The sequence below is a fragment of the Coccinella septempunctata genome, chromosome 4 (assembly GCF_907165205.1).
Source record: "Coccinella septempunctata chromosome 4, icCocSept1.1, whole genome shotgun sequence".
Classification (NCBI taxonomy): Eukaryota; Metazoa; Arthropoda; class Insecta; order Coleoptera; family Coccinellidae; genus Coccinella; species Coccinella septempunctata.
Genome location: NC_058192.1, coordinates 35,408,022 through 35,480,110, shown reverse-complemented (window position 1 = coordinate 35,480,110; position 72,089 = coordinate 35,408,022). Strand labels below are relative to the sequence as shown.

The 72,089-nt window shown below is 43.8% G+C and overlaps 5 protein-coding genes across 5 annotated transcripts; 1 reads left to right on the top strand and 4 right to left on the bottom strand.

Annotated features, from left to right (window-relative positions):
* Window positions 1–33,312: 33,312 nt before the first annotated feature.
* Window positions 33,313–34,407, bottom strand: LOC123311679. Its single transcript, XM_044895748.1, has 2 exons — window positions 33,962–34,407; window positions 33,313–33,692 (listed from the first exon to the last, which is right to left on the bottom strand). The coding sequence occupies exons 1-2, from the start codon at window positions 34,230–34,232 to the stop codon at window positions 33,313–33,315; spliced, it is 651 nt and encodes a 216-aa protein (XP_044751683.1). The 5' UTR covers window positions 34,233–34,407.
* Window positions 34,408–35,120: 713 nt separating this feature from the next.
* On the bottom strand, window positions 35,121–35,876 carry LOC123311678 (putative uncharacterized protein DDB_G0290521). The gene has a single exon (XM_044895747.1). The coding sequence runs from the start codon at window positions 35,874–35,876 to the stop codon at window positions 35,121–35,123; it is 756 nt and encodes a 251-aa protein (XP_044751682.1).
* A 246-nt stretch (window positions 35,877–36,122) lies between these two features.
* On the bottom strand, window positions 36,123–37,028 carry LOC123311677 (probable cell division protein kinase ECU08_0230). The gene has a single exon (XM_044895745.1). It carries the CDS (start codon window positions 37,026–37,028, stop codon window positions 36,123–36,125), a length of 906 nt encoding a protein of 301 aa, XP_044751680.1.
* A 2,992-nt stretch (window positions 37,029–40,020) lies between these two features.
* LOC123312071 lies at window positions 40,021–43,032 on the bottom strand. The gene is made up of 2 exons (XM_044896266.1): window positions 42,789–43,032; window positions 40,021–40,741 (listed from the first exon to the last, which is right to left on the bottom strand). Exons 1-2 carry the CDS (start codon window positions 43,001–43,003, stop codon window positions 40,582–40,584), a joined length of 375 nt encoding a protein of 124 aa, XP_044752201.1. The 5' UTR covers window positions 43,004–43,032; the 3' UTR covers window positions 40,021–40,581.
* Window positions 43,033–52,674: 9,642 nt separating this feature from the next.
* On the top strand, window positions 52,675–53,667 carry LOC123311676 (cell division control protein 2 homolog 3-like). Its single transcript, XM_044895744.1, has one exon. It carries the CDS (start codon window positions 52,675–52,677, stop codon window positions 53,665–53,667), a length of 993 nt encoding a protein of 330 aa, XP_044751679.1.
* The last annotated feature ends 18,422 nt before the right edge of the window (window positions 53,668–72,089 follow it).

The following is a 72,089-nucleotide window of genomic DNA, read 5'->3' as shown; positions in this document are numbered from 1 at the left end:
ACAATGGAGTACAATTCGACAGCAGGCTATTCAAGAACAGTCTCCGAGAGCTGAACATTGCTCACCGTTTCACACCACCGTATACTCCTCAGTGCAACCCTGTAGAAAGAGCTAACCGTACCCTAAAGACAATGATAGCACAGTTTTGTGAAGCCGATCAACGAACCTGGGATGAAAAGATAGGAGAGTTAACGTTTGCCATCAATACCGCTAAACAGGAGTCTACTGGATTCACACCGGCATTTTTAAATTATGGAAGGGAACTAGAAGTCCCGAGGGCGATTTATTCGACAAACCCCCACAATGAAGGAATGAACGGAGAATCCAACCGTACAGGAGAAGAAAATAGAGACATGACTTACCGTACTCAACAGATCAAACATCTCCAGGAGGCTTATGAGTTCGTCCGTACCAAACTGTACCGTGCTTTCCAGCAACAGGCTCACCACTACAATCTTCGACGAAGAGAAATCCGATACCATGTGGGAGATAAAGTTCTACGCCGGGACCGTCCTTTATCCTCTGCCGTTGACAGTTTCGCCGCCAAGTTGGCTCCGAAGTTTTCCGGACCGTTCACCGTCGTTAAAGTTGTTTCACCTGTCGTCTACGACCTGAAAGATACCGAGGGTAGAAAAATCACTAACATACACATTAAAGATCTAAAACCATGTAATGGGGTTTTCTTCGGTGGACTCGAGCGCCAGCTATTCTTTAAGGGAGAATAGCAAACCTACCCTGGCAGCTACTAGCCGGAGACAGGGTTCCCTTGTGTCTAGGGTGTTAGCGACGCACAATGATAGGCAGAATCAACGTTTACAACTTTTATTTGTCGATTCGAAAAAGGGGAACACAACTAGCACTATTACAAAATTCAGTGACTCGAAATCGGTGAGATTTACAGGGCAAAGACTAACGGAATAACACTGGATCCGATCTCAACGGTATACGGGGGTTAACGGAGTTGTTCGCCAGCCAGAACCTGAGACGTACACTTGACGGACAGATATTGGACTTCAGCCGGGTTAGGGGATAAAAGACAGCACAGAAATACGACGGCTCACCTTCGGGCTCGTTCGGCACTCCCCGGGCCTCCGCACCAGCAGAATGCCTCCCTAACCGTAAAGGTGAACACCGGAACGGGGTAAAAAGACGGGAACTGGGGAAAGGGTGTGTCACCCCAAAGTGTCCTCGGTACCCCCTGGGCGTCCGCACCTGCAGGGTACTTTAATGACAGTAGGGGTGAACTAGATAAGACGGGAAATTTCGGGAAAGGGTGAGCCACCCCAAAGTGTCCTCGGTACCCCCTGGGCGTCCGCACCTGCAGGGTACTTTAATGACAGTAGGGGCGGAACTCAGACTCGGGTATGAGAGACGGAAAACTGAAGTTCCAATATTAAAAAAAAATATAACGGCGTGTCGTCTTACCTTTGGCTTGGCCACTTGCACTCCCGAATTTCAAAAATCACCCAATATTACAGAGAGAAAAAAAAAAAAAACTAAAAAAATTTGTATTCAGAACGGTGAGACCCAAAACTCAAAAAAAAAGAAATCTTCTAGTAAAACTCGGCGGCGGAAGGTAAGGCGGTTAAGCGTAATTCGAATCTAAAATCGTAAGTGAAGTGGCCTGCGGGGGAACATCTGATTTTATACCCACAGGGGGGGTGCGGAAATCAGATGTGCCCGGCAGTCGAAATTCGGTAATTTTGCGTCGATGAAAACGTCTTAATTTCGACTTATCTGTGCTAGCGAACCAAAAAACTCGGTTATCTTCCAATTCAGGATGTTTTATACGGTGCGACATCGTTTTTAGGAAATAAAAACGGAATAAAAACGGTACGGTATGTTTACAATTCCGAACGATGTCGGAATCCTGAATTGGAAATTCGAAAAGATTTCTCGGAAATTAATTCGAAACAAAATTATTTAAAAAGGAAAACTAAAATAATTATTCTAAAATGAGGGAATAGGTTGGAAAACCCATTTTCTCATTACATCCCCTCGTCTCCGGTTGAAAAATTGAATCCACGATGAAATAGGGGATTAAATTTTTCACGGTGAAATCTACTAAGTCCGGTTAACGGTTTGACTATTCACGGCAAGACGATTGAGATCGGATTTACAATAAACAAGTTCACCTAATCTACTCCAGGTGGCGTATGCTCGGCGAATGCTATCCTGGTTGCTCCCACTCTATGGTCCGCGTTGACGTATGTCCGCCGGTGGTTCTGTCGAAGTTCGGTGTTCTATCAGCTAACCTCCAAAGTCCAATTGTCAACTTTCGCCGGGTGGTTCCAAATTTCGATTTCCATTTCCATCGGTGAAAGAAATGCCGGAAAATAGTGGAAACAGTGCAGGACGGAATCTTCAAAGTGAGTACCATTTCGATTTGTCATTCATTGTGTTATTTCTGAACCATTTTAGGGTGGACTTCGCAAAGCCGGCTCCGGGCACATGTCATGGGGGTTAACAGTTACCAATATCGTCCAACCAGGGTAGTTTGGAATACTGGACAGCGTCGTTGGCTCCCCCCTGTGACGGTGGTGCAATTCTCCGATGGTGTTGGAGTCAGCAGCAGTTGTAGGTTGCACAAAAATGAGAGAAAAGCATTTAGTATACTGATATCCTGGAGCAGGGTGTACGGTAGAATTTCGGAAGAAACGGTAAGTACGGTCGGTAATTTGAATAAGGAGATACCAATATACTGTTCTATTTCACTTACCGTTCAGGCCAGTTTGTAATATCGGTGTAAGCGGTGTCAGCCTTCTATTGCTATTTTCTATTCGGTTATTGTATTTAACAGTGACACAGGGGTGAAATAGAGACAGACAGGACGGGTGTATCTCACTTGGTATTATCGGTCCCACAATTAATACAGAAAAATTGAATTAACGGTTACGGTTCCTGTTTTTCCAGTGTATTAACGGAATTTTCTGTTGTAGGTGTTCTGTAATACCACTTATCTACACAATGACAGTCAGACGGCCCTGTTTGGTGGTAATAAAAGCTGCACAGAACAAACAAAACTGTACGGAACAGAATCTTCCAACACTGGCAGACCAGGTTAGATCTATCGGTTATGGTGGAATCGCGGAAATATAGGTATGTACATTCTGTCAGTTAATAAGGAGATACAAGTATAAGGCTCTATTTCACTCACCTGAGCCCTTATTCAGTGAAAGCAACGGTAGTACCCCATTATTAACCTATTTTCGGTGATGAATATTTTTAACGGTAATAGAGGAGTGAAATAGAGACGGACAGAACGGATGTATCTCATTTATTGTCGGTGATCAGTACAATATAACGGTACGGTTTATTTTGATTACGGTCGCTATACAGTGTACTTACTAATGATCAGACGGATGGAACGGTTTTAAATCCTTCACATGAATATTGGTGATTTTCTTACCACTGTCATCTTTCAGGTCATAAACAACGGGTGAAATTACTTTCACAATGGTATACGGACCAGAGAACTTCGGAGCCAACTTGGCTGCAAAGCTATCAACGGCGGATGACAGCGGATTAGCACGGCGCAGAACTCTATCACCGACATGGAAACGAACTTCTCTTCGACGGAGGTTGTAATGGTGAGCTTGCTGCTCAAATGCACGGTACAACCTGGTATTGACAAACTCATAGGCCTCCTGAAGATGACGGATTTGTTCTGTACGGTGAGTAAGATTTACTCTACTTTCTTCCGGGCTTCTGTTTGTCTCCTCGGTGTCTTCGTCTTGGGTGTTTGACGAGTAGATTGCCTTTGGAACTGTTAGTTCCCTTCCATAGTTCAGGAATGCCGGTGTGAATCCTGTAGATTCTTGTTTTGCGGTATTCAGGGCGAAAGTTAGTTCACCTAACTTCTCATCCCAAGTACGGTGATCGGCTTCACAAAACTGACCTATCATAGTTTTCAACGTACGATTGGCTCGTTCTACGGCGTTGCACTGTGGTGTATACGGAGGGGTGAAACGGTGAGCAATGTTTAGTTCTCGGAGACTGTTTTTGAACAGTCTACTGTCATACTGTACCCCATTGTCAGATATCACCAGCTTCGGACAGCCATATCGGAGTATAACTTGTTCGTACAGGGCTGAATAAACGGTTTTGGCGGTGGCTTTCCGCAACGGACGGCATTCAACCCATTTCGTGAAACGGTCCTGCATCACCACTACGTAAGAATTTCCCTTCTTGGAACGGGGAAGTGGCCCAACCACATCTGTACAGACCTCTTGGAACGGTGCATCAGTCATTCTATGTGGTTGCATTTTTCCAGGCGTCTTCTGTTGTGGTACTTTGTACCTTTGACAGGATGGGCAGTTTCTTACGTATTTTGCGACATCTCTGAACATCCCTGGCCAGTAATAATTCCGGGCTAGCCGAGAGATGGTTTTGGAGATTCCCAGGTGACCAGCTAATTCCGAATCGTGATTTTCTTTCAGGACCTCCAGTCGTTGTTCGGTGGGTACACAGAGCTTCCATGGTTGTCCGGATCCGACTTCAGTAAAGTCGGAAGAGTCCCAGAAGTGACGATACAGTTTCCCATCCTCAACGGCGAAGTCAGGGAAATCTTCTGGGTCTCTTTGTACCTCTTGGAGCTTTTTGTTGTACCAACTGCAGCGAACTTCGACGTCGGCCAGGCATACGGAATCTACAGACGGTAACGGGTTTCGGGACAGACTGTCGGCGACTTTGTTCAGAGCACCTTTCCGGTATTGGACTTCAAAGTCGAATTGCTGAAGGAAAACGGCCCATCGAGCAATTCTTCCGGACGGTGACTTGATGGAATTCAGCCATTTCAGACTCATGTGGTCGGAAATTGCGGTGAAATGAAATCCTTCCAGGTATGGTCGCAGTTTCTCTATCGAGAAAACAATGGCGAGACATTCCTTTTCGGACACGGAGTAATTTCTTTCGGCGGTGTTCAAGGTACGGCTGACATAGGCGATCACCCTTTCCTCTCCATCAAGAACTTGGGTCAGGGCTCCTCCAAGGCCTACGTCACTGGCGTCTGTTTGCAGGACGAACGGTTGATTGAAATCCGGACAGGCCAGTATCGGTGATTCGGTCAGTTTTTGTTTCAGGAGGTCGAACGCTTTTTGTTGTTCCTCACCCCACTTCCAACGTGGTTTCTTCTTTAACAGGTGAGTCAACGGTGCAACGACATCGGAAAAGTTCTCTATAAAACGGCGGTACCAGCTAGCAACTCCCAGAAAACGGCGCAATTCACGGATAGTTTTCGGCGCTGGGGATGCTACGATAGAGGAAACTTTATCCGGGTCGGTACGGATTCCTTCGGAGGTAACGACATGTCCTAGGTATTTTAGGGATTTTCGCACAAAGTCACACTTTTCGGGATTGAGACGAAGATTGGCTTCTCTCAACCGCCGGAATACTTCTCTTAAGTTCTCCAGGTGCTCCTCGAAAGTTTCCCCCAGGACAACTATGTCGTCCAGGTAAGCGAACGCCTCCGGTTCCATTTCTGGGCCAATAACGGTGTCTAAGAATCTCTGGAATGTGGCTGGACTAGCGTGAAGACCAAACGGCATGACGGTGAACTGGAACAATCCCCTTCCTGGAACTGTGAAGGCAGTAATCGGACGGCTCTCCTTTGCTAACGGTATCTGCCAATATCCTTGTTTCAGATCCAGGGTGGAGATGTACTTGGCCTTACGCAGTTTATCCAGAATCCCAGAAATGTACGGCAACGGGTATGCATCTTTTACAGACACTTGGTTGACGGCACGGAAGTCGATGCAGAAACGGTATTTTCCGTCTTTCTTCCTGACCAACACTACTGGTGAACTCCACGGTGACTTGGAGGGTTCAATCACTCCCTCAGCCAGCATACGGTCCACTTCCTGATTGAAGATCTCCTGCATTTTCGGGTTTAGGGGTCGGTATCGTTGTTTGATCGGTTCGGTGCCCGGTTTCAGTTTGATCTTATGTTCAATCAGGTCGGTTGTACCATATAGGTCCTCAAACTTCTTTAATTCTTCTTTCAGAAATGCCTCCAGCTCCTGTTTCTGAGACTCTGTCAGCTCCAACAGGTGTTCTTCGGCGGTGTGAACTTCTGCGGTGGTTTCGACGGGAGTCATCGGTTTCGAGATCAGACGGCCTTCCAGAAAGCACTCGGCGGTACTGAGGTTTACGGAAAACTTGAAAGTCGACAGAACATCCATCCCCAGAATAATGTCAACCGGTAAGTTTGGTACCAGTAAGAATTTCAAATCAGGCAGTGTGTAATCGGAAATTTGCACGGTGGTGGTGTACAGTTTCGGTGTGACGGTGGTTTGTCCGTTCGCTATTACGGCGAAACTGTTGTGCATTGTTTGTCCTGTGATTCCTTTATTTTCACACTGATCGGATACGGCCTGACTGCAGAAACTCCTGGTCGCTCCGGTATCTATCAGTGCTCGGAAGTGTTTGCCGGCTATTCTGACCTCTACTAACGGACGGTTATCATTACAGGTAGTCGGTGCCAGTGGAGTCAGGATTCCGGGAGATGTGGTCGACTCCGCCTCCAATCTCCCTTTCAGTTTCCCGAACACGGACAGTCTCGTGAGAGAATGTTCTCCCTCTGGCATCGAGAACAGAAGATTTTCGGTGGCCTGCGACACTCTCGACGCATGTGGCCATATCCACCACATCGGAAACATTGTGTCTGGAAGGACACTCTCCTCCCTGATGGTGGTTCAGTCCGGTCAGCGGGGCTATTTTCGGCTGGACGGCGGGGTGGCGGTGTTGCAGGTCTGGATCGACCTTCGGACCTGTCTCCAGAAGTCGGACGGTGAGATTCCTGTCGCTGGGATATTGACTCTCTGGACTTGGGTGGCTCTGGGCGGCTTTCCCTCGGCTGGGAAAGTCGTGTCTGGTTGGCTGGTGTCGGCGGCGATTCCCTGTGATCGAGTGTTTGGTGAACCTGCTCTCCGGTGTCCATAGGAAAACTGGCTTGATATCGGTTCAGTTGACGGGAATTGTACGTCAGGTGAGGTTCTTCCACGAAACCTGGTTTGGAGGGTGGCCGGGTGTACTGGCTCATCTGCCACTGGACCAGTTCAAAAACTTTTCCCTTACGGAGAAGTTCATCATAAGTCTTGGTCTCCTGGAAGGCCAAGGCTTGCTGTAAGGGCGGGATCAACCTCTGTCGGATAAGCCGGATCTGCTCCACCTCGGATGGTTTTGCATAGGTGAGTTTCTGGAATAAGTTCTGCATCCGGGTAACATATAGAAGTAACTTTTCTTCAGGGCCTTGTGTTCGCCTTTTTATTTCCTCCAACAGATTTTCCTCATAGTTAACTGGCAGACATGCTTCTTTCAGCTGGTTGCTAAAATCCTCCCAGTCCTCAAAAGTACCTCTCCTGGGAATGAACCAATCCCTCGCATCCTTTCTTAGTAATTCATACACTGATTCGAAAACTTGTTCCAGGGATACCCTACGGGATTCAGCCAGCCTCTCCACCTCTTCAAGAAATCCAGTTACACTACCAGTGCCATCAAAGGAGATGTTCCATTTGTGTACCGGGACAGTTGGTACTGTTGATCGAGACTCCGGTTCCGATCTGGCAGGTGTTGTGATAATTGGCCGGTCAGAATTCATCCACGGTGCAGGTAAGTGTGGAAAAGACACCCTTCGTGTGGAATTAACCCATCTACTTTGTGTCGGACCCTCAGGTGTTGTTGTCCCACAGTCCTGTGACTGTGTGAGAGGTATCGCTGGTAATTGTTGTAGTAATGCTCTACATGTCTGCCTTGTCTCATTCATGACCCGTTCTAATGTTGGATTTCTTACAGGTGTACCGGTACGTGAGACATTAACTACAGCAGGAGGATCGACACCATCTCCTAAGTCGATAAGTGATGTCTCAACCTTTGATAACCTCTCCGGTTGGATCGGTGACATCCCAGGTGAACTGGGCACCTCCTCATCCAGAAGAGACCTCTGACCTCGGTTGGATGTCTGCGGCTGTTCAGGATCACTCTTCCTACGCAGCTCCTCCAGTGTCTCCAATGCTTTATCTGTAGTCGCCTTCATTTGCTCAATCAATTGTAACTGTGTTGTGTCTGCGGTGACAATAAAGTTCAGCCTGCCTTGAATGTGTATTAATCTGGTGTAAATTCGCGAAAATTCGTTAGCCGCATTACTATGATTGAAGTTCTGAAGGGATTCCACCAAATCGGTTAGTTTATTTTGACAGATCTCAATCTCGGAGGCGGGATTCAACGATGTTGGGGGTAGTAGAGGTTCATTAGACTGAAGCACTTGTCGTAGCAGACTCCGTTTAGTCATCACAGTACCGGGTATCGATTGTCCTCTCAGTTGTAATTCGAATGTAAGTTCATCACTGAGTAACCGGTTCACATCCATGTTCGACATATTATATTTAACTAAGTCCGATTCAGAACGCACCAATATTTCACACTCGGTATGTCTTTCACAATCCGTTTAAGTTCTAAGTCCAACCCGGTAAGTTAATCGCATTCACTTAAGTTCGAAGTGGGTATCAGTGCAACCCGAACAAAAATTAAGTCTAAGTCCCGGTGTATCAGAAAAAAAGTCTAAGTCCCGGCGCACCAAAAACAATCTAAGTCCCGATGTATCACAAAAAAATTTTCAAAAATTTTTAAAGTCCAACGTTACTCGAAAAAAATTTCTATCAGTCCCACTAAAGTCCGAAAATATTCGAGAACTACCGCACACAATCGCAAGTCACTTCGTATAGTCCGGAAAAAAAAAAACTCCTGAAATTCGAACACCACCAAAACGCACAGGTTAAATTTCCAAAAAGTTTTCAAAGTTCAATAGCCAGAAAATAAATCACAATAATTGACTTTCAGTTTCCAGAAAAATCAGAAATAATCGGTAAGTTTCAACAGTACAGGTCAAAAGAAAATAGAAAACAGGTAGATAGGTTATCAACAGGTAATAGGTGATTCCCTATTGAACCGATAGGTAAATCACACCTATTAAATTTTACCAATTGCGACAATAAATTTTCAATTTTTCAAAGTCCGGAAATTCACTCACCTTCAATGTGAAATTAAAACAGTTCAATTCAATAAATCAGAAAAATGCAATTAGAAATCGGAAATAATTTTCACTGATATAACGGCGGAATAACAGTTCAGTTTTCAACAACTCAATACAGTAATCGGCGAAAAGAATAATCACAAATTATTTTCAACGGGGTTCAACAGTAGGAAAATTTTCAAAATATAGTCCAATTCAATTCACAGTATAACAGTTCAATATGGAGTGGCAGGGAATAAAACACAGTTCAAGTTTATTTTTCACAGTTTTCCGTTCAAGGAATAGTTACTCACTGTTCTGAGGTTTTACTCACTGTTTCGGGAATTCACTCACTGTCCGGCTAATGTCTCTCACTTCAGTTGTTTCCTGGTAGATTCTGAACGGTCCCTGCTCGGGCGCCATTTTTGTAACGGGGTTTTCTTCGGTGGACTCGAGCGCCAGCTATTCTTTAAGGGAGAATAGCAAACCTACCCTGGCAGCTACTAGCCGGAGACAGGGTTCCCTTGTGTCTAGGGTGTTAGCGACGCACAATGATAGGCAGAATCAACGTTTACAACTTTTATTTGTCGATTCGAAAAAGGGGAACACAACTAGCACTATTACAAAATTCAGTGACTCGAAATCGGTGAGATTTACAGGGCAAAGACTAACGGAATAACACTGGATCCGATCTCAACGGTATACGGGGGTTAACGGAGTTGTTCGCCAGCCAGAACCTGAGACGTACACTTGACGGACAGATATTGGACTTCAGCCGGGTTAGGGGATAAAAGACAGCACAGAAATACGACGGCTCACCTTCGGGCTCGTTCGGCACTCCCCGGGCCTCCGCACCAGCAGAATGCCTCCCTAACCGTAAAGGTGAACACCGGAACGGGGTAAAAAGACGGGAACTGGGGAAAGGGTGTGTCACCCCAAAGTGTCCTCGGTACCCCCTGGGCGTCCGCACCTGCAGGGTACTTTAATGACAGTAGGGGTGAACTAGATAAGACGGGAAATTTCGGGAAAGGGTGAGCCACCCCAAAGTGTCCTCGGTACCCCCTGGGCGTCCGCACCTGCAGGGTACTTTAATGACAGTAGGGGCGGAACTCAGACTCGGGTATGAGAGACGGAAAACTGAAGTTCCAATATTAAAAAAAAATATAACGGCGTGTCGTCTTACCTTTGGCTTGGCCACTTGCACTCCCGAATTTCAAAAATCACCCAATATTACAGAGAGAAAAAAAAAAAAACTAAAAAAATTTGTATTCAGAACGGTGAGACCCAAAACTCAAAAAAAAAGAAATCTTCTAGTAAAACTCGGCGGCGGAAGGTAAGGCGGTTAAGCGTAATTCGAATCTAAAATCGTAAGTGAAGTGGCCTGCGGGGGAACATCTGATTTTATACCCACAGGGGGGGTGCGGAAATCAGATGTGCCCGGCAGTCGAAATTCGGTAATTTTGCGTCGATGAAAACGTCTTAATTTCGACTTATCTGTGCTAGCGAACCAAAAAACTCGGTTATCTTCCAATTCAGGATGTTTTATACGGTGCGACATCGTTTTTAGGAAATAAAAACGGAATAAAAACGGTACGGTATGTTTACAATTCCGAACGATGTCGGAATCCTGAATTGGAAATTCGAAAAGATTTCTCGGAAATTAATTCGAAACAAAATTATTTAAAAAGGAAAACTAAAATAATTATTCTAAAATGAGGGAATAGGTTGGAAAACCCATTTTCTCATTACAACCATTTCATGCATAATATACATTACTGTCATGATCCGTTAACCGTTCTATAGAAATAACCTCTGAAAGGAGGAAACCCGTTATTTTTTTCCGTTACCGAATATACATATATATTTTTTCTGTTACCGATTATATTATTATTTTCCGTTTACCTGTTTATCTGAATAACTGTAGTTGCTCAACTAACCAGAACCAGTGCATCCAGACATTCTGTCTCCAAGAATCGACGGATAGAACCACCCCGGAAGAAGTTGAACAAGTTCCGCATGCCAACCAGTAGGGAGTTAGCCCTCCGTGCCTGTCCAAGATGTCGAGAACTCCGTGAGGCCAAGGACAATAGCAAGGAGAAATCACGTACAACTGAAGCCCGTCACTAACTTAATTATAACCGATTACACCGTAACAATTCCGTTCAAATTCCGTACAGGCACCACCGTTGACCGAAATACCGTATCTACAGATTTTCATCCGTTCAACATGCAGTTATAAATCAAACCTGTTAAAACTGTCCGAAAAATCTGTTATTTATGTAAGGAATACCAATAAAGGATACTGTTTCACCTTGCAACTGAGTATATCCGTCTATTAATCCAATAGATCTAACCAATTTCTGTCCTGAACCGAATCGAAATTATTGTACCGTCAATTTAACACTGTTTACCTGAAGAAAACACCGTCTACCTGAAAACAGAATACAGAGAAAAACCGTTCCAAGAAGAAAAGTTGACCACGAGGAACGATGAAGATTGGAGAGTTTATTGTTAGAAATTACCCACCTGCAAGTCTCCTGCCGGCTCCGAGAGTCCCAACATCCGTATGGCCAGGTCGAAAGGGGTGAACCGGTCCATTGAGCCCCCACGTCGAGCTGTTGGAGGCTTTCCACCTGTTGCAGCTCCCACGAATCCTGGGTAACCTACAAAACCACGATGGAATTCAAACACCCGCCAAACACAGTTAAATTAGGTACTCACCGGAGGGATGAAACATGGCACGTTTCCGACCAGCGATGAAGATGAATTTCCACATAGAGAAAGAAGATTTTCCACTATTATACACCATTTATCCACGGAACGCTGAACAAAGTTCTTTGACAAGATGGCGGAGACCTGCGCCGAAATGACTGACGCTGACGTTTCTGCGTGCGCATTGGAACTACCATTCCAACCATAGAGTAGAGAGGATAAGTACTTGAGTTGTAAACTGGTCACGAGTACAGGTGGCGCGCGCGAAAGTAAGGTACTAGGGGTAGATAGAGTCGTGAAATTAAGCTCACTATTTCATCGTAAGTTAATTTCTTCCGAGATAGAGGGGGTGTAATGAACCCCAGTTTTCTGAGGAAAGTTGGAGTTCATCTTGGTGCATTTTTTTGTTTTAGATTTCCGTCTTCGAAAATATTTTAGTTCTCGAATGTTCCGTGCGTTCATTCCGGCGGGCAGAGTAGATGTGGGGAACCGCTTGTCTGTGTTTCACGTTGTTTTTCTTGCATGCCGCTGAAGATTTCGACGTTTTTCATCTGTTGATGTGCGATGGACCGGAGCTGACGACGTTTTTCATTCTTGTCGCATTCTGGAATTTTCAGATTTTTACCGTGGGAGGGGATGTGCCTGTAAAAGCGAATTTTCCCCCGCGACGGTCACTTTTCGACTTTTCGACTGTTACTTCAGTTCTTCGGCTGACTTTTGAATTTTACTTCAGTGCTTTCCTTTCGCTTGAGTACATTTCGCTTTCTAACGTGGTTTCTAACTTCTGTTGTAAATTCAGTTGATTTTCCGTATTACTTTCGCCGTTGAAGATAATCATTTTGTGATATTTGCATCAGTGCTTAGAGTTAATTTTTTTAGTTTTTTTTTCTTTTAAATCCTTTGAGTTTCGAGTGCTTGAAACAAAGGAGGTAGGTCCCCGTCTGTACCGTTCAGTTTCTTTGTTAGACCTACGCCGTTACTTCTTTAACTTTGACACTGCTGTACTGTATCGTTTCCTGTTGTATTTTATCGTTCTTTACCCTGTCCGCGTTCCGCGTCATAAGTGTTAAATCCGAAATCTCTTCTTTTCTGTCAATCATGGTGTGCTATAACCCTTGGGGCAGAGAATAAGAGATACCGCACGTAGTCAGTGAGATCCCGTAGTTGCGTTAAACATAGACATTTTCTTCGCTGTCAATCATGGTGTGCTACAACCCTTGGGGCAGCGAATAAAAGTCTCGAACAGGTCCGCCCTAGCCCTTGGGGTACTGAAGGGAAAGTTCCGTCAACCCCCCTGTCCGCGTTCCGCGTCATAAGTGTTAAATCCGAAATCTCTTCTTTTCTGTCAATCATGGCGTGCTATAACCCTTGGGGCAGAGAATAAGAGATACCGCACGTAGTCAGTGAAGTCCCGTAGTTGCGTTAAAAATAGACATCTTCTTCGCTGTCAGTCATGGCGTGCTACAACCCTTGGGGCAGCGAATAAAAGTCTCGAACAGACCCGCCCTTATTGTGTTTCATTCCCGGAGAAATACAACTACACACCGATACCGTATAGCAAGTCCTTAGCATTCGTCAGTTCTGGTTGGCGCATTTTTATTGAACCGTTAGTTTTTCACTACACCCGGTATAAATTTCATAAAGTGCTCGTGACCGGATAAGATTTCCCGAATGTATTTTCACTTATAGAATCACTCATATCTCACATATCTCCCTTGTACATATAACTAGTTTCCGAAGGTGTGAATAAACTTCTACATAGTTCGATTTTGACTTCTTCGTTGTCGCTACTACCCTAGACAACACCGAGCTCTGTCTCTGGCTAGCAGCTACTCTGGTAGATTTGCTATTCTTCCTATTGAAAAGAATAGCTGGCGCTCGAGATTAAGGCTTCTCCGAGAAACGCACGTTACAACATACATATGTTGATTATTTTTTTCAAATTACAAGCAATATTCTTCAGAATCAGCAATAGGTTAGTTTTCAACTGCAAATAGGGTAACCAATGTATTTAATAATTATTTGTTAATTTTTGAATAATACTGGGTTCAATATTTATAATGATGTATTATTAGAAGTCACTTATAACAAATTCTTGGTATCAATGTTCTGAACAACACTAACAACAAAGATATATGCACTAAAGTACCTCCACAACATAGCCATACAAATTGAACCCCCAATTAAAACAAAAGGAATCACACAATGCATGAGGTGCCAGCAATATGGGCACTCAAAAACTTATTGCAACAGACCGTTCGTCTGTGTTAAATGCGGAGGACCACACAACACTGCCACTTGCAGAAAAAGCAAAGAAACGCCAGCAACATGTGCCTTATGTGGAGGAGATCACCCAGCAAGTTACAAGGGATGCGAATTCTATCACAAACTACTGAAAACTAACCGTAATGCTAATAATAGACAGAATATAGAACCGAACAGGAGGACACACAACAATGAGCAAACAACGTTCTCAACACAAACACAACATACATCACCCCCCAGCAATATCCAAAATTACAATCTCGCCAGGAAGAAACAACATTCCCACATCACTACCAGCAAACAACAAGAAGTTATGCCACTGCAGTTAAAACAAAAAATCAAGAACAAACAAATGATCTCACAAATGTAATGAACAAATTTCTAGAAGAATTTAAAACAATGTTTCAACAGATTAATTCAACAGAACACCATGATGATGAACATGCTAACAACCCTTAACAGTAAAATTCACTAACTTCATTAAAATTGCCGAGTGGAATGCCAACGGTCTTCTACAACACAAAAATGATATAGAAATTTTTCTCCACTACAACTCAATAGACATCTTACTGATAAGTGAAACACACTTCACAGAGAGGTCCTACTTCAACATACCCCAATACACAACGTATCACACCAATCATCCCGACAACACCGCACATGCCGGCACCGCCATCATCGTTAAAAATACCATCAATCATGTGGAACTACAATAAAGACCTGTGTTTGAATTTCACTATTATAAGTATAAGATTTATTCAAACAAATCAGCGCATGCACTTGACCCCCACTTTCTCTGTCAAGTGCAGGCGCTGAAAGTGAAACACATTAATTAATCCCATAAAATTCTCCGTCAAGCTAACATTGTGTTCTCTCAAAAGGATAAAATTCTTCTCATAAAGATATAAACAGATCTCGTCTATCTCTCTCTAGTCTGCAGTTTTATTGTAACTGTGAAAGGAAAATAAAGTTTCAAATAGTAAATACGCTCTTTATGTGCGGAAACGAAAATCCGTAACATAAAATTTGGTGCCGAAACCCGGGAACATCTGTTCTGACCTCTGGAGTTCGAAAATTTGAAGCCCAGAAGCCCTCTAACGCAAAGAAGATAAATTCTGGACCACAGATTTGGAAATTTTGAAGCCCTATAAAATCAGCCCCAGGAATTCAACAGTTAATTTCAAGATCCAATTTATGGTAAAATTGCCGCTGTTCCGTCTTCACGGCCAACATCTGGTGCGACGCCGAGTGTAGCTGCCACCTTATCAAGATTTCTCCACGCAAAAAACCGAAAGAACCAGGTTTGATTGTTTTGATTTTCATTCTGGGAGTGAAAATTTGAACTGAAAGAATTTGAATTAATGTTTGATAGATGTGTCAATTTTTTTTGGAAGTTTTGCTGATCCTATCATATTTTGCATATTTTCTTCTGCTCTTGATCAATCGTATTGCTTCTCTCACTTAGATATGTCCACAACATTTATATCTGAATAATTAATTCTCTATTGATATCACCATTTATATTATTCAAAGGTTAATTTCAACATTTTCAAAGATACAAATATTCTCACGTTGATTTAGGTTGAAGTTTGTTGTTTCGAAATGGAAGCTCTCACTAAGCAAAGGACTGCTCACAAAAACGTTTTCGTCCGTTTAGAAACGTTTATTGCAAAAAACATAGATAAGGATGTTTACGATATCAATGATTATACTGTACGTCGTGATTGGTTAGTGAAGGCTTTCAATGATTATAATAGGGTTCAAGATGAAATTGATTACTTAACATCTAAACATTCAAGTGATTATGAAGATTGTGAGGACAGAGAGGAGATGGAGCAGAGATATTGCCATTTATTATCAGTAATTGACCATATCATCGAAAAGTTTAACTCATCAAAAAGGACTCTGAATCTTGGTTGTTCAGATGTGGCGGAAAGTAAAATTTCTGTTAAATTGCCAGAATTAAATATCCCAATATTTTCAGGAAATATTTCGGATTGGATGTCTTTTTCAGAACTCTTCTCAACTCTGATAATAGAAAATAAGTCACTAAGCGACATTCAGAAATTTATTTATCTGAAATCATTTTTGCGAGATGAACCCCTAAATTTAATTAATAATTTACAGTTAACAAGTGAAAATTTTATAATCGCTTTAAATACACTCAAAGATCGCTATGAAAATAAACTTTTGATCATAAATTCACACCTCAGGTATATGTTAGAAACTCCCACTCTGTCGAAATTCTCGGTAAATCAAATGAGAGAATTTATCACTAGAATTAAACAACACTTGGAGTCTCTAAAAAATCTCGGAATTCCCATCGATAAATGGGATTTAATACTTATCTTCATTTTTTCTCAAAAATTAGATTTCAACACTAGGAAGGCTTTCGAAATGGAAAGAAATGAGACTGAACTACCCAATTCAAAGGAATTTTTTCTCTTCTTAGAAAAACGATGCACTATTTTTGAAAATTTAAACACCCCATCTCCCAATCTACCTAAAGCTAAACCCACTAGATACTCTCATCACACTAGAGTAAACTCTCAAGAAGCTACTTCTGATAGTCAATGTCTCTACTGTAACCTTAAAAATCACAATATATATAAATGTATAAAATTCAAAAATTTAACTCTGAAAAATAGAAATCAAATTGTTAAAGAAAAATCACTATGCTTTAATTGCTTAGGATCAAAACACTCAATTGCTAATTGCTCATCACGAGGATGTACTATCTGTGGAAAGAATCATCACACGCTCTTGCACAATTTCAATGCGGATACTCAAATAAGTAGCCCTGATAAAAACAAAATCACTCAAAATTCAACTCAAAATAATAATTTCTCGTCTCCTAGTACCTCGCGACAGGTAGAATTATTACAAGATAATAATACTGCGTTGAATACATCTTCGCAAATAAATTCACATATTCTTTTAGCTACAGTATGTTTCAATATATTTTCACATTCCGGAGAGTTAATTAAAGTAAAAGCTCTATTGGATCCAGGTAGTCAGAGTTCATTCATTACTGAAAATTGTGTCAAAATGCTTAAGCTTCCAACTTTTCAGCGGAGTATACAGGTTGCAGGTATTTCTAATTGTAATACATCTGTAAACCAAGTAACGAGGGTCACATTCACTGATGACTCAAATCTTTCTGAATTTATCGTTGACTGCTATGTTCTGGGTGAGATTACTTGTAAACTGCCCCAAGTTAAGTTGAACCACACTAAAATTAATATACCATCGAATATCAAACTTGCAGATCCAACATTTTTTGAACCCTCGACTATTGATTTATTGCTCGGTTGCGATATTTATTACAGTTTAATTTGCCCGGATATAATAAGATTAGGAAAAAATGCCCCTATTCTAGAAAAGACCTGTTTAGGATGGGTAATTATGGGTCCAGTTACGCACTCTTTTCATATTCAGTCTCTTGAAAACAATAAAATTCATGCTTATCACTCAACATTAGAAGAAGCAAGCTTAGATGAAACGTTACGCAAGTTTTGGTTAACCGAAGAGGTTGATGTACCCCAAAGTAACTTGTCTCCCGATGATGAGATGGCCGAGAATATATTTAAGCAATCTACTACCCTATTGCGAAATGGTTATTTTCAAGTTAATTTGCCGCTCAAAACGGACGAATCATTGCTTGGAGATTCATTCACATTGGCAAAGCGTCGTTTTCAAAGTTTAGAGGCTAGGTTCGCGAAAGATAGAAAACTGTTCCAACTATATAGTGATTTTATTGATGAATACATTGAGTTGAATCATGCAAGATACGTACCAATGAAAAAATGTAGTGAAACAGATAGAAATCAAAATTTTTTACCTCACCATTGCATTCTGAAACAGAGGGAGGATAAAGTTTCGATCAGAGTTGTGTTCGATGGCTCAATGAAGACAACTTCAGGATTTTCTCTTAACGACATCATGTTAAAGGGTTATCAGGTTCAGCCTGATTTATTCGATATTCTCTGTCGTTTCAGAACTTTCATTTATGTTTTCACTACAGATATTGCCAAAATGTTCAGAAATATAAGGGTTAACCCTGGTCAAACACACTTACAGAATATTCTTTGGAGAAAGGACCCATCTGAAAACCTTCAATGCATTGAACTCACAACTGTTACTTACGGAACCAGAGCAGCACCTTTTCTAGCGACTCGTACTCTCAAAGAACTCGCACTTAAAAATAAAAATGAATTTCCCTCAGCTTATCGTTGCATAATAGAACAATGTTACATTGACGATTTCATTTGTGGCGCTAACTCTGTTGATGAGTTAAATGAGATGTTCATTCAACTTGAATCTCTGTGTAGTTCTGCACATTTTAAGCTTCACAGATGGAAATCTAATTCCTCAGAATTTATTAAATTTTTCAATGATCGAAGATCAGACAGGGATGATAATTATATCATTAAAATGTCAAAAAACCCTGATAAGGTGTTAGGATTGATGTGGAATCCCTGTAGCGATGAGTTCTTGATAAAAATTCCCGATTATGACGAAGAGCAAGTTCCTATTACAAAACGCAATGTTCTATCAACTATTGCTCAGATTTTCGACCCACTAGGTTTAATAGCTCCTATTATTATTCGTTTCAAGATTTTTCTTCAGAAAATTTGGATTTCTAATGTGGGTTGGGATGACAATTTGGAATTTGATTTGTTAACTGAGTGGACGACTTATTTGTCTGAATTGTCTAGGTTGCAGTCATTGCGGATTCCTCGGTTGTTATATCACGCGTTACTGAATGTGAATAGATATGAATTAATTGGGTTTTGCGATGCCAGTATTAAAGCATTAGGTTGTGCTGTTTATTTACGAACATTCTACTCTGAGGGAAGATATTCCTCTCGATTAATTAGTGCAAAGTCTAAGGTAGCTCCAATTAAAACCATCTCTCTTCCTAAACTCGAACTGAATTCAGCTGTTCTTTTATCTAAATTAATAAAGAGAATACTAGACATTTATCACTCTCTGGACATTTCCAAAGTCTATCTTTTCTCAGACTCAGAAATTACACTTTCTTGGATAAGTTCACATCCTACAAGATGGTCAGTGTTTGTGGCAAATCGTGTAGCGGAAATACAGAATTTAACTTCAAAATATCAGTGGTCTCACGTTCGTTCATCACTAAATCCAGCAGATCTTGTTTCTCGCGGCTCATCACCCGCTCAATTACTAAATTGTCCATTATGGTGGAACGGACCTAACTTTATTTCAGATCCTGCTATCGATTTGGAGAAGTTAAAGTACAGTTGTCATTTGAAAAACTTACCCGAGAAAAGAAAGGTTGCCTTAGTCGATTGTAAGATCGATCCCGAAGTCAACATCGAATTTTTGTCTAAGAAATTCTCATCTTTTACTAGATTTCATCGTTCGATTACGTATTGCTTCAGATTCTCAAATAACTGTAGGTCAAAGGAAAGAACTACCGGTGAATTAGAGGTTATCGAACTGCAGAATTCTATAACTTGCATGATAAAATTACTACAGAAATGCTTCTTCCCTGATTTAATTTCAAGTCTTTTAAGTAAATCAGAAATTAAATCTAGACAAATATTAAAACTTAGTCCTTTTTTAGATAATGAAGGCATTTTGCGAGTTGGTGGACGCTTATCGATGTCAGATCTTTCATTTGATCAAAAACACCCTGTACTTTTACCATCCAATAGTCATTTTGTTAGATTGATGCTAATTCTCGAGCACAAAAAATTGTTACACGCTGGACCTCAAACAGTTCTGTCTAATATTCGCTTAAGATACTGGCCACTGAATGGCATGAAAGAAATAAAAAGAATAAGTAGTACATGTCTTACGTGTTATAAATTAAGATCAAAAAATGCTCAACAAATAATGGCTGATTTGCCAAAAGTTAGAATTTCACCTGCTAGAGTTTTTTCAAATGTAGGATTAGATTACGCCGGCCCTTTAATGATTAAATCCTCTAATTTAAGAAGGGCTCCACTTCAAAAATGTTATGTTTGCATTTTTGTTTGTATGGCAGTCAAGGCAGTACATATTGAACTCGTAAGTGATCTTTCTACTGATGCATTTTTAGCAGCTCTTAAAAGGTTTATTTCACGACGTGGTAACCCTTCAAGTATTTACAGTGACAATGCAACTAATTTCATAGGAGCCAGAAATAAATTAAAAGATTTATTTGAATTTTTCAAGAATAAAAATCACGTTGTAGCAATTGAGAATTTTTTGAGTACCCTCGAAATACAATGGAAGTTCATTCCGCCTCATAGTCCTCATTGGGGAGGAATATGGGAAGCGGCGGTCAAAAGTACTAAATTTCATTTGAACCGGATAGTGGGTAATTCATCACTCACATTTGAAGAATTGTCTACTGTTCTTGGCCAAATTGAAGCAATAATGAATTCAAGACCTTTATGCCCTCTATCGAATGATCCGTCCGATTTAAATTGTCTCACCCCAGGGCATTTTCTAATAGGCGCTCCTTTGACATCTTTCCCTGATAAAAATTATTTAGACATTCCAAGTTCACGTTTATCGCGTTGGAAACACTGCTCAAAATTACAGCAGGATTTTTGGAAAAGGTAGTCTGTTGAGTATTTACATATTTTGCAACACAAACCAAAGTGGTTGAAATCTCATAAGAATGTAAAGGAAGGTGACTTAGTGATATTAAAAGTTGATAATTCACCACCTCTTAAATGGTCCACAGCAAGAGTCACAAGGGTTTTTCCGAGCAATGACGACAGAGTGAGAGTTGTAGAGGTAAAAACAGAAAATGGCACACTAATCAGACCTATTTCGAAGGTTTGTCCTTTGCCTATCGAGTCAGTGTAGGTCCTCCCCTTAGAACAGACGAAATTCACTTTCGCGGGGGGAGGATGTTTGAATTTCACTATTATAAGTATAAGATTTATTCAAACAAATCAGCGCATGCACTTGACCCCCACTTTCTCTGTCAAGTGCAGGCGCTGAAAGTGAAACACATTAATTAATCCCATAAAATTCTCCGTCAAGCTAACATTATGTTCTCTCAAAAAGATAAAATTCTTCTCATAAAGATATAAACAGATCTCGTCCATCTCTCTATAGTCTGCAGTTTTATTGTAACTGTGAAAGGAAAATAAAGTTTCAAATAGTAAATACGCTCTTTATGTGCGGAAACGAAAATCCGTAACAACCTTCTACAAGCTACAACTATAAAGGTACAGCTTGCATCATACAATATAAAAGTGGCTGCAGGGTATTGTCCACCACGTCACAACATCAAAAAAGAGAACTTCAGTGACTTCTTTTCAACACTGGGTCCTAAATTCATAGCAGGAGGAGATTATAACAGCAAACATACCCTCTTTGGGTCGCGACTCACCACAACTAAGGGTAGGGAACTTGCTAGTCTCATACAACAAAATGGCTACAGTTTCTTATCAACTGGCACCCCCACATATTGGCCGACTGATCCCAAAAAGATTCCAGACCTACTGGACTTCTTCGTTACAAACGGCATCTCTTCTACAAACATGGATATTGTTCCAAGCTACGACCTATCATCGGACCACTCCCCCATAATTGCAACAGTCGGTGCCTTTGCAATATATAAAAAACCAATTCCAAGACTACACAACAGAAGAACCAACTGGGACGAATACCGAAACAAAATTGAAGAAACGATAAGCCTTGATGTGAGCCTGAAAAACCCAGATGAAATTGAGAAAGCGCTGTGCACATTCAATAACCTGATTATACACGCAGTGCAACAAGCAATCCCAGCAATGAACGAAGCAATTCAGGTCTATAATATCCCGGCGAAAATTAAGGAGCTCATAGCACGAAAAACAAGGGCAAGAGCAAACTGGCAGCGGACACATTCCCCAGCAGATAAAAACACCTTGAACGGAATAACCCGCCAGTTGAAGACGGAACTCAAAGAGGCAAAAGAGGCCTCATTCAACAATTACGTCTCAAACCTCAATAGAAATGACAATTCCATATGGAAGCCGATAAAAAGTTCCAAAAAGCCTACGATGCACATCCCAGCTATATGTAATTCAATATCTGATATACAGTGGGCTAGAAACGATGAAGAAAAGGCCAAATTATTTGCAGAACACCTAGCCGGAGTGTTTACCCCCAACGACGACGCCATATATTATGAAATAGAGAGGGAACTCCTGAATATACCTGATTATACAACATCTATCAAACCTCTCAGAACAGCCGAAGTTCAAGAGGAAATCAAACACCTCAAAATAAAAAAAGCAGCAGGATCTGACAAAATTATTACAAAAATGCTGAAAGAGCTACCAGAAAGGGGGGTTATCTTTCTAAAGAATTCATACAACGCCATACTTAGACAAAACTACTGGCCAGAACAGTTTAAAACAGCAAAAGTCATTCTCATCCCAAAACCTGGAAAAGATCCAAACCTTGTTACCTCATATCGGCCGATCAGTCTGCTTCCAGTCACATCAAAAATCCTTGAACGACTCGTACTGGGAAGAATCAACTCAGATCCAACAACAGAGCAATGGATACCAGATCATCAATTTGAGTTTCGAGCAGCTCACTCAACAGTGCAGCAAGCACACAGACTAAGCCACGTAGTTAACCAAGCATTGGAACAGAAAAAATACTGCACATCCGCATTTCTGGACGTGAGCCGAACATTTGATAAGGTCTGGCACCCTGGCCTACTTAACAAGATCAAAACATTTCTTCCAATAGCGTATTTCAAACTTCTGAGATCCTATCTGAACAGCAGAAAATTTAGAGTGAGAGTGAATGACAAAATATCGACAAATTTACCCATAACATCTGGAGTACCACAAGGAAGTGTTCTTGGTCCCTTACTGTATCTATTGTACACAGCTGATCTACCAACCAATCCACATACTGTAATGGGAACATTTGCAGACGACACCGCTGTTTCAGCAAGCGACGAAAACCCTGTAGAAGCCTCACACATGCTGCAGAATCACCTGGACGAGATACAAAAATGGTTGAGTAAATGGAGAATCAAGATCAATCTACGAAAATCTGTACAAGTGAACATTAGATTAAGAAAGGGCAAATGTCCCCCAGTGCATATAAACCATACACAAATACCTGAATCTCCCACAGTAAAATACCTGGGCATACATATGGACAAGAGACTTGTAACGAGAGGGTAGTTTTCAAACCTACCCCCTCATTTTAGAATAATTATTTCAGTTTTCATTTTAAATAATTTCGTTTTGAATTAATTTTCCGAGAAATATTTTCAATTTCCAATTCAGGATTCCGACATCGTTGGGAATTGTAAACATACCGTACCGTTTTTATTCCGTTTTTATTCCCTAAAAACGATGTCGCACCGTATAAAACATCCTGAATTGGAAGATAACCGAGTTTTTTTTGTTCGCTAGCACAGATAAGTCGAAATTAAGACGTTTTCATCGACGCAAATTTACCGAATTTCGACTGTCGGGCACATCTAATTTCCGCACCCCCCCTGTGGGTATAAAATCAGATGTTCCCCCGCAGGCCACTTCACTTATGATTAATTCACCAACTGTTACTTCTTACGATTGACTTCTAATTATTCGCCGAATTAGTACGCTCGCTTGCCGTTAATTACCGTCCGCCGTTGCTTTCTGCATTTAAGTATTAGAAAAGTATTTTTGAGTTTAAAATTTTTTTTCTCTTTAATTTCATTAGTCCGGGATAGAATTTTTCTTTAGTTTTTTTTATTGTTCACCATATTGGGTGATTGTCCGGAGTGAAGTGGCCAAACAGAAACTTAGGTAAGACGACACGCCGTTATTTTTTTGTTATATAATATTGGAACTTCAGCCTCCCTTTATCCCTTCCTACCCCTAGTTTAAGCTTCACTCCTACTGTTAAAGCACCCCGCTGGCGTGGATACTCAGGGGGTGCGGAGGCACTTTGGAGTGGCAGAAAACCTTCCTTTATCCCTTCCTACCCCGGGATAAGTTCCACCCCTACTGCTAAAGCACCCCACTGGCGTGGATACTCAGGGGGTGCGGAGGCACTTTGGAGTGGCTAACCCTCTTTCCTTCTCCGTTGTTTCGACGCTCACTTCAGTTGTTATCGAAGAACCCCGCTGGCGTGGATACTCAGGGGGCGAAGAGCGCAACTAGGGGTGAGCTGTTGTAAATCTGTGCCGTCTTTCATCCAGTCACCTGGCTGAAGTCCGATATCTGTCCGTCAAGTGTACGTCTCAGGTTCTGGCTGGCGAACAAGTCCGTTAACCCCCGTATAACGTTTGAGATCGGATCCAGTGTTATTCCGTCCGTCTTGCCCCTGTAAATCTCACCGATTTCGAGTCACTGTAAAAATTTTATAGTAGTGCCATTTGTGTTCCCCTTTTTACGAATCGACAAATAAAAGTTGTATACGTTGATTCTGCCTATCATTGTGCGTCGCTAACACCCTAGACACCAGGGAACCCTGTCTCCGGCTAGTAGCTGCCAGGGTAGGTTTGCTATTCTCCCTTAAAGAATAGCTGGCGCTCGAGTACACCGAGGAAAACCCCGTTACAAAAATGGCGCAACGAGCAGGGACCGTTCAGAATCTACCAGGAAACAACTGAGGTGAGAGACATTAACCGGACAGTGAGTGAATTCCCGAAACAGTGAGTAAAACCTCAGAACAGTGAGTAACTATTCCTTGTACGGAAAACTGTGAAAAATAAACTTGAACTGTGTTTTATTCCCTGCCTCTCTGTATTGAACTGTTATACTGTGAATTGAATTGGACTATATTTTGAAAATTTTCCTACTGTTGAACCCCGTTGAAAATAATTTGTGATTATTCTTTTTGCCGATTACTGTATTGAGTTGTTGAAAACTGAACTGTTATTCCGCCGTTATATCAGTGAAAATTATTTCCGATTTCTAATTGCATATTTCTGATTTATTGAATTGAACTGTTTTAATTTCACATTGAAGGTGAGTGAACTTCCGGACTTGAAATTGAAAATTTATTGTCGCAATTGGTAAAATTTAATAGGTGTGATTTACCTATCGGTTCAATAGTGAATCACCTATTACCTATTGATAACCTATCTACCTGTTTGCTATTTTCTTTTGACCTGTACTGTTGAAACTTACCGATTATTTCTAATTTTTCTGAAAACTGAAAGTCAATTATTGTGAGTTATTTTCTGGCTATTGAACCATAAAGTAAGTCAAGGGGTCTGTTCTGTGTATTGAACTTGAAAGACTTTTTGGAATTTAACCTGTGCGTTTTGGTGCTATTCGAATTTCAGGAAATTTTTCGGACTATACGAAGTGACTTGCGATTGTGTGCGGCATTTCTCGAATATTTTCGGACTTTAGTGGGACTGATTGAAATTTTTTTTTCTTTCGAGTAACGTCGGACTTTTAAAAATTTTTCGAAACTTTCTTTTTGTGATACATCGGGACTTAGATTGTTTTTGGTGCGCCGGGACTTAGACTTTTTTTCTGATACACCGGGACTTAGACTTAATTTTTGTTTGGGGTGCACCGATACCCACTTCGAACTTAAGTGAATAGTTTGGCTAACGATTAACTTATCGGGTTGGACTTAGAACTTAAACAGATTGTGAAAGACATACCGAGTGTGAAATATTCGTGCGTTCTGAATCGGACTTAGTTGAATATAATATGTCGAACATGGATGTGAACCGGTTACTCAGTGATGAACTTACATTCGAATTACAACTGAGGGGACATTCGATACCCGGTACTGTGATGACCAAACGGAGTCTGCTACGACAGGTGCTTCAGTCTAATGAACCTCTACTACCCCCAACATCATTGAATCCCGCCTCCGAGATTGAGATCTGTCAAAATAAACTCACCGATTTGGTAGAATCCCTTCAGAACTTCAATCATAATAATGCGGCTAAAGAATTTTCGCGAATTTACACCAGATTAATACACATTCAAGGCAGGCTGAACTTTATTGTCACCGCAGACACAACACAATTACAATTAATGGAACAAATGAAGGCGACTACAGATAAGGCGTTGGAGACACTGGAGGAGCTGCGTAGGAGGAGTGATCGTGAACAGCCGCAGACATCCAACCGAGGTCAGAGGTCTCTTTTGGATGAGGAGGTGCCCAGTTCACCTGGGATGTCACCGATCCAACCGGAGAGGTTATCAAAGGTTGAGACATCACTTATCGACTTAGGAGATGGTGTCGATCCTCCTGCTGTAGTTGGTGTCTCACGTACCGGTACACCTGTAAGAAATCCAACATTAGAACGGGTCATGAATGGGACAAGGCAGACATGTAGAGCATTACTACAACAATTACCAGCGATACCTCTCACACAGTCACAGGACTGTGGGACAACAACACCTGAGGGTCCGACACAAAGTAGATGGGTTAATTCCACACGAAGGGTGTCTTTCCCACACTTACCTGCACCGTGGATAAATTCTGACCGGCCAATTATCACAACAGCTGCCAGATCGGAACCGGAGTCTCGATCAACAGTACCAACTGTCCCGGTACACAAATGGAACATCTCCTTTGATGGCACTGGTAGTGTAACCGGATTTCTTGAGGAGGTGGAGAGGCTGGCTGAATCACGTGAAGTATCCCTGGAACAATTTTTTGAATCAGTGTATGAATTACTACGAAAGGATGCGAGGGATTGGTTCATTCCCCGGAGAGGTACTTTCGAGGACTGGGAGGATTTTAGCAACCAACTGAAAGAAGCATTTCTGCCAGTTAACTACGAGGAGAATCTGTTGGAAGAAATAAAAAGGCGAACACAAGGCCCTGAAGGAAAGTTGCTTCTGTATGTTACCCGGATGCAGAACTTATTCCAGAAACTCACCTATGCAAAACCATCCGAGGTGGAGCAGATCCGGCTTATCCGACAGAGGTTGATCCCGCCCTTACAGCAGGCCTTGGCCTTCCAGGAGACCAAGACTTATGATGAACTTCTCCGTAAGGGAAAAGTTTTTGAACTGGTCCAGTGGCAGTTGAGCCAGTACACCCGGCCACCCTCCAAACCAGGTTTTGTGGAAGAACCTCACCTGACGTACAGTCCCCGTCATCTGAACCGATGTCAAGCAAGTTTTTCTTTGGACACCGGAGTGCAGGTTCACCAAACAATCGATCACAGGGAATCAGTACCGCCGACACAAGCCAACCAGACACGACTTTCTCCGCCGAGGGAAAGCCGTCCAGAGCCACCCAAGTCCAGAGAGTCAATAGCCCAGCGACAGGAATCTCACCGTCCGACTTCTGGAGACAGGTCCGAAGGTCGATCCAGACCTGCAACACCGCCACCCCGCCGTCCAGCCGAAAATAGCCCCGCTGACCGGACCGGGCCACCATCAGGGAGGAGAGTGTCCTTCCAGACACAGTGTTTCCGATGTGGTGGATATGGCCACATGCGTCGAGAGTGTCGCAGGCCACCGAGGATCTTCTGTTCTCGATGCCAGAGGGAAAATATTCTCTCACGAGACTGTCCGTGTTCGGGAAACTGAAAGGGAGATTGGAGGCGGAGTCGACCACATCTCCCGGAATCTTGACTCCACTGGCACCGACTACCTGTAATGATAACCGTCCGTTAGTAGAGGTCAGAATAGCCGGCAAACACTTCCGAGCACTGATAGATACCGGAGCGACCAGGAGTTTCTGCAGTCAGGCCGTATCCGATCAGTGTGAAAGTAAAGGAATCACAGGACAAACAATGCACAACAGTTTCGCAGTAATAGCGAACGGACAAACCACCGTCACACCGAAGCTGTACACCACCACCGTGCAAATTTCCGATTACACACTGCCTGATTTGAAATTCTTACTGGTACCAAACTTACCGGTTGACATTATTCTGGGGATGGATGTTCTGTCGACTTTCAAGTTTTCCGTAAATCTCAGTACCGCCGAGTGCTTTCTGGAAGGCCGTCTGATCTCGATACCGATGACTCCCGTCGAAACCACCGCAGAAGTTCACACCGCCGAAGAACACCTGTTGGAGTTGACGGAGTCTCAGAAACAGGAGCTGGAGGCATTTCTGAAAGAAGAATTAAAGAAGTTTGAAGACATATATGGTACAACCGACCTGATTGAACATAAGATCAAACTGAAACCGGGCACCGAACCGATCAAACAACGATACCGACCCCTAAACCCGAAAATGCAGGAGATCTTCAATCAGGAAGTAGACCGTATGCTGGCTAAGGGAGTGATTGAACCCTCCAAGTCACCGTGGAGTTCACCGGTAGTATTGGTCAGGAAGAAAGACGGAAAATACCGTTTTTGCATCGACTTCCTTGCCGTCAATCAAGTATCTGTAAAAGATGCATACCCGTTACCGTACATTTCGGGGATTCTGGATAAACTACGTAAGGCCAAGTACATCTCCACACTGGATCTGAAACAAGGATATTGGCAGATACCGTTAACAAAGGAAAGCCGTCCGATTACTGCCTTCACAGTTTCAGGAAGGGGATTGTTCCAGTTCACCGTCATGCCGTTTGGTCTTCACGCTGGCCCAGCCACATTCCAGAGATTCTTAGACACCGTTATTGGCCCAGAAATGGAACCGGAGGCGTTCGCTTACCTGGACGATATAGTTGTCCTGGGGGAAACTTTCGAGGAACACCTAGAGAACTTAAGAGAAGTATTCCGGCGGTTGAGAGAAGCCAATCTTCGTCTCAATCCCGAAAAGTGTGATTTTGTGCGAAAATCCCTAAAATACCTAGGACATGTCGTTACTTCCGAAGGAATCCGTACCGACCCGGATAAAGTTTCCTCTATCGTAGCATTCCCAGCGCCGAAAACCATCCGTGAATTGCGCCGTTTTCTGGGAGTTGCTAGCTGGTACCGCCATTTTATAGAGAACTTTTCCGATGTCGTTTCACCGTTAACTCACCTGTTAAAGAAGAAACCACGTTGGAAGTGGGGTGAGGAACAACAAAAAGCGTTCGACCTCCTGAAACAAAAACTGACCGAATCACCGATACTGGCCTGTCCGGATTTCAATCAACCGTTCGTCCTGCAAACAGACGCCAGTGACGTAGGCCTTGGAGGAGCCCTGACCCAAGTTCTTGATGGAGAGGAAAGGGTGATCGCCTATGTCAGCCGTACCTTGAACACCGCCGAAAGAAATTACTCCGTGTACGAAAAGGAATGTCTCGCCATCGTTTTCTCGATAGAGAAACTGCGACCATACCTGGAAGGATTTCATTTCACCGTAATTTCCGACCACATGAGTCTAAAATGGCTGAATTCCATCAAGTCACCGTCCGGAAGAATTGCTCGATGGGCCGTTTTCCTTCAGCAATTCGACTTTGAAGTCCAATACCGGAAAGGTGCCCTGAACAAAGTCGCCGACAGTCTGTCCCGAAACCCGTTACCGTCTGTAGATTCCGTATGCCTGGCCGACGTCGAAGTTCGCTGCAGTTGGTACAACAAAAAGCTCCAAGAGGTACAAAGAGACCCAGAAGATTTCCCTGACTACGCCGTTGAGGATGGGAAACTGTATCGTCACTTCTGGGACTCTTCCGACTTTACTGAAGTTGGATCCGGACAACCATGGAAGCTCTGTGTACCCACCGAACAACGACTGGAGGTCCTGAAAGAAAATCACGATTCGGAATTAGCTGGTCACCTGGGAATCTCCAAAACCATCTCTCGGCTAGCCCGGAATTATTACTGGCCAGGGATATTCAGAGATGTCGCAAAATACGTAAGAAACTGCCCATCCTGTCAAAGGTACAAAGTACCACAACAGAAGACGCCTGGAAAAATGCAACCACATAGAATGACTGATGCACCGTTCCAAGAGGTCTGTACAGATGTGGTTGGGCCACTCCCCCGTTCCAAGAAGGGAAATTCTTACGTAGTGGTGATGCAGGACCGTTTCACGAAGTGGGTTGAATGCCGTCCGTTGCGGAAAGCCACCGCTAAAACCGTTTATTCAGCCCTATATGAACAGGTTATACTCCGATATGGCTGTCAGAAACTGGTGATATCTGACAACGGGGTACAGTATGACAGTAGACTGTTCAAAAACAGTATCCGAGAGCTAAACATTGCTCACCGTTTCACCCCTCCGTATACACCCCAGTGCAACGCCGTAGAACGAGCCAATCGTACGTTGGAAACTATGATAGGTCAGTTCTGTGAAGCCGATCACCGTACTTGGGATGAGAAATTAGGTGAACTCATTTTCGCCCTGAATACCACAAAACACGAATCTACAGGATTCACACCGGCATTTCTGAACTATGGAAGGGAATTAACAGTTCCAAAGGCAATCTACTCGTCAAACACCCAAGACGAAGACACCGAGGAGTGGCGCAGTCGGTGTCCCCTGCTCGGGCGCCATTTTTGTAACGGGGTTTTCCTCGGTGTTCTCGAGCGCCAGCTATTCTTTAAGGGAGAATAGCAAACCTACCCTGGCAGCTACTAGCCGGAGACAGGGTTCCCTGGTGTCTAGGGTGTTAGCGACGCACAATGATAGGCAGAATCAACGTATACAACTTTTATTGGTCGATTCGTAAAAGGGGAACACAAATGGCACTACTACAAAAGTTTCACAGTGACTCGAAATCGGTGAAATTACAGGGGCAAGACGGACGAAATGACACTGGATCCGATCTCAAACGTTATACGGGGGTTAACGGACTTGTTCGCCAGCCAGAACCTGAGACGTACACTTGACGGACAGATATCGGACTTCAGCCAGGTGAGGGGATGAAAGACGGCACAGATTTACAACAGCTCACCCCTAGTTGCGCTCCTCACCCCCTGAGTATCCACGCCAGCGGGATGCTTTAGCAGTAGGGGTGGAACTTAACCCGGGGTAGGAAGGGATAAAGGAAGGTTTTCTGCCACTCCAAAGTGCCTCCGCACCCCCTGAGTATCCACGCCAGCGGGGTGCTTTAACAGTAAGAGTGGAGCTCAAACTAAGATTAGGAAGGGATAAAGGAAGGTTTTCTGCCACTCCAAAGTGCCTCCGCATCCCCTGAGTATCCACGCCAGCGGGGTGCTTCAACAGTAGGAGTGGAGCTTAAATTTGGGGTGGGAAGGGATAAAGGAAGGTTTTCTGCCACTCCAAAGTGCCTCCGCACCCCCTGAGTATCCACGCCAGCGGGGTGCTCAAACAGTAGGAGTGGAACTTAACCCGAGTAGGAAGGGATAAAGGGAGGCTGAAGTTCCAATATTATATAACAAAAAAAATAACGGCGTGTCGTCTTACCTATGGCTTGGCCACTTGCACTCACAAGAGAAAAGAAAGAACAGTAGAGAGAGCAGAAAAAAAAATAACTCAAAACAAAAACTTCTTCTAAAATTTCCCCGAAAAGAAAACTAAAAAAAAATTGGTGTATTCTCGAAAATACTCGGCAGCTAATCGGTAGTCAAAACTAATCACGGGAAAATCGCAAGACGGCAGCAAGTTAATCGTAAGTGAAGTGGCCTGCGGGGGAACATCTGATTTTATACCCACAGGGGGGGTGCGGAAATCAGATGTGCCCGGCAGTCGAAATTCGGTAATTTTGCGTCGATGAAAACGTCTAATTTCGACTTATCTGTGCTAGCGAACAAAAACAACTCGGTTATCTTCCAATTCAGGATGTTTTATACGGTGCGACATCGTTTTGAGGGAATAAAAACGGAATAAAAACGGTACGGTATGTCTACAATTCCGAACGATGTCGGAATCCTGAATTGGAAATTGAAAATATTTCTCGGAAAATTAATTCAAAACGAGATTATTTAAAATGAAAATTAAAATAATTATTCTAAAATGAGGGGGTAGGTTTGAAAACTACCCTCTCGTTACATCCCCCCGGGGTTCGGTTGAAAAATTGAATCCACGATGAAATAGGGGATTAAATTTTTCACGGTGAAATCTCCTAAGTCCGGTTAACGGTTTGACTATTCACGGCAAGACGATTGAGATCGGATTTACATTAAACAGGTTCACCTAATCTACTCCAGATGGCGTATACTCGGCTAATGCTATCTCGGTTACTCCCACTCTATGGTCCGCTCGGTGTGCTTCGATGATTCTGTCGGTGTCGGTGACGTGACGAAGTTCTGTAGTCTATCAGCTAATCTCCAATTGTCAAATCTCGCCGGGTGGTTCCAAATTTCGATTTCCATTTCCATCGGTGAAAGAAATGCCGGAAAATAGTGGAAACAGTGCAGGACGGAATCTTCAAAGTGAGTACCCTTTCGATTTGTCATTCGTTGTATTATTTCTGGGCCATTTTAGGGTGCACTTCGCAAAGCCGGCTCCGGGCACATGCCATGGGGGTTAACAGCCACCAATATCATCTAACCAGGGTAGTTTGGAATACCAGACAGCGTCATTGGCTCTCCTTGTGACGGTGGTGCAATTCTCGAGGGTGTTGGAGTCGGCAGCAGTTGTAGGTTGCATAAAAATGAGAGAAAAGCATTTAGTATACTGATATCCTGGAGCAGAGGGATAACAGGGTGTACGGTGGAATTTCGGAGGAAACGGTAAGTACGGTCGGTAATTTAATAAGGAGATACACATATACTGATCTATTTCACTTACCGTTCAGGCCAGTTTGTAATATCGGTGTAAGCGATGTCAGCCTTCTATTGCTATTTTCTATTCGGTTATGGTATTTAACAGTGACACAGGGGTGAAATAGAGACAGACAGGACGGGTGTATTAGTCCAAGAGCTAGTGAACCCTAGGAGTAACGGTCTCCCTTTAAGGTTATAAATTTGTATACTTACGATTTATGACATGCTAAGAGCAATAGCCATGACCTGGCAGGCGTCAGCCCTGCACGTCATCAGCCCCTTTATTTTTTGGACTGTTAAGTAAATTGAGTTTCAAAACTTGTTTCTGTAAATTTGAAAATTTAATAGGATAAAGTTTATTTATTGTACATCTTAAAAAAAAATTGACAGGCGATTACAATAAGCAGAAGTATATGACAGATCAATTAGAAAACGTACAGTTGATGAGGTAAAATAAACTTTATCCTGTATACTTAAAATTTTTATATGTTTTCAAGTAAACGTCTCAGAGTAAATAAGTACAATGCCAGGCGGTTTTGAACAGCATAAGACCTTGACAGGCGAAGGGACAGCTGCTAAGGGCGTGCAAATAAGAAATGTAACATGAACGCATACAGTAAATGATAATTGTAATTTCATCGTAATTCTGTAACAATTTAGCTTCAAACCGCTGGATACTAAAATTAACATCAACATCTTCATCATTTTCCTCGAGTATTCCTTGTAATAATTCAAAGTAGTATTTACATAAGTATGTGAATGAAAATATCCTTTTTTTATTTATTATTTCCTCGCTGATAAAAATTTGCATTTCATCAAAAGCCAGGTTGAAAATATTTCCAAGTCTTCTTCGGTGGTGATTTTGTCTTCGCTTGTTCTTGTAAAGTATATATGGCAATTGTTCGACAGCTATTATGATAAAAAATCAATGGGCTTAAATCTGCGCTAACTTTTTCATAAAATTCATTATTTTCGCCAAATTCTTTCAAAACTTGCATCAAACTTGCTCTTTCTGACGAGTGAAGAGGTTGGTACCGCCCTTTCACTCGTTTATATTTATTTCGACAAAACACACATAGCCTATCAGCATGGCTAGTTTTAGTAACGGGCACTTCAGCAGATGTTGATGCTCCGCTTTCTTCAGTAGCTATTGGAGGGGCTACTGTCACTGTTTCTACGTTTGTCGATGACATTTCTATAAAAAAAAGCCATTGAGATATTCATATTTTATAATTAATTATTAATTTTTATTTTTACGTAATTATTTTTATTTCCGTCAATAATAATTAATAAATCGTGATTTGCACATTAATATAATTATTGTTACAGTACCATTATTATGAATAATTTCCATTTAATATATATTTAATAATGATAAAATTTGTACCACGTGATAAAATCAAAAATATAGTTACAATTAAAGAATAAAGCCTAGTAAAAAATATAGAAGTTCATAAAAAATACCTGATGATGATGCTGGTAGATTTGAAGGAGTTGATGATTCACTTGTGCGATATTTTTTCATCACAGCAAGAAAGTTTTCATAAAATTTTACATGGTAACCAGTATTTGCGTTAATTTCCTCTGGCAAAGAAATATCTTTAAATTTTAAATTATTGTCTTTTCTTATTTTCAATATTGATTTACTTTTATTCAACATAGTCTCTGTAAATCGTAGAGTTTTTTCGTCAGTGTCTTCGTTACAAATCACACAAACCACGTGTTCCAATTCCATCTTGCACACTATTTACTGAAATGTTAATATTAAGTAGAACAATGCACAATATCACTGCACAATTTTTCTTATTTGCACGCCCTTAGCAGCTGTCCCCTCGCCTGTCAAGGTCTTATGCTGTTCAAAACCGCCTGGCATTGTACATATTTACTCTGAGACGTTTACTTGAAAACATATAAAAATTTTAAGTGGGCTGATGACGAGCAGGGCTGACGCCTGCCAGGTCATGGCTATTGCTCTTAACATGTCATAAATCGTAAGTATGCAAATTTCTAACCTTACAGGGAGACCGTTACTCCCAGGGTTCACTAGCTCTCCAGCTATATCTCACTTGTTATTATCGGTCTCACAAATAATACAGAAAAATTGAATTAACTGTTACGGTTCCTGTTTTTCCAGTGAATTAACGGAATTTTCTGTTGTAGGTGTTCTGGGATACCATTTATCTACCCAATGACAGTCAGACGGCCCTGTTTGGTGGTAATAAAAGTTGTACAGAACAAACAAAACTGTACGGAACAGAATCTTCCAACACTGGCCGACCTGGTTAGATCTATCGGTTATGGTGGAATCGCGGATATATAGGTATGTACATTTTCAGGTAAATAAGTATCGACTGTTTTTTTTGACTGCAATCCCAAATAACCCCCAATCTATGTACATTTTGTCAGTTAATAAGGAGATACAAATATAAGGCTCTATTTCACTCACCTGGGCACTTATTCGGTGAAAGCAGCGGTAGTACCCCATTACTAACCTATTTACAGTGATGAATATTATTTTTAACGGTAATAGAGGAGTGAAATAGAGTCAGACAGAACGGATGTATCCCATTTATTATCGGTGATCAGTACAATATAACGGTACGGTTTATTTTGATTACGGTCATTAACGGGACTTTTTGTCGTAGGTTTTGGCCACATAGTGGCACCTCGGACAGGCCTGGGTCGTCTTCTTGGACGTCTTCCGGGGGAGCGGTTCCTTCTTCTGAACTGGAGCGGTCTTCCGGGGAAGCGGTTCCTTCTTCTGAACTGGAGCGGTACGGAGCTCCTTGTTTCCTGGACCGGTAGGAGACGGGGTTGGATCTTTCTTCTTCGCACCTCCACATGGACAGTCCCGGGAGAGGTTGCCCAACAGACCACAGCGGCTGCAGAACAGGGTGGGGGTTCTGCTACAGGTGGCTCTGGTGTGTTCCCCCTGGCCGCACCTCCAACACAAACCCGGGCGGAGCTCTACATACACCTGGGGGCCCATAGTCCCAACGGCTCTGGTGTTTGGGGGTAGGTACTCGTCTTTGTCGGTTTGTTGCTCTTGTGTTTGTGTTCCCTTCCGTATCCTTGCTTTCGTCTCCAGGTACCTTTTACTGACTCCGGTTTTTCCCCAGGACTCAATGGTGCTGGATGGGACCTTCTCCCTGGGCGGTGTTGTCCCTGGTAGTCTCGCCGGTCCGAGCGCTGGGGACGGTGTTGTGGAGCAACCGGCGGCGTTATTCGGCGTCGGGCGGAGGAATGCCTTCGCTGCTCCCAACGGTGAGGGGACCGGTCTGGGTGGATCCTCGGGCATGTCCACCTCCTCGGGGTCCACAAATCCCAGCTCCTTATCGAGACCTTCCAGGATCTCCACCTCCATGTTGTCGTCAGCCATGGTGGTGTCGGATGGAGCACAGTTCGGGGCTTCAACGGTCGGTTCTTTCTAGAAAAAGAGACAGGTGAGTGTGGTACTAATTTTGTATGTGATTATTAAAACGAAATTTTCGGTTCCCTCAGTCCCACTGGGACTGGAGACGGACTACCTCACGTTTCCCCGGTCCTGTCCGAGTCCGGCGGCACCCAGAGACGGCGCACGGTGCCGGACAGGAATATGAAGCGGTGGCGGACACGGGGGCCTTCTCTACCCTCTGGCAGTAATGCCCACACCCTCCGCTTCGGACTCCTCGTCCATTCTGAGGGATTTTGGACGGTTCTGAGACGGTTTGCCAGGTCCGGTGGTAGGCGGGTCACCCACGGCCCATCGGACGGTGGTGACGGGGTCTTCTCCAGGTCCACCACGGTGGACAGATAAACGGCCGGCCACTCCCACTGGTCGGCGGAGGGACGGCTCGTCCATCAACAGCCCTTCGACGAACCAGACCACGGACGGATGCAGCTGGGCCAACTCCCTCTGGCGTTCTCCGCCTGGGGAAGAGGCCCAGTGCTCCGTAGCCTGGCCGTCGGTTTGGCAGGGCCGGCCCGTGGCCACGTCCATGGCCACGAGCCCTAAGGCCCACAGGTCCACCGCGGTGCTGTATGGCTCCCGACAAAGTTGTTCCGGGCTCCAATACAGAGGAGTGCCAGCCAACTCTGTTAGAAGTGGTCGGCACGGTGTTAGTTGCTCGGCCACCCCAAAGTCGGCTAGCATGAACCGAGCTCCCTGTCTCAGCACGTTACCGGGTTTCAGATCGCGGTGGACCACGCTCTGCCGATGGCATTCTGCGAGGCTCACAGCGATCTGGCGGACCACCCGGAAGAAGGATGAGGGGCCCCTCCTCGGACCCTCGCGGGCGAGGAAGGTCCCCAAATCCTCCTCACATAACGGCAAGACCAGGTACAGGCGCAGGGGCTCCACCAACATCTCGATGAGCGACAGAATGTTGCGGTGGTCAAAGAGGCCCATGAATTCTGCCTCCCTGACGGCTTCCGGGTTCAGGCGGACCTCCTTGACTGCCCGCTGCTGACCCTCCTGGCCACTTTCCCTGGCGCGGTAGACGCGGCCAAAGCCGCCTTCCCCCAGAATGGCTTCTAAAATATATCGCTCCATCCTGCAACGGTAATAAGTATTAGTTCAAACATTCAGAGAAAACACGGTTCTGGCTGGTCCGGGTGCCGCATCCTTGTTAAGTAAAAAAAAACTTAATTATTATTTTTTTTTTCTAGGGGCCGGACAACTTGTGATGTACTGACGAACGGACAGTGCGGATTCACAACCCGGCATGGGGCCACGGACTGCACACTTGGAGTAGGACGGAGTACGGGGAAAACGGTACCTGTCGAGGGAAGGAAAGGTAAAACGGTTATTTAACTAGTTTACCAAGTGGAGGTGCTGTGAATCGGTGGAGCATCTCGGACATGCTCGGAGAGCAAGCTCTTCGCTCGTCAGCATCCGACGTGGCCACAAGGTATCTTCCCTACCCTCGATGCAGTCACAGGCCTCCAGTGTGTCCCACAGGCCACAACGGTCACAGCTTCGAGTCGACGGCTCCCTAGTCAGCCAGATCGGTCCGGGAAGGCCACAACGCCAGCACGCCCCAGAAACGGTTGTCTGCAAATCGGACATCTGAAACTGATTTTACGTTCAGCACGGTCAACACCCACCGACGGCCGGAGGGCTCTGGCGCAGAAGTTCACATCGCCGAAGAACACCTGTTGGAGCTGACGGAGTCTCAGAGACAGGAGCTGGAGGCATTTCTGAAAGAAGAATTAAAGAAGTTTGAAGACCTATATGGTACAACCGACCTGATTGAACATAAGATCAAACTGAAACCGGGCACCGAACCGATCAAACAACGATACCGACCCCTAAACCCGAAAATGCAGGAGATCTTCAATCAGGAAGTAGACCGTATGCTGGCTGAGGGAGTGATTGAACCCTCCAAGTCACCGTGGAGTTCACCGGTAGTATTGGTCAGGAAGAAAGACGGAAAATACCGTTTTTGCATCGACTTCCGTGCCGTCAACCAAGTGTCTGTGAAAGATGCATACCCGTTACCATACATTTCTGGGATTCTGGACAAACTGCGTAAGGCCAAATACATCTCCACACTGGATCTGAAACAAGGATACTGGCAGATACCGTTAGCAAAGGAGAGCCGTCCGATTACTGCCTTCACAGTTCCAGGAAGGGGATTGTTCCAGTTCACCGTCATGCCGTTTGGTCTTCACGCTAGTCCAGCCACATTTCAGAGATTCTTAGACACCGTTATTGGTCCAGAAATAGAACCGGAGGCGTTCGCTTACCTGGACGATATAGTTGTCCTGGGGGAAACTTTCGAGGAGCACCTGGAGAACTTAAGAGAAGTATTCCGGCGGTTGAGAGAAGCCAATCTTCGTCTCAATCCCGAAAAGTGTGACTTTGTGCGAAAATCCCTAAAATACCTAGGACATGTCGTTACTTCCGAAGGAATCCGTACCGACCCGGATAAAGTTTCCTCTATCGTAGCATTCCCAGCGCCGAAAACCATCCGTGAATTGCGCCGTTTTCTGGGAGTTGCTAGCTGGTACCGCCGTTTTATAGAGAACTTTTCCGATGTCGTTTCACCGTTAACTCACCTGTTAAAGAAGAAACCACGTTGGAAGTGGGGTGAGGAGCAACAAAAAGCTTTCGACCTCCTGAAACAAAAACTGACCGAATCACCGATACTGGCCTGTCCGGATTTCAATCAACCGTTCGTCCTGCAAACAGACGCCAGTGACGTAGGCCTTGGAGGAGCCGTGACCCAAGTTCTGGATGGAGAGGAAAGGGTGATCGCCTATGTCAGCCGTACCTTGAACACCGCCGAAAGAAATTACTCCGTGTCCGAAAAGGAATGTCTCGCCATCGTTTTCTCGATAGAGAAACTGCGACCATACCTGGAAGGATTTCATTTCACCGTAATTTCCGACCACATGAGTCTAAAATGGCTGAACTCCATCAAGTCACCGTCCGGAAGAATTGCTCGATGGGCCGTTTTCCTTCAGCAATTCGACTTTGAAGTCCAATACCGGAAAGGTGCCCTGAACAAAGTCGCCGACAGTCTGTCCCGAAACCCGTTACCGTCTGTAGATTCCGTATGCCTGGCCGACGTCGAAGTTCGCTGCAGTTGGTACAACAAAAAGCTCCAAGAGGTACAAAGAGACCCAGAAGATTTCCCTGATTACGCCGTTGAGGATGGGAAACTGTATCGTCACTTCTGGGACTCTTCCGACTTTACTGAAGTTGGATTCGGACAACCGTGGAAGCTCTGTGTACCCACCGAACAACGACTGGAGGTCCTGAAAGAAAATCACGATTCGGAATTAGCTGGTCACCTGGGAATCTCCAAAACCATCTCCCGGCTAGCCCGGAATTATAACTGGCCAGGGATGTTCAGAGATGTCGCAAGATACGTAAGAAACTGCCCATCCTGTCAAAGGTACAAAGTACCACAACAGAAGACGCCTGGAAAAATGCAACCATATAGAATGACTGATGCACCGTTCCAAGAGGCCTGTACAGATGTGGTTGGGCCACTTCCCCGTTCCAAGAAGGGGAATTCTTACGTAGTGGTGATGCAGGACCGTTTCACGAAGTGGGTTGAATGCCGTCCGTTGCGGAAAGCCACCGCTAAAACCGTTTATTCAGCCCTGTATGAACAAGTTATACTCCGATATGGCTGTCCGAAACTGGTGATATCAGACAACGGGGTACAGTATGACAGTAGACTGTTCAAAAACAGTCTCCGAGAGCTAAACATTGCTCACCGTTTCACCCCTCCGTATACACCACAGTGCAACGCCGTAGAACGAGCTAATCGTACGTTGAAAACTATGATAGGTCAGTTCTGTGAAGCCGACCACCGTACTTGGGATGAGAAGTTGGGTGAACTAACTTTCGCCCTGAATACCGCAAAACAAGAATCTACAGGATTCACACCGGCATTCCTGAACTATGGAAGGGAATTAGCAGTTCCAAAGGCAATCTACTCGTCAAACACTCAAGACGAAGACACCGAGGAGACAAACAGAAGCCCAGAAGAAAGTAGAGTAAATCTTACTCACCGTACAGAACAAATCCGTCATCTTCAGCAGGCCTATGAGTTTGTCAATACCAGGTTGTACCGTGCATTTGAGCAGCAAGCTCACCATTACAACCTCCGTCGAAGAGAAGTTCGTTTTTATGTCGGTGATAGAGTTCTGCGCCGTCCTAATCCGCTGTCGTCTGACGTTGATAGCTTTGCAGCCAAGTTGGCTCCGAAGTTCTCTGGTCCGTATACCGTTGTGAAAGTGATTTCACCCGTTGTTTATGACCTGAAAGATGACAGTGGTAAGAAAATCACCAATATTCATGTGAAGGATTTAAAACCGTTCCATCCGTCTGATCATTAGTAAGTACGCTGTATAGCAACCGTAATAAAAACCAACCGTACTGTTATATTATGGCATGCACCGATAATAAATGGGATACATCCGTTCTGTCTGACTCTATTTCACTCCTCTATTACCGTTAAAAATAATATTCATCATTGTAAATAGGTTAGTATTGGGGTACTACCGCTGCTTTCACCGAATAAGTGCCCAGGTGAGTGAAATAGAGCCTTATACTTGTATCTCCTTATTAACTGACAAAATGTACATACCTATATATCCGCGATTCCACCATAACCGATGGATCTAGCCAGGTCTGCCAGTGTTGGAAGATTTTGTTCCGTACAGTTCTGTTTGTTCTGTGCAGTTTTTATTACCACCAAACAGGGCCGTCTGACTGTCATTGTGTAGATAAGTGGTATCCCACAACACCTACAACAGAAAATTCCGTTAATTCACTGGAAAAACAGGAACCGTAACAGTTAATTCAATTTTTCTGTATCAATTGTGAGACCGATAATAACAAGTGAGATACACCCGTCCTGTCTGTCTCTATTTCACCCCTGTGTCACTGTTAAATACAATTGTGATGATAGTTTAGTGTCTGAAAATATAATGAAATGAAAGGTTTAGCGGCATGCAGACAGGAATTGAATTCTGAAAAAAGTACCACCCAGAGCAGGATTCGAACCTACGACCCCCCGATTACCGGTCAGGTACTCTCCCAACTGAGCTACCCGGGCTGACGTGAGGATCCATCTGCATTGTCTGGCTACCACTATCTTCAGAATTCACATGTTAGTATTATCACTTTCGAACTCCGGCGTTCGGAAGCGATTGGAAATGTTATAGGTGGAGGGGATACACATTCGCTTTCAATGATCTTCGGGATTCAACATATCCATTTTCCCGGTGCGTCGTCGACATATAGCGATATCAGCGGGGATCGGATGCGAACCTCCGATCACTGAACAAATTAAGCCGAAAATATAAATTGTGATGATAGTTTAGTGTCTGAAAATATAATGAAATGAAAGGTTTAGCGGCATGCAGACAGGAATTGAATTCTGAAAAAAGTACCACCCAGAGCAGGATTCGAACCTACGACCCCCCGATTACCGGTCAGGTACTCTCCCAACTGAGCTACCCGGGCTGACGTGAGGATCCATCTGCATTGTCTGGCTACCACTATCTTCAGAATTCACATGTTAGTATTATCACTTTCGAACTCCGGCGTTCGGAAGCGATTGGAAATGTTATGGGTGGAGGGGATACACATTCGCTTTCAATGATCTTCGGGATTCAACATATCCATTTTCCCGGTGCGTCGTCGACATATAGCGATATCAGCGGGGATCGGATGCGAACCTCCGATCACTGAACAAATTAAGCCGAAAATATAAATTGTGATGATAGTTTAGTGTCTGAAAATATAATGAAATGAAAGGTTTAGCGGCATGCAGACAGGAATTGAATTCTGAAAAAAGTACCACCCAGAGCAGGATTCGAACCTTTCATTTCATTATATTTTCAGACACTAAACTATCATCACAATTTATATTTTCGGCTTAATTTGTTCAGTGATCGGAGGTTCGCATCCGATCCCCGCTGATATCGCTATATGTCGACGACGCACCGGGAAAATGGATATGTTGAATCCCGAAGATCATTGAAAGCGAATGTGTATCCCCTCCACCTATAACATTTCCAATCGCTTCCGAACGCCGGAGTTCGAAAGTGATAATACTAACATGTGAATTCTGAAGATAGTGGTAGCCAGACAATGCAGATGGATCCTCACGTCAGCCCGGGTAGCTCAGTTGGGAGAGTACCTGACCGGTAATCGGGGGGTCGTAGGTTCGAATCCTGCTCTGGGTGGTACTTTTTTCAGAATTCAATTCCTGTCTGCATGCCGCTAAACCTTTCATTTCATTATATTTTCAGACACTAAACTATCATCACAATTTATATTTTCGGCTTAATTTGTTCAGTGATCGGAGGTTCGCATCCGATCCCCGCTGATATCGCTATATGTCGACGACGCACCGGGAAAATGGATATGTTGAATCCCGAAGATCATTGAAAGCGAATGTGTATCCCCTCCACCTATAACATTTCCAATCGCTTCCGAACGCCGGAGTTCGAAAGTGATAATACTAACATGTGAATTCTGAAGATAGTGGTAGCCAGACAATGCAGATGGATCCTCACGTCAGCCCGGGTAGCTCAGTTGGGAGAGTACCTGACCGGTAATCGGGGGGTCGTAGGTTCGAATCCTGCTCTGGGTGGTACTTTTTTCAGAATTCAATTCCTGTCTGCATGCCGCTAAACCTTTCATTTCGTTAAATACAATAACCGAATAGAAAATAGCAATAGAAGACTGACACCGCTTACACCGATATTACAAACTGGCATGAACGGTAAGTGAAATAGAACAGTATATTTGTATCTCCTTATTAAAATTACCGACCGTTCTTACCGTTTCTTCCGAAATTCCACCGTACACCCTGTTATCCCTCTGCTCCAGGATATCAGTATACTAAATGCTTTTCTCTCATTTTTATGCAACCTACAACTGCTGCTGACTCCAACACCCTCGAAGAATTGCACCACCGTCACAAAGGGGAGCCAACGACGCTGTCTGGTGTTCCAAACTACCCTGGTTGGATGATATTGGTAACTGTTAACCCCCATGGCATGTGCCCGGAGCCGGCTTTGCGAAGTCCACCCTAAAATGGCCCAGAAATAATACAACGAATGACAAATCGAAATGGTACTCACTTTGAAGATTCCGTCCTGCACTGTTTCCACTATTTTCCGGCATTTCTTTCACCGATGGAAATGGAAATCGAAATTTGGAACCACCCGGCGAAATTTGACAATGACAATTGGACTTTGGAGGTTAGCTGATAGAACACAGAACTTCGACAGATTCATCGAAGAGCGCCGTCATCGCGGACCATAGAGTGGGAGCAACCGAGATAGCATTAGCCGAGTATACGCCACCTGGAGTAGATTAGGTGAACTTGTTTAATGTAAATCCGATCTCAATCGTCTTGCCGTGGATAGTCAAACCGTTAACCGGACTTGGTAGATTTCACCGTGAAAAATTTAATCCCCTATTTCATCGTGGATTCAATTTTTCAACCGGAGCCCGGGGGATGTAACGAGAGGTTAGTTTTAAAACCTACCCCCTCATTTTAGAATAATTATTTTAGTTTTCATTTTTAAATAATTTCGTTTTGAATTAATTTTCCGAGATATCTTTTCGAATTTCCAATTCAGGATTCCGACATCGTTCGGAATTGTAAACATACCGTACCGTTTTTATTCCGTTTTTATTTCCTAAAAACGATGTCGCACTGTATAAAACATCCTGAATTGGAAGATAACCGAGTTTTTTGTTCGCTAGCACAGATAAGTCGAAATTAAAACGTCTTCATCGACGCAAATTTACCGAATTTCGACTGTCGGGCACATCTGATTTCCGCACCCCCCCTGTGGGTATAAAATCAGATGTTCCCCCGCAGGCCATTTCACTTACGATTAACTTGCTGCCGTCTTGCGATTTTCCCGTGATTAGTTTTGACTACCGATTAGCTGCCGAGTATTTTCGAGAATTCACCAATTTTTTTCAGTTTTCTTTTCAGGGAAATTTTAGAAGAAGTTTTTGTTTTGAGTTTTTTTTTTCTGCTCTCTCTACTGTTCTTTCTTTTCTCTTGTGAGTGCAAGTGGCCAAGCCATAGGTAAGACGACACGCCGTTATTTTTTTGTTATATAATATTGGAACTTCAGCCTCCCTTTATCCCTTCCTACCCGGGTTAAGTTCCACTCCTACTGTTAAAGCACCCCGCTGGCGTGGATACTCAGGGGGTGCGGAGGCACTTTGGAGTGGCTAACCCTCTTTCCTTCCCCGTTGTTTCGACGCTCACTTCAGTTGTTATCGAAGAACCCCGCTGGCGTGGATACTCAGGGGGCGAAGAGCGCAACTAGGGGTGAGCTGTTGTAAATCTGTGCCGTCTTTCATCCCCTAACCTGGCTGAAGTCCGATATCTGTCCGTCAAGTGTACGTCTCAGGTTCTGGCTGGCGAACAAGTCCGTTAACCCCCGTATAACGTTTGAGATCGGATCCAGTGTCATTCCGTCCGTCTTGCCCCTGTAGTTTCACCGATTTCGAGTCACTGTAAAACTTTTGTAGTAGTGCCATTTGTGTTCCCCTTTTACGAATCGACCAATAAAAGTTGTATACGTTGATTCTGCCTATCATTGTGCGTCGCTAACACCCTAGACACCAGGGAACCCTGTCTCCGGCTAGTAGCTGCCAGGGTAGGTTTGCTATTCTCCCTTAAAGAATAGCTGGCGCTCAAGAACACCGAAGAAAACCCCGTTACAAAAATGGCCGTCCGAGATAGAATTTTTCTTTAGTTTTTTTTATTGTTCACCATATTGGGTGATTGTCCGGAGTGAAGTGGCCAAACAGAAACTTAGGTAAGACGACACGCCGTTATTTTTTTGTTATATAATATTGGAACTTCAGCCTCCCTCTATCCCTTCCTACCCCTAGTTTAAGCTCCACTCCGGCCGAACAGTTCAGTCTTCAACAATTCAATACAGTAATCGGCAAAAAGAATAATCACAAATTATTTTCAACGGGGTTCAACAGTAGGAAAATTTCCAAAATATAGTCCAATTCAATCCACAGTATAACAGTTCAAAAATGGCTCCCGAGCAGGGACCGTTCAGAATCTACCAGGAAACAACTGAGGTGAGAGACAATAACCGGACAGTGAGTGAATTCCCGAAACAGTGAGTAAAACCTCAGAACAGTGAGTAACTATTCCTTGAACGGAAAACTGTGAAAAATAAACTTGAACTGTGTTTTATTCCCTGCCTCTCCATATTGAACTGTTATACTGTGGATTGAATTGGACTATATTTTGGAAATTTTCCTACTGTTGAACCCCGTTGAAAATAATTTGTGATTATTCTTTTTGCCGATTACTGTATTGAATTGTTGAAGACTGAACTGTTATTCCGCCGTTATATCAGTGAAAATTATTTCCGATTTCTAATTGCATATTTCTGATTTATTGAATTGAACTGTTTTAATTTCACATTGAAGGTGAGTGAATTTCCGGACTTGTCGCAATTGGTAAAATTTAATAGGTGTGATTTACCTATCGGTTCAATAGGGAATCACCTATTACCTGTTGATAACCTATCTACCTGTTTTCTATTTTCTTTTGACCTGTACTGTTGAAACTTACCGATTATTTCTGATTTTTCTGAAAACTGAAAGTCAATTATTGTGATTTATTTTCTGGCTATTGAACTTGAAAGACTGTTTGGAATTCAACCTGTGCGTTTTGGTGCTATTCGAATTTCAGGAAATTTTTTCGGACTATACGAAGTGACTTGCGATTGTGTGCGGCATTTCTCGAATATTTTCGGACTTTAGTGGGACTGATTGAAATTTTTTTCGAGTAAGGTTGGACTTAAAACAAATTTTTGAGAATTTTTTTTGTGATACATCGGGACTTAGATTGTTTTTGGTGCGCCGGGACTTAGACTCTTTTCTGATACACCGGGACTTAATTTTTGTTTGGGGTACACCGATACCCACTTCGAACTTAAGTGAATAGGTTGGCTAACGATTAACTTACCGGGTTGGACTTAGAACTTAAACGGATTGTGATAGACATACCGAGTGTGAAATATTGGTGCGTTCTGAATCGGACTTAGTTGAATATAATATGTCGAACATGGATGTGAACCGGTTACTCAGTGATGAACTTACATACGAATTACAACTAAGGGGACAATCGATACCGGGTACTGTGATGACTAAACGGAGTCTACTACGACAAGTACTTCAGTCTAATGAACCTCTACTACCCCCAACATCATTTAATCCCGCCTCCGAGATTGAGATCTGTCAAAATAAACTCACCGATTTGTTAGAATCCCTTCAGAACTTCAATCATAATAATGCGGCTAACAAATTTTCGCGAATTTACACCAGATTAATACACATTCAAGGCAGGCTGAACTTTATTGTCACCGCAGACACAACACAGTTACAATTAATTGAACAAATGAAGGCAACTACAGATAAGGCGTTGGAGACACTGGAGGAGCTGCGTAGGAAGAGTAATCCTGAACAGCCGCAGACATCCAACCGAGATCAGAGGTCTCTTTTGGATGAGGAGGTGCCCAGTTCACCTGGGGTGTCACCGATCCAACCGGAGAGGATATCAAAGGTTGAGACATCACTTATCGACTTAGGAGATGGTGTCGATCCTCCTGCTGTAGTTAATGTCTCACGTACCGGTACACCTGTAAGAAATCCAACATTAGAACGGGTCATGAATGAGACAAGGCAGACATGTAGAGCATTACTGCAACAATTACCAGCGATACCTCTCACACAGGACTGTGGGACAACAACACCTGAGGGTCCGACACAAGGTAGATGGGTTAATTCCACACGAATGGTGTCTTTCCCACACTTACCTGCACCGTGGATAAATTCTGACCGGCCAATTATCACAACACCTGCCAGATCGGTACCGGAGTCTCGATCAACAGTACCAACTGTCCCGGTACATAAATGGAACATCTCCTTTGATGGCACTGGTAGTGTAACCGGATTTCTTGAGGAGGTGGAGAGGCTGGCTGAATCACGTAAAGTATCCCTGGAACAAGTTTTTGAATCAGAGTATGAATTACTACGAAAGGATGCGAGGAATTGGTTCATTCCCTGGAGAGGTACTTTCGAGGACTGGGAGGATTTTAGCAACCAACTGAAAGAAGCATTTCTGCCAGTTAACTACGAGAAGAATCTGTTGGAGGAAATAAAAAGGCGAACACAAGGCCCTGAAGAAAAGTTGCTTCTATATGTTACCCGGATGCAGAACTCATTCCAGAAACTCACCTATGCAAAACCATCCGAGGTGGAGCAGATCCGGCTTATCCGACAGAGGTTGATCCCGCCCTTACAGCAAGCCTTGGCCTTCCAGGAGACCAAGACTTATGATGAACTTCTCCGTAAGGGAAAAGTTTTTGAACTGGTCCAGTGGCAGATGAGCCAGTACACCCGGCCACCCTCCAAACCAGGTTTTGTGGAAGAGCCTCACCTGACGTACAGTCCCCGTCAACTGAACCGATATCAAGCAAGCTTTTCTATGGATACCGGAGAGCAGATTCGCCAAACAGCTGACCACAGGGAATCAGTCCCGCCGACAGCCAACCAGACACGACTTTCTCCGCCGGGGGAAAGCCGTCCAAAGCCAACCAGGTCCAGAGAATCAATAGTCCAGCAACAGGAATCTCACCGTCCGACTTCCGGAGACAGGTCCGAAGGTCAATCCAGACCTTCAACACCGCCACCCCGCCGTCCAGCCGAAAATAGCCCCGCTGACCGGACGGAACCACCTTCAGGGAGGAGAGTGTCCTTCCAGACACAATGTTTCCGATGTGGTGGATATGGCCACATGCGTCGAGAATGTCGCAGGCCACCGAAAATCTTCTGTTCTCGATGCCAGAGGGAAAACATTCTCTCACGAGAGTGTCCGTGTTCGGGAAACTGAAGGGGAGATTGGAGGCGGAGTCGACCACATCTCCCGGAGTCTTGACTCCACTGGAACCGACTACCTGTAATGATAACCGTCCGTTAGTAGAGGTCAGAATAGCCGGAAAACACTTCCGAGCACTAATAGATACCGGAGCGACCAGGAGTTTCTGCAGTCAGGCCGTATCCGATCAGTGTGAAAGTAAAGGAATCACAGGACAAACAATGCACAACAGTTTCGCCCTAATAGCGAACGGACAAACCACCGTCACACCGAAACTGTACACCACCACCGTGCAAATTTCCGATTACACACTGCCTGATTTGAAATTCTTACTGGTACCAAACTTACCGGTTGACATTATTCTGGGGATGGATGTTCTATCGACTTTCAAGTTTTCCGTAAATCTCAGTACCGCCGAGTGCTTTCTGGAAGGCCGTCTGATCTCGAAACTGATGACTCCCGTCGAAACCACCGCAGAAGTTCACACCGCCGAAGAACACCTGTTGGAGCTGACGGAGTCTCAGAGACAGGAGCTGGAGGCATTTCTGAAAGAAGAATTAAAGAAGTTTGAAGACCTATATGGTACAACCGACCTGATTGAACATAAGATCAAACTGTAACCGGGCACCGAACCGATCAAACAACGATACCCACCCCTAAACCCGAAAATGCAGGAGATCTTCAATCAGGAAGTAGACCGTATGCTGGCTGAGGGAGTGATTGAACCCTCCAAGTCACCGTGGAGTTCACCGGTAGTATTTGTCAGGAAGGAAGACGGAAAATACCGTTTTTGCATCGACTTCCGTGCCGTCAACCAAGTGTCTGTAAAAGATGCTGTAATGAACCCCAGTTTTCTGAGGAAAATTGGAGTTCATCTTAGTGCATTTCTTTCGTTTTAAATTTCCGTCTTTGAAAATATTTTAATTCTCGAATATTCCGTACGTTCATTCCGACAGGCAGAGTAAATGTAAAAAACCGCTTATCTGTATTTCACGTTGTTTTTCTTACATGCCGCTGAAGATTTCGACGTTTTTCATCTGTTGATATGCGATAAACCGGAGCTGACGACGTTTTTCATTCTTGTCGCATTCTGGAATTTTCAGATTTTTACCGTGAGAGGGGATATGCCTATAAAAGCAAATTTTCCCCCCGCGACGGGCACTTTTCGACTTTTCGACTGTTACTTCAGTTCTTCGGCTCACTTTTCCACTTTTGACTTTTACTTCAGTGCTTTCCCTTCGCTTGAGTATTTTTCGATTTTTCGCTTTCTAACGTGGTGACTTCTTTCATAGATTCAGTTAATTTTCGGTATTTCTTTCGCCGTTGAAGAATAATCATTTTGTGGTTGCATCAGTGCTTAGAGTTAATTTTTTAGTTTTTCTTTTAAATCCGTTGAGTTTCGAGTGCTTGAAACAAAGGAGGTAGGTCCCCGTCTGTACCGTTCAGTTTCTTTGTTAGACCTACGCCGTTACTTCCTTAACTTTGACACTGCTGTACTGTATCGTTTTCTGTTGTATTTTATCGTTCTTTACCCTGTTGCGCGAAATAGACATTTTCTTCGCTGTCAGTCATGGCGTGTTATAACCCTTGGGGCAGCGAATAAAAGTCTCGAACAGGTCCGCCCTAGCCCTTGGGGTACGGAAGGGAAAGTTCCGTCAACCCCCCCTGTCCGCGTTCCGCGTCATAAGTGTTAAATCCGAAATCTCTTCTTTTCTGTCAGTCATGGCGTGCTATAACCCTTGGGGCAGAGAATAAGAGATACCGCACGTAGTCAGTGAAATCCCGTAGTTGCGCTAAAAATAGACATTTTCTTCGCTGTCAGTCATGGCGTGTTATAACCCTTGGGGCAGCGAATAAAAGTCTCGAACAGATCCGCCCTAGCCCTTGGGGTACTGAAGGGAAAGTTCCGTCAACCCCCCTGTCCGCGTTCCGCGTCATAAGTGTTAAATCCGAAATCTCTTCTTTTCTGTCAGTCATGGCGTGCTATAACCCTTGGGGCAGAGAATAAGAGATACCGCACGTAGTCAGTGAAATCCCGTAGTTGCGTTAAAAATAGACATTTTCTTCGCTGTCAGTCATGGCGTGTTATAACCCTTGGGGCAGCGAATAAAAGTCTCGAACAGATCCGCCCTTATTGTGTTTCATTTCCGAAGAAATACAACTACATACCGATACCGTATAGCAAGTCCTTAGCATTCGTCAGTTCTGGTTGGCGCATTTTTATTGAACCGTTAATTTTTCACTACACCCGGTATAAATTTCATAAAGTGCTCGTGACCGGATAAGATTTCCCGAATGTATTTTCACTTATAGAATCACTCATATTTTATATCACACATATCTCCCTTGTACATATAATTAGTTTCCGAAGGTGTGAATAAACTTTTACATAATTCGATTTTGACTTCTTCATTGTCGCTACTACCCTAGACAACATCGAGCTCTGTCTCCGGCTAGCAGCTACTCTGGTAGGTTTGCTATTCTTCCTATTGAAAAGAATAGCTGGCGCTCGAGATTAAGGTTTCTCCGAGTAAACCACGTTACAATGCATACCCGTTATCATACATTTCTGGGATTCTGGACAAACTGCGTAAGGCCAAATACATCTCCACACTGGATCTGAAACAAGGATACTGGCAGATACCGTTAGCAAAGGAGAGCCGTCCGATTACTGCCTTCACAGTTCCAGGAAGGGGATTGTTCCAGTTCACCGTCATGCCGTTTGGTCTTCACGCTAGTCCAGCTACATTTCAGAGATTCTTAGACACCGTTATTGGTCCAGAAATGGAACTGGAGGCGTTCGCTTACCTGGACGATATAGTTGTCCTGGGGGAAACTTTCGAGGAGCACCTGGAGAACTTAAGAGAAGTATTCCGGCGGTTGAGAGAAGCCAATCTTCGTCTCAATCCCGAAAAGTGTGACTTTGTGCGAAAATCCCTAAAATACCTAGGACATGTCGTTACTTCCGAAGGAATCCGTACCGACCCGGATAAAGTTTCCTCTATCGTAGCATTCCCAGCGCCGAAAACCATCTGGAGGTCCTGAAAGAAAATCACGATTCGGAATTAGCTGGTCACCTGGGAATCTCCAAAACCATCTCTCGGCTAGCCCGTAATTATTACTGGCCAGGGATGTTCAGAGATGTCGCAAAATACGTAAGAAACTGCCCATCCTGTCAAAGGTACAAAGCACCACAACAGAAGACGCCTGGAAAAATGCAACCACATAGAATGACTGATGCACCGTTCCAAGAGGTCTGTACAGATGTGGTTGGGCCACTTCCCCGTTCCAAGAAGGGAAATTCTTACGTAGTGGTGATGCAGGACCGTTTTACGAAGTGGGTTGAATGCCGTCCGTTCCGAAAAGCCACCGCTAAAACCGTTTATTCAGCCCTGTATGAACAAGTTATACTCCGATATGGCTGTCCGAAACTGGTGATATCAGACAACGGGGTACAGTATGACAGTAGACTGTTCAAAAACAGTCTCCGAGAGCTAAACATTGCTCACCGTTTCACCCCTCCGTATACACCACAGTGCAACGCCGTAGAACGAGCCAGTCGTACGTTGAAAACTATGATAGGTCAGTTCTGTGAAGCCGACCACCGTACTTGGGATGATAAGTTGGGTGAACTAACTTTCGCCCTGAATACCGCAAAACAAGAATCTACAGGATTCACACCGGCATTCCTGAACTATGGAAGGGAATTAGCAGTTCCAAAGGCAATCTACTCGTCAAACACTCAAGACGAAGACACCGAGGAGACAAACAGAAGCCCAGAAGAAAGTAGAGTAAATCTTACTCACCGTACAGAACAAATCCGTCATCTTCAGGAGGCCTATGAGTTTGTCAATACCAGGTTGTACCGTGCATTTGAGCAGCAAGCTCACCATTACAACCTCCGTCGAAGAGAAGTTCGTTTTTATGTCGGTGATAGAGTTCTGCGCCGTGCTAATCCGCTGTCGTCTGCCGTTGATAGCTTTGCAGCCAAGTTGGCTCCGAAGTTGTCTGGTCCGTATACCGTTGTGAAAGTGATTTCACCCGTTGTTTATGACCTGAGAGATGACAGTGGTAAGAAAATCACCAATATTCATGTGAAGGATTTAAAACCGTTTCACCCGTCAGATTTTTAGTGAGTATACCGTATATAACCGTTTAGAATATCTACCGAACTCACCATTTGGTTCCGGTCTCATTCGAGGGGTTTTCCGTTTCGTCCGCCAGAGCCCTCCGGCCGTCGGTGGGTGTTGACCGTGCTGAACGTATAATCAGTTTCAGATGTCCGATTTGCAGACAACCGTATCTGGGGCGTGCTGGCGTTGTGGCCTCCCCGGACCGACCTGGCTGACTAGGGGGCCGTCGACTCGAAGCTGTGACCGTTGTGGCCTGTGGGACACACTGGAGGCCTGTGACTGCATCGAGGGTAGGGAAGATACCCCGTGTCCACGTCGGATGCTGACGAGCGAAGAGCTTGCTCTTCGAGCATGCCCGAGATGCTCCACCGATTCACAGCACCTCCACTTGGTAAACTAGTTAAATAACCGTTTTACCTTTCCTTCCCTCGACAGGTACCATTTTCCCCGTACTCCGTCCTACTCCAAGTGTGCAGTCCGTGGCCCCATGCCGGGTTGTGAATCCGCACCGTCCGTTCGTCAGTACATCACAAGTTGTCCGGCCCCTAGAAAAAAAAAATAATAAAGTTTTTTTTTACTTAACAAGGATGCGTCACCCGGACCAGCCAGAACCGTGTTTTCTCTGAATATTTGAACTAATACTTATTACCGTTGCAGGATGGAGCGATACAATTTAGAAGCCATTCTGGGGGAAGGCGGCTTTGGCCGCGTTTACCGCGCCAGGGAAAGTGGCCAGGAGGGTCAGCAGCGGGCAGTCAAGGAGGTCCGCCTGAACCCGGAAGCCGTCATGGGCCTCTTTGACCACCGCAACATTCTGCCGCTCATCGAGATGTTGGTGGAGCCCCTGCGCCTGTACCTGGTCTTGCTGTTATGTGAGGAGGATTTGGGGACCTTCCTCGCCCGCGAGGGTCCGAGGAGGGGCCCCTCATCCTTCTTCCGGGTGGTCCGCCAGATCGCTGTGGGCCTCGCAGAATGCCATCGGCAGAGCGTGGTCCACCGCGATCTGAAACCCGGTAACGTGCTGAGACAGGGGGCTCGGTTCATGCTAGCCGACTTTGGGGTGGCCGAGCAACTAACACCGTGCCGACCACTCCTAACAGAGTTGGCTGGCACTCCTCTGTATTGGAGCCCGAAACAACTCCGTCGGGAGCCATACAGCACCGCGGTGGACCTGTTGGCCTTAGGGCTCGTGGCCATGGACGTGGCCACGGGCCGGCCCTGCCAAACCGATGGCCAGGCTACGGAGCACTGGGCCTCTTCCCCAGGCGGAGAACGCCAGAGGGAGTTGGCCCAGCTGCATCCGTCCGTGGTCTGGTTCGTCGAAGGGCTGTTGATGGACGAGCCGTCCCTCCGCCGCTCCGCCGACCAGTGGGAGTGGCCGGCCGTTCATCTGTCCACCGTGGTGGACCTGGAGAAGACCCCGTCACCACCGTCCGATGGGCCGTGGGTGACCCGCCTACCACCGGACCTGGCAAACCGTCTCAGAACCGTCCAAAATCCCTCAGAATGGACGAGGAGTCTGAAGCGGAGGGTGCGGGCATTACTGCCAGAGGGTAGAGAAGGCCCCCGTGTTCGCCACCGCTTCAGATTCCCGTCCGCCACCGTGCGCCGTCTCTGGGTGCCGCCGGATGGTGCCTCCTGTGAGGATTGAACTCACGACCCCTAGTTTAGGGGTTGTTCGGGCCGAAGGGGAGCAGGCCATTTTTGTAATGAGGTTTTCCTCGGTGTTCTCGAGCGCCAGCTGTTCTTTAAGGGAGAATAGCAAACCTACCCTGGCAGCTACTAGCCGGAGACAGGGTTCCCTGGTGTCTAGGGTGTTAGCGACGCACAATGATAGGCAGAATCAACGTTTACAACTTTTATTGGTCGATTCGAAAAAGGGGAACACAAATGGCACTACTACAAAAGTTTTACAGTGACTCGAAATCGGTGAAATTTACAGGGGCAAGACGGACGGAATAATACTGGATCCGATCTCAAACGTTATACGGGAGTTAACGGACTTGTTCGCCAGCCAGAACCTGAGACGTACAGTTGACGGACAGATATCGGACTTCAGCCAGGTGAGGGGATGAAAGACGGCACAGATTTACAACAGCTCACCCCTAGTTGCGCTCTTCGCCCCCTGAGTATCCACGCCAGCGGGGTTCTTCGATAACAACTGAAGTGAGCGTCGAAACAACGGGGAAGGAAAGAGGGTTAGCCACTCCAAAGTGCCTCCGCACCCCCTGAGGATCCACGCCAGCGGGGTGCTTTAGCAGTAGGGGTGGCACTTAACCCGGGGTAGGAAGGGATAAAGGAAGGTTTTCTGCCACTCCAAAGTGCCTCCGCACCCCCTGAGTGTCCACGCTAGCGGGAAGCTTTAACAGTAGGAGTGGAGCTTGAATTTGGGGTGGGAAGGGATAAAGGAAGGTTTTCTGCCACTCCAAAGTGCCTCCGCACCCCCTGAGTATCCACGCCAGCGGGGTGCTTTAACAGTAGGAGTGGAGCTTAAACTAGGGGTAGGAAGGGATAAAGGGAGGCTGAAGTTCCAATATTATATAACAAAAAAATAACGGCGTGTCGTCTTACCTAAGTTTCTGTTTGGCAACTTGCACTTCTGGCAATCACCCAATACGGTGAACAATAATTAAAAGAAAAAAACTAAAGAAAAATTCTGTCCCGGACTAATAAGAGAAAAAAAAAAGTGAAAATTCTAAACTCAAAAATACTAAGCACGGCGGACGGTAATTCACGGCAAGCGAAATTTTAAGGTATTAATTCGGCGAATCATTAGCAGTCAATCGTAAGTTTGCCATTTTTGTAATGGGGTTTTCTCCGGTGTTCTCGAGCGCCAGCTATTCTTTAAGGGAGAATAGCAAACCTACCATTCGATATTCGACCAGCATGACGCGAGGTCGCGGAATTTGCTGTACGCAATGTACTAATAAAATCGATCGCTACGATGATTCTATAGAGTGTGCAAATTGTGCCAATAGCTATCACATAAAATGTGCTAACTTATCACTTGAAAGCTACAATAAACTCCGTGAAAATTGTGCCGATAAATGGATCTGTGAGAATTGCCGTCAAATGGGTGAGAACGCGTCTAATTTCATCAATCGAGAAACACAGACCGCTGAATACCTGCATTCAACAATGGACTTTTCCAAGTTGAGGGAACAAATCGTCGCTGATATCAGTGCTATTTTCTTCAAAGAGATCAACGATTTGAAGACTATCATAACAAACCAAAATAAACAGTTAAAAGAACTCTCATCAGAACTACGTTCATTCAAAAAACAAAAGAACCTTATCGCTGCACCGCATGACAGTAATACACCCAGCAATCAACCGGTTCGGAACATCCCCGATGATTCATCTTTATCTTCGGCATCGGTATCACTGAATGTTACACCTGCTTGCATTCCGAATAAGGAAATTCCAAAATTGAATGAAACCTTGACCGGCGATTTATGTGTAACTGGTGAGAATTCCTCCGAGTGGAATACTGTCACTAAAAGAAGAAAACATAAGAACCCAAGAAATTCACCTGCTGAAAATCCTATTTCTCCGAGAATTCCAATATCTGACACAACGACAGTAACCAAAAAAATTAATAGGCCTCTGGTTGGTACACTCAAGTCGAACATCCTGCATGTAGCACCTAAAAAGCAGTTATCTTACCTCCACGTATCACGGCTCAGTCCAGAGACGACCGTACTTGAATTGCAAAATTTCCTTAAACAACATATACAGAATGTCTCCTGCGAAAAACTTAATTCGAAACAACCGGAGTTGTATTCTTCTTTCAAGGTATCACTACCTACAGAATACTTCAACACAGTTATGAATCCTGAATTTTGGCCTGAAGGAATTGCTGTGAATAAGTTTTTTATAAAGCGACATCAACCTGTGGTCACAAGCTGAACTTTAAAGCTGATTCTGAACCGCTTCAAACATCCATCGGCAATAATAATTGCCCTGAGGCCAAAAATAAATTCAAATTGCTACAATTAAATGTCCAATGCATTTCTAACAAGTTGGAAAATCTTGAAATTCTTTTCACCGACCAGCGTCCTGATGTCGTTTGTATTTCTGAGCATTGGTGCTGTCCTGAGGCGATCCTAACAATGACCATTCCGGGATACTACCTGACTGATTTCTACTGCCGCCCTTCAAGAGTTCATGGTGGATCTATGGTCTATATCCGAGATGGTGTTCAAGTGAAAGAATTGTGCGTGTCGCGGTTCTCCCAAGAGATGCAGTTTGAAGTGAGTGGGACAATAGTTCTCGTCCAAAAAATCCGCTTGGTTGTTCTCAGCGTGTACCGACCATCCTCTGGAGATTTCGGAATATTTTTGAACGCAATTTCTACTACTTTGGACTATTGTAGCGGTTTAGCCGATAAAATTTTTGTTTGTGGCGATTTGAACGTCAATCTTCTAAATAATAATTGTCCTAATCTTAAATTATTTATAGATCTACTTGAATGTTTCGATTTGCATATTTCTTCTCGAGAACCTACTAGGATCTTCACGGACATAACAGGCCACACATCCGTATCAAAGTTGGACTATATTCTGAGTAATGTGGACCTGTCCGTCTGTACCACCGAAGTATACGAAGCTTATTTGGGCGATCATCGAGCTCTTTCGCTTGGATTTCCCATTAGTCTCTCGCCGGTGGCCAAGCATGGGTCAAAGTTGGTCAGAAATTTGAGTCAATATAATCTCGACGACTTTGTGTACCGTATATCTGTAAGTGACTTTCGTGGGATGTATGGCGTTCTGGATGTGAATGGATGTTTCAGTGAATTTGCTGACGTGATTCAGCATTCACATTTGAGATGTGTTGTCCACTCTTCAAGTGTAATGGTTCTCCTCATCAGCCCAAGAAGTGGATTACTCCAGAGATCGTATCGGCAAAGCGCGATCTGAAGCATCTTCACTGGATGCGGACTAATATGGCCTGTCAGACCACCTGTGACCTGTATAGGAGTGCCAAATCTTCCTACAACTCCTTACTCAGGACGGCAAAGTTAGATTACCATACTGGATTGATCGAAAAATCCGATAATAAAAACAAAACTGTGTGGTCCCTGGTTAATACTCTTACTGGCAGAGGAAATAAAGGACTTCGGCCGAAGGAGATTTTAGTCGATGGTGTTTCATATGTCGAGGCTGGGGATCTGGCCTCTGTGTTTGCAGATTATTTCTCGACGATCACCCAGCGAACGTTGAGTGTGTACTATAATAACTCTTTGTCGTCCTCATGCACTACATCTTCAATGAATAGCTCAACATTCTTCTTTCATCCTGTGCTGGAATTTGAAGTGATTGATGCAATAAAGTCTCTCAAAAATAATAAAAGCAGTGGAGTGAATTTTATTTCCGCCAGAATTTTAAAACTGATCGGGGCGCTTATTGCTCCACATTTTGCCCATATTATCAATTTTTCAATAAGTAACGTCATTCGACGTTGAAATGTCGCTGCGTGAAGATGTATCACATGATCGTTCAGCGAGTCCGAGTGCTAGGGCAGAGATGCCACCGATGCCCGATAATATTTGCAATTGTTGCAACAGAAAAGTTGGTGAATTCATAAGGTGTGTCAAGTGCGGTGATATTTTCCATCCATCATGCTTACTGAAGTCAGCAAACAGGAAAAACGCCACCTGTCATCATGCCCCATCAGACGAAGGTCAGTTAAAGTTAAATGAGGAAATTTCTATCAGAAATGAAAACAAAACCCTTCGCATTGAAATTGAATACTTGAAATCTCTTTTGGATGAAACCAGAAGTAAAAATTCGATTCTGTTGGAAAATAATGAACTTTTGAAGTTTAAGATCTCCAGCCTTGAACTTCAAATAAAAACAACAGAAAAAACCGTCAAAAACACGAATCCTCAAGATAAGACAATTGTACCCGTCAACACTGGCTCATCAACATCCAAGAATCCTTACAGTTCTGTGGTCAAAAATAACCTTGCTAATACGCATGATCAACTTACATTGTCATCCGAGTGTCAGCGTCAAGATGAAATGAATGTAAACAACGAAATTATTGAGGTACCACCAGTGAATATTGCGAATAATCGGGGCAATTCAGTTTCTAGAGTAAATTTACCCGAAGAGAAAACGGAATGGACCACAGTCGAGAAGAAAAGGAGAAAACCAGCCGTAATAAACAAAAAGAAAGTTTGTTTTGGTACGAAAACGGATAGTTCAGAAAGTTTAATTCAAGGTGCAATACGTAGAAAATGGATCTATGTTGGTAGAATTGCTGGTAAAGAAGTCACAGAACAGGATATGTTATCGTTTTTGGATTGTATAGAAGGTAGTGATCTCATAATAGTGAAAAAGTTAAACACAATTGGACAAAACTCGGCTTTTAGTATAGGCCTACCAGATGAAAATGCCTACAAAACTGTGTTTTGTGAATCCTTCTGGCCCCGAGGAGTTATATTGAGAGAATTTTCCTTTGACAAAAATTTTTTTCAGAAGAACAGAGAACAACAGAAAACATAATTGCTGCTGCTAGTCCTGAACTTAAATCAGAGAAATGTTTTAGCCTCATTCTTCAGAATGTTCAATCCTTGGGTACTGCTTTCAATCAACTTCAACTTGTGGCTCATCAAGAAAAAACAGACATAATAGCTGTGACTGAACACTGGAAATGCAGTGAAGAACTTAAGGCGTATAAATTGGTTGGTTATAAGCTGGTCTCAAGCTACTGTCGTGCAAGGGGAAGTCATGGTGGTTGTGCGATATACTGTAAGGAAGAATTTACCTGTACCGAAAGAAAGGACTATAATTCTATTAGTATACCCTATGTTATTGAATGCTCTGCAGCTCAATTTTCTGTAGACCAGCACAAATTTCTGTTTATTTGCATCTACAGGCCTAATTCCCCACCATTGGCAGATGTAGATCTATTTTTGGAAAAACTTAGGACAATACTCGAACGATGCTCGCTGGAAAAAGCTCCATTCATTTTGGTAGGGGATTTTAACTTGGACATCCTCTCCACTTCACCTGATGTCAGAAATTTTATGTCTCTCTTGGAAAGTTTTCATGTGAAACCATTAAATCGACAACCAACCCGTCCTTCTTCAGGCACCTGTTTAGATAATGTGATTACTGCCCTTGAAGGATTGACCCAGGTAATAGAGTATCATATTTCCGATCATTCTGCATTGAAATTCACTACCAACCTGAATTTCAATCCTAAACAAAGAAACAAAACTGCCAAAACAAGAATTTTCAGCTCTGAATCTACTGAATTTTTCCTTCAAGAACTTTCCTTACTGAGTTGGGATGACATCTATACCAACTCTGTTGATCCCAATCAACTTTGGAATGTATTTCATCAACGTTTTTCCAACTTGTTCATACAGTGTTTCCCAAGAGTTAACATTAAGCACTCACCATCAAAAAAGAACTTCAAACTTACTCCTGAATTAATGACTATCAAAAAACAGCTTGATATTCTATATACTGCTTCATTTACTAAACCTGAATTTAAATCCATGTATAAATCCACTAAGAAACATTATGACTACCTACTATCCCGGGCAAAAAAGGAACATTTCAACAACTTCATTAAAAATTCTGATAATAAGTCCAAGGCTTCCTGGAATGTAATTAATTCCCTTACTAAAAACAAGATCTCAGCGACTATTACTGGCAATTGTGATGGCTCTCTGTTGCCAGATGAGTTTAACAACTTTTTCATTGATTTTCCTCATGTACTCACAAGTAATTTGAACAAAGATATTGACACTGATCATGACAGACTGGGCAAATCCTTTTTCATGTTTGAGGTTTCACACAGCGAGCTACTATCAGCCGTGAAATCTTTAAAGAACAAACAGTCCGTTGGTTATGATGAAATTCCAATGAAAATTGTCAAGGCATCTATTGAGATTATTCTTTCACCCCTATGTTATATAATCAATCGTTCGTTTGAAGAGGGCATTTTTCCGGATAGTCTGAAGATTGCCATTGTGAAGCCCATATATAAGAAGGGTCCCATTGAAGAGCCAAACAGTTACAGACCTATCAGCATCTTATCTTCATTTTCTAAGGTCTTTGAGAAAATTCTATGTAACAGACTTCTGAGTTTTTTTCATAAATTTAATGTTATCTCGAAACATCAACATGGCTTTGTGAAGAACAGAAATATTGAAACCGCCACATTTGAACTTATAACGAAAGTTTTAGCTACCCTCGAACAAGGTGAGGTTCCCTTGGGTCTATTCTTGGATCTTACCAAGGCTTTCGATTGTGTGGATCATGAACGATTGTTATCAATTCTTGAGGACTACGGCATCAGAGACAATCAGTTAAAGCTAATGGAGAGTTACCTGTCATCCAGGAGACAGATAGTTGTTATGGAAGTGGATGGTGAAATATTGCAGTCGAACGAGAGAGTAATCACTATGGGCGTTCCACAGGGAAGTATCCCAGGACCTCCACTTTTCATTATCTACATTAATGGTTTACCTAAGGCCAGAATTCCAATAAAGCACAATATGGGTATGTTTGCTGATGATACCAACTACATTCTCGAATCCCCTTGTGTTGCAACAGCTATAGAAGACTCAAAAAGTGTACTGAAGTCGGTGGGTGACTGGTTGGGAGCTCACAATCTTGTTTTGAATGTTGATAAAACGCAGTGTTTGTTTTTCTATAGTGAAAGATCTAAATTGCACTTTCCTTTGTCAATTAACTTTTCAGGTAATGATGTCATGGTTAGAGAGAGTGTTACTTTCTTGGGAATTGTAGTGGATAGACACCTTAAATGGGGACCTCATATTGAACATCTTAGAGGTAGACTCAATTCTGTGAATTACATGCTTTTTATGTTGAGAAAGCAAATCAATTTTGATCTGCTTAAAGTTGTATATTTTGCCAGCTTTCAATCTATCCTGTCATATGGAATAATTTTCTGGGGTAATTCTTCTTATGTGAGCGATTTATTTGTCATTCAAAAACAAGCTTTAAGAACAATGTTAAATTTAGGATATAGAGAATCTTGTAGGGGATTCTTCAAAGGCAATAATATTCTAACTATCTATGGTTTATATATATTTAGATTAATGATTTTTTTCTGTAAACACAAACATTATTTCGAGCCTTACAAAAATTTAAATGCTACTAGAAGAATATTTCCTTATACTGTACCAGCACACAAAACTACTTTAAGAGAAAAAAACGTAGAATATATGGCAGTGAGTATTTTCAACATGTTGCCTCCTAAAATTAGAAATATTTCTGACCCTTTAAAATTTAAGAAAGCCTTGTATCCTGTGATTTTAAACTGTGAGCCCTACAATATAGGTGATCTCAAAGAATTTTGTAAGGGTTAACTATTTTTCTATTCAATGTTTCTGACCTATCCCAATTTTACGTTATATATGTAATCTAATGGAATCAATAAATATTATTATTATTATTATTATTATTATTTCCCAGCCATCTCAAGAAGGCTATTGTCATACCCATATTCAAGAAGAATGACTTGAACGAAATCGCCAACTATAGACCAATTTCCATCCTCAGTGTCTTTGCCAAGGTCTTCGAGAGGATTGTGCTGGACAGGATGATGAATTTCCTCGATAAGCATCATGTACTTGACACCGCACAACATGGTTTTCGGAAGGGCCGCTCAACTGAATCCGCAGCTCTCTGCTTTGTTGAGTGCGTTTATGAATGCCTTGATAGTGGATTGTTTGTCGCGGGATTGTTTTTTTGACCTGTCACGGGCATTCGACAGTCTCTCCTTCCAATTTATAATCGAAAAATGCTACAGAATGGGTTTTAGAGGAGTGTTTTTGAGATGGATTTCCAGCTATCTTGAGGGCAGAACTATGATCGTCAGAGTTGACAACGCATTTTCGGATGAACATGAAGTGAATTTGGGTGTCCCTCAGGGTTCAGTCCTGGGGCCGCTCCTATTCTTACTTTTCATAAACGTTCTACCATGCAACTTAAAAAAGATGATGATCGCTGCAACATCCCGCCACGATCTTCTTCGTCTATTGAACATGATCAGAATACTACTGTTCGCCGATGACACCTCAGCATTGGTTACTGCGCGAAGCTTTGACGAGCTACAGAGGTTATGTCACCTTTTAGTCCAGTGCTTTGTTGATTGGTGTCGCTCTAATTCAATAATGATTAATGTTGCTAAAACTGAATGCGTTCATTTTGCTCTAAGATCCAGCGAACGCAGATTGGTTGTACGCTATTTGGACGAGGTTATTTCATCTGCGGACCATACCAAGTTCCTGGGTGTCCACATCGATTCCAACTTGAAGTGGAGCACTCATATCGATTCTGTCTGTAGAAAACTCAATGGCTCTTACTTTGCTTTAAGTAGAGTACGGAATTCACTTTCTTTGCGGTCCGTTCTCAACATATACTACAGTTTGGTGTACAGTCACCTATCATACAACATCCTACTGTGGGGTAATTCATCGGACGTTGGCAGAGTCTTTGTTATACAGAAGAGGATCTTGCGTATGATATTTAATGTTGAGCCTAGGTCCTCCTGTAGACCGGTTTTCATTGAAAATGGTCTCCTCACCTTGGCCTCAATTTTCATTCTCAAATGTTTGATCTATACCAAAGAAAACGAAAATAAGTTCACCAAACTTTCTAGCTTTCATAGCTACAGTACAAGAAACGAAGGATTGTTGTGTGTACCAAAACATAATTCCTCTAGATTCGAATGTTCACCAATGTATCACTGTATCAAACTTTTTAATCACTTACCTAGATCATTGCGAAGTCTTAAGTTGAATAAATTCAAAAAAGCAGTTAAAGTTATTTTAGTTAGTAGATGTTATTATTCTGTTGCTGAATATTTTTCTGATTCTTGTGAGTAGTTTTCTATTTTGATTTTGTTTTTTTCTCTGACTTGTCCTATACATGTATTTGTCTGACAGGATTAATAAAGTATTATTATTATTATTATTATTATTATTACCCTGGCAGCTACTAGCCGGAGACAGGGTTCCCTGGTGTCTAGGGTGTTAGCGATGCACAATGATAGGCAGAATCAACGTATACAACTTTTATTGGTCGATTCGAAAAAGGGGAACACAAATGGCACTACTACAAAAGTTTTTACAGTGACTCGAAATCGGTGAGATTTACAGGGGCAAGACGGACGGAATAACACTGGATCCGATCTCAAACGTTATACGGGGGTTAACGGACTTGTTCGCCAGCCAGAACCTGAGACGTACACTTGACGGACAGATATCGGACTTCAGCCAGGTGAGGGGATGAAAGACGGCACAGATTTACAACAGCTCACCCCTAGTTGCGCTCTTCGCCCCCTGAGTATCCACGCCAGCGGGGTTCTTCGATAACAACTGAAGTGAGCGTCGAAACAACGGAGAAGGAAAGAGGGTTAGCCACTCCAAAGTGCCTTCGCACCCCCTGAGTATCCACTCCAGTGGGGTGCTTTAGCAGTAGGGGTGGAACTTATCCCGGGGTAGGACGGCATAAAGGAAGGTTTTCTGCCACTCCAAAGTGCCTCCGCACCCCCTGAGTATCCACGCCAGCGGGGTGCTTTAACAGTAGGAGCGGAGCTTGAACTAGGGGTAGGAAGGGATAAAGGGAGGCTGAAGTTCCAATATTATATAACAGAAAAATAACGGCGTGTCGTCTTACCTAAGTTTCTGTTTGGCCACTTCACTCCGGACAATCACCCAATATGGTGAACAATAAAAAAATTTAAAGAAATATTCTATCCCGGACTAATGAAATTAAAGAGAAAAAAAAATTCTAAACTCAAAAATACTCTTCTTGTACGAAACGTACAGTAAATATCCAAAATCAGATATATCAAAAATTCATAAACTCAATTCAACCAAATATTTCCATTCGAAATTATTTAGATCATCCGCTCTTTCATAATTGTTATTTCCTGTGTAAGTAGGCCAGGTGAGACAAAGGACTGCAGTAGTTTGTTTTAATATCTAACATTCCTTAATCCAACTGCAGCAATTTAGCAAGTAAAGAAAAATGTACTGAATATGCAAAATGTAAGTCGATTTCGATTATGTGGTCTTGACGTCATTGTACAATTTGACTATATATAGTTTGTTAGATTAGGAAATAAACGTTCATTATCAAGTGATCCGCATTATCAATCTCAATCCTCGAGTCCCTAAGTTTTCACCAACCCAGAACTCTTAGAACTTGAGGTACAATTGAGATACCACCCCAACATTGTTCCTTCGGGCCGGATCCAACATTGGTCCTTCGAGCCTACAATCAACCACCAGGGACTTTGGAAAAATATCCACTGAACCCATATCAAGAAGCAGTCAACAGACTCAACCACCAGGGAAATACATCCACTGGGCACACATCAAGAAGCAGTCATCGGACTTACAACCCTTTGACTCGACCACCAGGGAAATACATCCACTGGGCGCACAACAAGAAGCAGTCAACAGACTCAACCACCAGGGAAATACATCCACTGGGCACACATCAAGAAGCAGTCATCGGACTTACAACCCTTTGACTCGACCACCAGGGAAATACATCCACTGGGCACACAACAAGAAGCAGTCAACGGACTCAACCACCAGGGACTTTGGAAAACACCCACTGTATCCACGATCCACAAGAAATCAACCACTCACATAATATCCAGCCACTGAATCCATCAGCCAGCAACACAGAGATCAAAAAAAAAAAAAAATGGAAAACCTCGTCGCCGAGCAGCTCAAAACGGCCGAAGCCATAAAAAGGGCTCATATCAATATGAAGAAAGATTCACCATCGAGAAAAACCAAAGAATACTGCGACAGGAAGATGGCACAATTAAATGAAGAATGGGACAACTTCAAAGAAACTCATCAGAAGCTACAAGAACTTCCGAAAACCCATGAATACCATACCAAGGACGTATATGGGCAAGCCGAAAAGATTTATCAACAAGCAATTGCCCATTTGGAAAAAATTGAGCAAAATCTTCGGGAAGATGAACTTACGACGGAAGGAAATACCCACAAACCATTAATTACCGATTCCCAAATCATCAAAGAACAGATGTCGAGCATTCAATTATTCCTGAAAGATCTGAACAAAATCAACAACCTACTAGAAGATGAAAGTCATTACGAACTACTGAAGGTCAAACAACAAAATATGGAAAGAAGATGGTCAGAAATTGTCTCTCTGGAAATCAAAATAAACGCTCTGGGAACAGAAGATGCAGAGTTATATTCAAAAAATGGATACTTCGATGAGGCAAATGAAAAGTACGAAGAAACCCAAGCCAAATTAATAACCACAATCCGAAGAGAAAATTCAGCAGGATCCTCAAAAATTAATCTTCCAACTACAACTATTCCGACATTCACTGGACTGTATGACTCATGGCCCAATTTCCGAGATATATTCAAGCAACTAGTAGACAACAACAGCTCCTTTGGAGGTGTGGAAAAAATGCAACTGTTGAAAACAAATCTCAGAGGAGAGCCCGCCAGAATTATCCAACATCTGGAAATATCATCTTCCAACTACCAAGCGGCCTGGAAACTCATAGAGGAGAGATACAACAACCCAAGGATGCTGTTCAATAAACACATGGACAATCTTCTCAATTTCACCAATCTAAATTTTGAATCAGCAGGAGCCATGAAGAAATTACACGACACTATTAGGGAAAGCACAGAAGCCCTGAGAAACATGAATATAAACAAATGGGAAGACATAATTGCATATATCATGCTAAGAAAACTGGATTCAACTACAGCAAATCTCTACGAGCAAAGTGTAAACAAGCCACGAGATATTCAGCAACTGGATGACCTCATCAGCTTCCTAGCTCAACGTTTCCAAACACTTGAAGTCGTCAGAACGAATACAAAAAAACCAGAAAGAAAGTACGATGAACACCAGAAAATAAACAGTCACCTCCAGAGAACAACAAAATGCAGCATATGCAATAATCTCCACGAAATCTACAGATGTGAAAAATTCAAAAATCTTAGCTTAGCTGAAAGAGAAGCACACATCAATCAAAAACAACTATGCAGGAACTGCCTGAGTCACCACTTCAAACAAATCTGTCACTGTCGTTCCAGATGCCAAAAATGCAACGGTCGCCATCATACAATGCTCCATCGAGAAAAGCGAAATGATGATACAAAGAGGCCACATCCTTCCAACCCCACTCAAGAAAGGGTCAATTCACATCTGGGACACGCAAAGAACAACCTTCAAGAATCAAAGACCTCAGTGCTAGCAACCGCCCTCATCAGAGCTACCAACAAAAACGATGAAAAAATAACTCTAAGAGCCCTGATTGACCCAGGATCACAAGCCTCTTTCATCACAACGGCCGCAGCTCAAGCATTGGGAAAACAAAAAATCAAACAAAACGCTGAAATAACCGGCCTAGGAAATACCGCTACGGAATCCAGGTGGAAAATAAATACGAACATTACACCCAACTTCGACAGTGAATTTGCGATGGACGCTGAGCTCAATGTAATAGGCAAAGTTACAAATAATATGCCATCCACTCACCTTTATACCAAAATCAACTAGGACAATATACAACTCGCAGATCCATTATTCCATGTACCAGGTCCAATCGACGTTCTACTCGGAATTGACTACTTCCCCAAGTATATGAAGTCGGGATTCAAGGCAACAGAGGATGGACTAGTGGCACAAAACACTCACTTCGGATGGATTATTAGTGGAACCGCATCATCGAGTCCACAACTTCGTGTAACAAGCTTGATCACGAATTTGAACGAAAATTGTGACGACCTCCTGTCTCCATCTGTTGCCGTCTTCTTCTCCGAAGATAGAAACCTCGGGCGCCACCTCTAGTTTAAAGTGTTGAGGACACTCGGAACCTGTAGGCGGTATCCCACAGGTGACCAGGAGCTACAGTCAGAGAAAGTTAGGTCCAGGGGTCAGATGTTCATGAAGTTCGGACAGTCCCCTATCTCTGAAGTATCTTAAAAACTCTATTCGGGAGAAAAATAAAACACACAATTACCATGAAACTTCTATTCAATATCTTCCATATACATGATGATGTCGTACAGGGTATAGGGTGAATAAGCGGTGCAGAAGCAGAAGCGGGATGTAACGTGCTTTTAATGTCGAAACATGATGAGTGAGCAAAGTAAGAATGCGGGATGAAGCGGTCGGAGTTAGAATGAAGCAAGAGCGTAAGTGAAAACAGTGCAAGTTAACTCTACGTTGCGTACAAGCGGCGGGTAGTAACATGGGAAAAGTCGGTTATTATAAGCGAGACTGGTGTTAAGACGGACGGCGGTTTGCCGGTATACTTTGGTGAACCGAGGGAAAAACTAAACCACGGAACAAGGACGACGAACACACCCGCGAGGGTGTCCTCGGAATCCAAGGTGTTCCGAAATCACGGGGGCTACACCCACCCCCGTAACCCCGGTGGGTGGCCTAGTTCGAAGGGGATCATACCGGACAGTTGTGTAGGATGGGCCGTTTGAAGCTAACATCGTACACCTCTGTACACTCGGAATTCCAGGAGCGATGCAGGCCGTTTGAAGCTAATGCATAATCTCCAAGAACTCGGGCGGTACGGTTAGGGAAAGGCGGGGTAAAAAAGGGTAACAAAGGAACATACCTGGCAGGTGTGTAGGATGGGCCGTTTGAAGCTAACATCGTACACTCCCGCACACTCGGACTCCCAAGAGAGATGCAGGCCGTTTGAAGCTAATGCATCACCTCTAGGAACTCAGGCGGTACGGTAAGGGTGGGCTGAGCTAGAGACGGCGGAACGTACCTGACAAGAGTGTAGGATGGGCCGTTTGAAGCTAACATCGTACACCCCTGTACTTTTAGGATACCAGGAGACATGCAGGCCGTTTCAAGCTAATGCATGGCCTCCGGGACCCGGGCGGTACGGTGGAAGGATGACACGGAAGCATGTACGCGCCATTTGAAGCTAGCGTACACACCTACGCATACTGGGAAAGTCCATGGGGTAGTGTAGGCCATTTGAAGCTACTACACAACTCCACGGCGGAAAGAAGGGTATGTGGGAAAATAAATAAACCGGCAAATTAACCAAAAGAGTAATTAAAATAATCATACCTGAGACCTTACCCATGTGTAACCCTTGAATGTACTTACTATCTGGTATACTTCTCGGACGGTTGATGGAACACTCTGGCTTCATTGACTGACTTTAAGAAATCGCTCGAATTTATACCCGGCACGGCCCTTTTTTATACAATTGTCAAATGCGCAATTAAACAAATTCGGCATACGATATCCCCCCTTGACCTCACGTTGAAGACATCGCGATCCGGGAACACATGGGTCCGCGCGGCCTGAAACCGGTCGACTTAATCAATTCACGTTACGGAAATATGAAAATGAATAATTCGGAAACAAAACTAATTGAAAATTTGCTTTGTTACATCCCCCTCCTTCTTCGGCTAAAAAAAAGAAACTTTTTTATAATCTCTGATACAAAATAAAATTTATTCTAAAATCACAATAAGAAAAAAAAGAAAACAAAAGAACGGTCACTTTCCGGGTGACCAGGCTGGAGCCCCGGATGCGGTCACACGGATTAATTCGCACTGCACTGGGTTAAGCTGTAGGTTGGCCTCTCGAAGTCGGCGAAATACTTCTCGTAGGTTTTCTAAATGCTCCTCGAATGTTTTACCCAAGACGATGATATCATCCAGGTATGCAAATGCTCGGGGTTCCATATCCGGTCCGATGATGGTATCCAATAGTCGTTGGAACGTTGCGGCCGCTGAGTGTAATCCGAAGGGCATAACTTTGAACTGGAACAAACCCCTAGATGGTACAGTGAAAGCGGTAATTGGTCGACATTCTTCTGTTAACGGAATCTGCCAATATCCCTGTTTTAGATCGATACTCGAAATATATTTTGCGGCTCGTAGTCGGTCGAGTATGGCCGAGATATATGGTAGTGGGTACGCATCTTTACGGCTGACCTCGTTTACTTGGCGAAAGTCGATGCAAAATCGGGGGTTTCCATCCTTCTTCTTCACAATAACGACCGGGCTGCTCCAAGGGCTGTTTGATGGCTCGATGATTCCTTCAGCCAGCATTCGATCTACCTCCTGGTTGATGAGCTGCTGCATTTTGGGATTTTGGGGCCGGTAACGCTGTTTTATCGGTTCTTTCTTTAGGAGATGTATTTTGTGTTCCACTAGCGGTGTTGTTCCTTTGATGTCCTTGAACTTGGCTAATTCCGTCGTTAAGAATTCTTGTAGTTGTTGCTGCTCCCTCGGTGTCAGCTCCAAGTGGGATCCTGTCGGCCTCTCAGCAATAGTGTTAAGAGACTGGGTCGGTAGCGGTTTTCCGTTGATCATAATTTCATCGGCGGCCGGAAATATTTGTACGTTGTTCGGAATAAGGAAATCCATCCCCAGCAGGACATCATGACTCAGCCCCGGCAAGTACATCAGGGGCATCTCGTACGATTCTCCTTGAATGCTGAGCGGAAGCTTGACGGACAACGGTATTTTTGCTATACTTCCGTCAGCTAGCAGGGCGTTCGGTATCCGTTCCTGGGTTGTAGGCAGTCTTTTGGCCTTGCACAGTTCCATAACGGTGTCCCCGAAGTACGATCTGGAGGCTCCAGTGTCCAAAAGAGCTCGGAACACCTTCCCAAATATCCCGACATTGAGGTGAGGACGGCGGTCTCCCTGGTGTTCGGTGACGGCACACGAGGCGGAGGGAACAGGGGTCGGGCATGGCCTCGTAGTAAACCTTTCCCTACTTAGTTTCCCGACCTGGGACAGTCACAATCGCGACTCATAATTCCCTTTCGTCCGCATCTTGAACAAAACAACACTGCTCGGTTCCTACAATCTCCTCTTAAGTGGCCGGTTTGTCCGCATTTCCAACAAGTCGGAGATCTGGCCGGATGCTCTTGTTTTACAGGATATGTCGCTCGTGCTCCTGTTGATGCCGGTGATCTTCTCACGGACTCTCCGGTTGTCGGCGGGTCACTCTGGCGGCGGATTTCTATCTTGAGAGTTTCTATTTCCCGGACTTTCCTCAGGAACGTGGGTATATCTTGGACGTCTTGGCCCCAGAGCATTTGGCGGTAGTCAGGTAGCAGGTTTCTCTGAAGTAAGGACAATTCTTGAATTTCGCTATACCCTCCGTGTCTCCTCATCATAGTCTGGAGGTCGGTTATATATTTTGTAACGGCCTCATTGGGTTGTTGCTGGCGTCGGCGGATGTCCTCCTCCAGGGTGATGTAATAGTCGGTCGGAAAATAGAAAGTCCTGAAAGCTTCGGTGAAAGCAGACCACGTAGTGAGGCTGCGTTTATTGTTCCTGAACCATAGGGAAGCATCTCCGGTCAAGATTTGCGGTAGGCCTGCCAATATCCTTTCTGGATCTAGGTTAAGTTGGTGACGGACTTCTTCTATCCTTTCTAAGAATGCAGCCGGATCTTGTAGTCCATCGAAGCTCACTCCATACTTATGTAAGTCCACGGGGTCGGCGTGGCTGGAGGTATTCTGCGGCGGAGGTGTCGGGAAAGCAGGGGGTGTCAAGTGGATCGTTGGGTTTGGGGTCGCTTGGCCATTCTTGATGAACTTGGCCAACCTTTTCCTCATCTCGTCTACCGTCCCATCCCTGCGAAGATGGAATTTATCCAATTCCACCTCAAGTTCTTCCTTCCTCAACTTGTAAATCCAGCTGGTACTCTGGTCCATAGGGGCGGTGATCGGCTGGGTTTCCTCGGCGTTACTGGTCATGTCCGGTCTTCGGTCTGGTCAATAGTTCTCTTCGTAGGCTGACTGGATTCCTAGTTGTCTGCCTTCCTCTTGGTGATCTTCTACTCTCTTCTCCTAGCCACTCACACCGCTCCATTTATACCTTTTCCCCCACCTAGGAGATAGTAGGGGAAACTTCCATGCGCAGATCCTCAGAGTGTTTCCCAGGAGCCTCCACCATTTGTCGCTATGGCTACGGTCGGTCGGAATACGGTTACTCGGTCGGAGTACGGTTATTCGGGCGGAATACGGTTATTCGGACGGAAAACGGTCGCTTCTTGGTCGGCGCTCACTCATCTCCAGGTCAAGTCTTCGACACCTCTCTTCTCCCGTCCAGTTGTTGGGACGCTTTGGCAGCTCTTCACAAACAACGGTCCCTGCTCGGGCGCCATTTTGTGACGACCTCCTGTCTCCATCTGTTGCCGTCTTCTTCTCCGAAGATAGAAACCTCGGGCGCCACCTCTAGTTTAAAGTGTTGAGGACACTCGGAACCTGTAGGCGGTATCCCACAGGTGACCAGGAGCTACAGTCAGAGAAAGTTATGTCCAGGGGTCAGATGTTCATGAAGTTCGGACAGTCCCCTATCTCTGAAGTATCTTAAAAACTCTATTCGGGAGAAAAATAAAACACACAATTACCATGAAACTTCTATTCAATATCTTCCATATACATGATGATGTCGTACAGGGTATAGGGTGAATAAGCGGTGCAGAAGCAGAAGCGGGATGTAACGTACTTTTAATGTCGAAACATGATGAGTGAGCAAAGTAAGAATGCGGGATGAAGCGGTCGGAGTTAGAATGAAGCAAGAGCGTAAGTGAAAACAGTGCAAGTTAACTCTACGTTGCGTACAAGCGGCGGGTAGTAACATGGGCAAAGTCGGTTATTATAAGCGAGACTGGTGTTAAGACGGACGGCGGTTTGCCGGTATACTTTGGTGAACCGAGGGAAAAACTAAACCACGGAACAAGGACGACGAACACACCCGCGAGGGTGTCCTCGGAATCCAAGGTGTTCCGAAATCACGGGGGCTGTACCCACCCCCGTAACCCCGGTGGGTGGCCTAGTTCGAAGGGGATCATACCGGACAGTTGTGTAGGATGGGCCGTTTGAAGCTAACATCGTACACCTCTGTACACTCGGAATTCCAGGAGCGATGCAGGCCGTTTGAAGCTAATGCATAATCTCCAAGAACTCGGGCGGTACGGTTAGGGAAAGGCGGGGTAAAAAAGGGTAACAAAGGAACATACCTGGCAGGTGTGTAGGAGGGGCCGTTTGAAGCTAACA

What these genes read in the sequence shown, in the direction of transcription:
- LOC123311677 (XM_044895745.1), bottom strand. Translation starts at nt 37,028, where the DNA reads ATGGAGCGATATATTTTAGAAGCCATTCTGGGGGAAGGCGGCTTTGGC.
- LOC123312071 (XM_044896266.1), bottom strand. Translation starts at nt 43,003, where the DNA reads ATGGGGGTTAACAGTTACCAATATCATCCAACCAGGGTAGTTTGGAAC. An exon ending in GTGGAATTTCGGAAGAAACG is followed by an intron (nt 40,742 to 42,788) that starts GTAAGAACGGTC and finishes TTTCTGTTGTAG; the next exon opens with GTGTTGTGGGATACCACTTA.
- LOC123311676 (XM_044895744.1), top strand. Translation starts at nt 52,675, where the DNA reads ATGGAGCGATACAATTTAGAAGCCATTCTGGGGGAAGGCGGCTTTGGC.
- LOC123311678 (XM_044895747.1), bottom strand. Translation starts at nt 35,876, where the DNA reads ATGGCTGACGACAACATGGAGGTGGAGATCCTGGAAGGTCTCGATAAG.
- LOC123311679 (XM_044895748.1), bottom strand. Translation starts at nt 34,232, where the DNA reads ATGGAATTGGAACACGTGGTTTGTGTGATTTGTAACGAAGACACTGAC. An exon ending in TCTACCAGCATCATCATCAG is followed by an intron (nt 33,693 to 33,961) that starts GTATTTTTTATG and finishes TTTTTTTTATAG; the next exon opens with AAATGTCATCGACAAACGTA.